The sequence below is a fragment of the Calonectris borealis genome, chromosome 11, assembly GCF_964195595.1.
Source record: "Calonectris borealis chromosome 11, bCalBor7.hap1.2, whole genome shotgun sequence".
NCBI lineage: Eukaryota > Metazoa > Chordata > Aves > Procellariiformes > Procellariidae > Calonectris > Calonectris borealis.
Window position 1 is genome coordinate 22112188 of NC_134322.1, and position 53361 is coordinate 22165548.

The 53361-nt window shown below is 49.3% G+C and overlaps 3 protein-coding genes across 18 annotated transcripts; 2 read left to right on the top strand and 1 right to left on the bottom strand.

Annotated features, from left to right (window-relative positions):
• Positions 1–540: 540 nt before the first annotated feature.
• Positions 541–37804, bottom strand: ARID3B (AT-rich interaction domain 3B). Of its 8 annotated transcripts, XM_075160531.1 has the most exons (11): positions 37574–37707; positions 36898–37115; positions 34064–34734; positions 24591–24662; positions 22909–22981; positions 10813–10996; positions 9317–9576; positions 8832–9089; positions 5928–6029; positions 5470–5533; positions 541–5175 (listed from the first exon to the last, which is right to left on the bottom strand). In XM_075160531.1, the coding sequence occupies exons 3-11, from the start codon at positions 34643–34645 to the stop codon at positions 4881–4883; spliced, it is 1890 nt and encodes a 629-aa protein (XP_075016632.1). In that variant the 5' UTR covers positions 34646–34734; positions 36898–37115; positions 37574–37707; the 3' UTR covers positions 541–4880. The 8 variants fall into 8 exon arrangements, with proteins under 8 accessions (XP_075016632.1, XP_075016633.1, XP_075016635.1 ...); XM_075160532.1 differs by lacking the exons at positions 36898–37115; positions 37574–37707 and adding an exon at positions 37739–37804; XM_075160534.1 differs by lacking the exon at positions 36898–37115 and having other exon boundaries at positions 5928–6026; positions 37574–37741.
• Positions 37765–39975, top strand: LOC142086875 (actin, cytoplasmic type 5). The gene is made up of 2 exons (XM_075160540.1): positions 37765–37961; positions 38483–39975. The coding sequence occupies exon 2, from the start codon at positions 38494–38496 to the stop codon at positions 39622–39624; it is 1131 nt and encodes a 376-aa protein (XP_075016641.1). The 5' UTR covers positions 37765–37961; positions 38483–38493; the 3' UTR covers positions 39625–39975.
• UBL7 (ubiquitin like 7) lies at positions 37887–52802 on the top strand. 9 transcript variants are annotated; one of them, XM_075160542.1, is made up of 12 exons: positions 37938–37961; positions 40005–40112; positions 41501–41734; positions 42302–42421; positions 43089–43171; positions 43295–43379; positions 44074–44131; positions 44678–44811; positions 45266–45315; positions 46012–46179; positions 46408–46530; positions 46905–47496. In XM_075160542.1, exons 3-12 carry the CDS (start codon positions 41551–41553, stop codon positions 47040–47042), a joined length of 1143 nt encoding a protein of 380 aa, XP_075016643.1. In that variant the 5' UTR covers positions 37938–37961; positions 40005–40112; positions 41501–41550; the 3' UTR covers positions 47043–47496. The 9 variants fall into 9 exon arrangements, with proteins under 9 accessions (XP_075016646.1, XP_075016643.1, XP_075016645.1 ...); XM_075160549.1 differs by lacking the exons at positions 37938–37961; positions 40005–40112 and adding an exon at positions 41004–41033 and having other exon boundaries at positions 46905–47068; positions 47191–47496; XM_075160548.1 differs by lacking the exons at positions 37938–37961; positions 40005–40112 and adding exons at positions 41040–41350; positions 52683–52802 and having other exon boundaries at positions 46905–47068.
• Positions 52803–53361: the final 559 nt, after the last annotated feature.

Consider the following 53361-nt stretch of genomic DNA (forward strand, 5'->3'; position numbering starts at 1 on the left):
GCCAGACTGGTTCAATGACTGGAAAACCAAGATCAGGTGCTGGGTAAATAGCAAAACCGTTGGGAAGCATTAAGTGTCCTTTTTTGAGCGGAGGAGGTGGTGACGCAGGAGGGATTTGGGAGAGCGGCTCCGGCCCCAGCGGAGCCGGGGCTGGGTAGGGGACACGGGGCAGGTACAGCCGCAGCTGTGAGCCCTTCAGCAACACCCAGGAGAGGAGATCAGGTGTAACTCATGGCTAACGGCTGTTTTCCCACCGAGGTGTGTGGAGGGGGTTTCCCAGCCAGCATCCAACCTGGAAGGCAGAACATTTCACCCCACAGGTACCCAGCTCGTTTCTAGCCACCACCCCAAAACAGCACCAGAGCCGCCCAGCTTTACAGCCCAGACCTCCCCAGGAAGGAACAAACTGGGAGCACAGAGACCTGCAAGGACACGGACCTCACCTAGGCTGACCCAGCCTCCGGGAATAGCTTCCTGGGACGGAGAAGGGGCCCGTCAATCTTTCGCTAAAGAGCACGGCCACAAATCAGGCTTGCGGGGTCACCGTGTGAAGAGGTAGAAGTTTATTGGAATATAAACATTCAGATAACATGTAAGATAGAAAAAACCCAACAACAACATATACAGACACTTGTTGGAAGGAGACGTTGAGGTATTTATCCACCGCCTAGGCTATCACATTTCTTTTTTTTATTTATTTATTTTATTATTTTTTTTTTTTTTAAATAGGTAAGAAAACTAGTAGCAAGGCTGCTGCAGCTGTTTGGTGAAAACATCTTCTGATCTGAATCCGTTTGGAGCACACACACGCACACGCAGCGGCCAAAAGGACTTGGTGTGACACGTTCACATTCACTCTGGGAGCCGAGTAGGCGCGCAGCCTCCCCCCCTCGCCTCTTCCCCCTTTCCCAGCTCACAATCTTTGTGCCTTCCCAGCATAAACTGGGATCTGCTGGAAGAGGACGAGCAGGTTTGGTTTTGGTGTGGTTTTTTGTGTTTTTTTTTCCCCCCAGCTGGGCCATCGAACCCAGCTGGCAAATCTCCCCCTGGAACAGGAGCATCAAGGCTGCATGGAAGCAAGCTGGGGGCTTTTGTTTGTGTTTTGTTTTTTTTTTTTTTTGGCTGCTCACTGTGAAACCTTCGCTGGTCTGGAGTTGAAAGAGAATGAGCCACGCTGCAAAGCGGAGCACTTCACACGAGGAACAGTCCTACCCGCAGTATCAAAACCCCTGAGTACGATACAATCGAACACGGTCGAGTGAAATGAAAGGGAGCCGGGGAGAGGGGGGGGATCCACCACCCTTGCTCAGCCGCTCCCGGCTCCTGCGCCCTGTTCTCTGCTGCTGGTTTCCATAACCCTGTCCCCAAGGCCTGGCAGCTCAGTAGGAGATCTGGAGCTCAGCGAAACCTGCATTAAGCCAACTGCCAGTATCAAAGCCAGGCTTAGGGAAAGGGTTACTCTTCACAGTCTGAATCGGCTGGTCCTTGTCGTCGTGTACTGAGAAAGGACCAGTTTATTGTTGCAGCTTATTTTTACTGAGGTATCTGTTACGCATCCCAACTTGATTCTTTCCCTGAATTGGATACAAAACAATCTGTTAGTCCCTGTCTATTTCCAGTCTAGTTGTGTAAAGCTTATAAACATTAATACTCTAGTAGTGTCAAAGCTGTTTAGCAGTTCAGTGATTCGAGTGCCTTTCTGTGCAAGAAAACACAATGTTAGCATGTGATACATAAGCAAAACCACCCATTACTAACCTCTGCTCCCCAGGACCAGAGAAGAAAGCATAAGGAAAAGCAAAAAGTCCCCCAGTCCCACTTGTAGGAAACAGCCCCCAAACCCACCCCCAAATAAAAAAAAAAACAAAACAAAACCACAAACAACCGAAACAAAAACAAAAAAGGGAAAAAACCCAATCTGAATGAGCCCCAGAAAATCCTCTCCGAGCCTGCAAAGATGAAATGCCGTGGAGGCCTGCAGGATCTGCCAAGCAAACGCCCTGCCGCCACGGCTTCCCCGTGCCCGGTGGGTGGTCGTTACTCCAGCTAAGAGCGGCCGGAGAGGGAACATCTCGGAGCAGCATCTGTCTCAGGACATGTGCACTCTCAGCCACTGCCTCCCACCAAGTCCTCACCATGTCGGGTAGCGGGATAACTCAAACCACAGTGTGTAAAGTAACATCTAGAGAGCATAGAGCCTCTTGCTCCTAGGAAGTGCCGCCCGTGGTTTACACAAGCCTTGGCGCAAGACCTGAGAGCTCTCAAGGACAAAGCAGCAGCCCAGCCAAGTAGTGTGCGGGATTAAAAAGCAGAACCTGCCATTTGAGAGTTTAAAAGAAGGATTATTCATTTCGTTTCTATGTACATTTTCAACCCCAGGCTGCTGATGGGGCTTTTCCTGTGGCGGTATCTGGCCCAGGGTTTTTCAAAGCCACGCTCTTTTCAGTAGTATAAAATAAACAGCTTCTGGGAGCAGGACACCCCGGGAGCACAGGGTCCGTGCCACAGCTACCCAGGCATCTCCCTGGACCTGTAAAGTCTCTCAGAGCACCAAGACGGGCTTAAGCTGCTCACGGTGCATCGCGGAATCGGCTGGGCAGGGAAGGGAGGGACACTTCTGGGCTGAGCTGGGGCTCAGCCGTCAGCAACGGCGCCTCAAGCCTCCCCTCCTGCACAGGGCTAAGTGCTCCCCACGGCTCTGCTCACCTGCGGGGGCAGAGAGAAGCTGACCCTCTCCTACTGGGATGACACACGGCAACCCACCCACCGCCCTCCAGAAAACGGGTTTTTAGCAGGCTGAACCTCTGGAGTTGTAACATGGTTTTCACTTAGATCATCATATATCTACTAGCTCGGGTGGTTGTTACACAGGCACCTACGTACAGCTGAAAAACTAGAGTAACTTCTGATTTTGGCACCTCTCACAAAGGCCCCCCGACACGGCTTAGTCTTGTAGGCAGAAGCAGCCGTGGCTGGGGTAACGCAAGTCCCAGACTGAGGAGGCGGTTGGGTGCAGCACCACAAGACCAAGCTGTGCTTCCAGGTGCCAGAAACCACTTTCCTGCGAGAGGCCCGGCCAATCTGTAGTGTAAGCTGGGCTCGCGCCTCCCAGCTAAAGGTAGGCACCGATCCTGGAGCTTGGAAAAATTATAGGGACTTCGGAGACACCCTCGTGTCCAACACGCAGGACAGATCTTCTAAGTCAGCAGTCACTCTCGCCCTCTTTTCCTACCTCTACCTGTCCTCCTGTGTCATGCACATGTCCTGGGACAACGCTGTTCAGCTTGTCTCCTGCTGGCCTAAAGGATGGGGAAGCCAGGCTCCTTCACTCAGCTTTTTTTTCTTTCTGTCTTTGGTGATACAATTAAAAAAAAAAAAAACCCCACAATGTCAGCAAAACCACATATAAAAAACAAGCGATAAGATATGCCAATACTTCCTGAAGAGGTTAAAAAAAACCAACCCAAAACAAACAAAAAAAACCCAACAACAAGTACATATCTGAGGTATTTCATCTGCTCAAAAAAACCTGACTTGGGCCTGGAGGATGGGAAGGACGTCACCAGGGCAGGATGGATAGTGCTTGGACCCGATCTCCAGGCTGGGGAAAGCACGTGTGGGAAAGGCCAGCAGGAGGAGAGAGGACAGAATGAGGCCACCTGAGCAGGAGCTGAGTTCATGGAGTCACTCCGCCAGCTTGGCTGGCTCCAGACACCGGAGAGTCATGGCCAGCCTGTGTGTGTTTTCAACTGGAGGTTTGAGGGGAAAGGGCAAGGAAGGGCTCCATCTCCTTTTCTCTGCTTCCACCCAGGACAGCGAAAGGTCTTACTCAACTGCGAGCCACCTTCTCTTTGCTGACATACAATCTGAAGGGGACTGGGCAGCCGTAGGCTTGTCCGGAGACCAACGAAGATGACGTGTCTCACGTTCACCGCAATACCTACACACTCCCCACAGCCCCACTGAATGAGATTTCAAATACTACCTTCGATTTTCTCAGCACACAGGTGGAGAGCTTCCAGGGGCTACTGAAAGACCCCCTACCAGAAGGAAGCCGCCCCAGGAAGCCTGATCAACCTAAATGACAGCCCTTTTGTGTCAGGGGGACAGAGGATCAATAATAAGCCAGAATAAGTTCAGGCTGTCAGGGTAAGTGTCAGCGGGATGAGTTCCTCAAGGGGAGAGAAACAAGGTCCAGGGCATCTGAAACTTGGCTGAAAGCCTGAAGAAGGCAACAGCAGGGAAGAGGCCAGCACCAGCCAGGAGAACAAAGCAGCTGATGGAGAGGTTTTTAATGTGTCTGTGGGTCAAACGTAGCGGTGAGAAAGTCCTTCCCCTCTTGCCAAGACCTCGGAGAGGGGGAAGGAGGCTCGCAAGCCAAGAGCACGTGTTCTAGGGGAGGACATACGAACACCAGACCACGACAGAGCCCGAAGAAGAAAAGCGAGGAAGCTTGCCTGCTCTGCAGCCGCATGGCCTTCTGCAGCACAAGCCGCGGGAGGACAGGGGCAAGGCACCCCGCCGGCTCTTAGGATTGTCAATACATGGAGTTGTTTTGTGGGAAGGGTCCTTGTGGCTACCGGTTTGAGGAAAACCAAGTTTCCCTGCCCCAACTCCAGCTCTTTCCACCTGCCTTGGTGACGTCTCAGCCATCTCTCAACCTGCAGCTCCTAGAGACGATCCCTGATTGAAAAACGCCAGGCGTGCCCCCCCCCCCTCCATGTCCCACCCCCCAACAGGAACACAGCAAACCCTGGGAGGAGGAGGAAGAAGAAAACAAAAAGCAAAAGCGAGGAAGAAAGGGGACAACAAAGAAAAAAGGCTGGACAAACAGACGATGAAGAAAAGCTCGCTGGCATGGAAAGGTTTCAGCATCATCATCATCTTGGCGTTGGCCAACCACAAAAGCAGGTTCCTTGAGATGAGGTAATCTGTGCGACTCCTTCCCGGCTCGCTCCCTGCCGAGAGCAGAGAGGAAGAGCTGCCGGAGGCCAGTGTGAGAGACAGGCTCGGCCGTCCATCAGAGAGACCAGCTGGTGGAGGGCTCTGCGCTGGGGGTTCCCCGGGATGAGGTAGGGCTGGGAGAGCAGTGGGAGCTGCTGCTGCTGCTGCAGGAACTTTGGGTGCTGGAGCCTGCAATGAGATGGACGACTGGCTTCTGGGCAAAGAGCACTCCTGCAAGGCAGAGAGAGGTAAAGAGAAGGGTTACTGGGACTATGGGGTGGCACGGCTGAGAAGGATAGGGTGCAGAGTGAAGGGCAGACTATCCAACCCCAAAGATCTCATCCCAACAGAAAGAGGCTCAGCGCAAGACAAGCAGGTTTGGAGACAGATCAGAGGGTCAGCGGTGACCAGGATATAAGAAGGGATCCCCCAGGACTTGTTCTGGCAGCCTCTGTCACGGGGATGTTGTGCTTACAGAAGACAAAGATCCCAAATGGCTTCAACACCCTTGGAGGAGAGAAGCACCTTTCATTGCACTGCGGTGCCAGGCCTCCCACTTGGGCTTTGTCCACGGGTGCATGTGTGTGACCTGCAGAAGTGAAACGGCTTGAGCAGAGGACAGGGGACAACAATTTGTGCTTCCCAGAGATGCGTGAGGAAAAGCTGAGTAAAGCCACTCCTCAGGAGGAGAAGAGGGATAATACTCCTTCCTGCTAACACTTCCATAGAAGTCCCTTCCCTTCCCTAAATTCCCTTGGATTTTAAAAATACTCACAACCACCACCACAAGGAAAGGGCGTTAATCTTGACTGCCCGGAACCAAAAAAAAAAAAAAAGAGAAAAGAAATCATCTCCTACTAAACTTCCTAAGCCGGACAGGTTGTGTGTGCCGTGCTTCGGCAGAGACCAGCCCCTGGGAGCACGCCCCCCTCTGCACCACCGGCCTGGCTCTCTACCCATCCCCGGGAGCGGTTCCTTCTCACCAGCATAAATTGTGCCGTTAATCTCCACCGACATGTTAATGCTCCCGATGCCGTTAGGTGACAAATTCAGTGCTGCCGCTGCCGCCGACTCCGGTTTATCTTCTTTCAAGAAAGAAGAGATGCAGAGTTAGAGAGTAACTATCCTGATTCCTGCACTATCCAGAGACGAGCAAAGGTGTACGCAGCCCTCTTTTTGTCTCCTCTTTGGGGAGGAAATCCCCACACGGTGTCTGCTTCCAGTCCTACGAGAAGTCAAGTCTACAAAGGTGTTGAAATGCTTCAGTGTGAACTGAGTACGGGCTCAGTTTGCAAATCTCTCCCCGACTCGCGCACTGGAGGGCCAAATTAACATCCCCTCCAAGGAAAAAGCCGCCAGGCAAGACCATATTTAAATTGGCTGGATTGTGGCTGTGTTTGCAGCAGGCTGGAAGCACAGTCCTCTCCCCCTTCGCTGAGAGGCGGCAGCTTTTGGAGGAGCTGGTGCGACTGCCCGTGCAGGGCTCAGACTGCAGCATCTGCAGCGGCCGCTGGAGGGAGGGGACTACCCACAGCGCGAGGACCCAAACCCAGGAACACCATGCCGGGCTGGCCCTACGGCACATGTGAAACCTGTTTTTTCCTCTGTCGACTCCTTTCTAAGCCACAATGGGCAGCTCTGAAAGTGCCAATGCAGAGCAGGGGTTCAATTTGTACTGATGTTTAAGGGGAGCTGAATGTCAAACTCTCCCGGACACTTCTGAACCTCCAACTTAAGCAACCCGTAGGATTGCTTCTCTGTGCCCATGAATGCGTGCTTACAGTTTGCACAGCCGTATCATGGTTACCGGCCCACCCAATGTTGGTTTTGGGGCATTGGGCTATTAAAACAGAGAGCAATTATGCAGACAGTCTGCTCAGGCTCTGACATCGCATGTAAAATGCATGGTTTTAGCTCCTCTCAAGTCTGCTGGGACAGCAAGTCCACTGCCCCTGTAAGGAATGCTAAGGATGTTGTTAACATTTAACTTAAATGTTGCCGTCAAGCTATGATAAGCTCATGCGGTGCTCTTCAAAAGCGCCTCTCAAAGCGCTTCACAAAGCACAATATAATTTTTATTTTGCAATTGGGAAAATTAGGGCACGAAAGACAGGACAGACTTGCCCACAGTTACCTAACAAAGGTGGAAATAGTACCACTGAATCCTTAGGGCTCAGCCCTCAGCCTGTTACTATTTGTAGAGACTAAAATTGTTCCTAGCATTTTTTTATTTAGGAAGATCAGAGTCGAAAGAAAAAAAAAATGAAGTGAGATGAGAGGGAACGAACATTACTTAATAAAATTCGTATTCCCTTTTACTCACTATTTTCATTTTTGTTTTGTTTTTATGTAAATGTGAAATTTAGGTGGATCCACAGCTGTCAGGAACTGTGATGTGAAGTCCCAATCCCATTTAACTCCGCAGCAAGCTGCTACTGCTTCAAAGGGGAACCTGCTTTGACCCTTTGCCATATATATTTCTAGCAAAGCGTCTCAGTAAAGCATTTACCAGCATTGCTAGCAAAGGCCTCAAGAACAACTCTTCCCTTTCTTCTAAGCCGTGCCAAACTTGCCCGGCCTTGCGCCTACATCCAAATGTACAATTAATAGGGGGCCTGAGACCTTTAATTTTAATGGATCAAAAGGTTTGGAGGAAGCAGCTGTTGGGACTGAAATTTTCTGAGGCTTTGCTGTCCAGTGAAGTGCAGCCCCCAGGACAGGTAAGGGAGCCACGGCACTTAATCAGCTTTTGAAGCCACTATATAACAGTATTGATTCTGACAATGTGACCTTTACAGGGTGACTCCCCTTTTACAAAGCATTTCAGGAGTGCATTTCCCAGGCCATGAATGCCGCTTATACGTGACCTTCTAACCCAGCCTTGCCAGGAGTTCTTTGCCTGGAGGCTGCGTGCAGGGTTGCAGCAGATGTTGGTAGAAATCACCTGACTTGCTAAAAGCCCCGGGATGCGTAGGGCCCCCTGCAGATACACAGGTCTTTGTGGCCTCCTCATCACACCTGACAAAGGATTCCTAAAAGCTGGGCATCTCTCTCCATCTCCTGCAGTCTGCTTCCCATAGGGAAAAAGCCGTTCCCTCCACGATCAATTAAAAGGGTTCCTGACCGGGAAAGGACAGAAAATCATTCCCTGCAGCGCAATGCTGGCGTGAGGCTCGGAGCAGAGCAGGGGAAAGCTGAGCATCTGGCAGACGATGGGCTTTCCCTCCAAAAGTCATCTCGTTGGCTGCGGAACCACAGGACTGCCTTTGGCTAGGCCAAACCCTGCTCTCGCAGCTGGAGCGTACACCAGGTATTAAACACGAGGGGGGCGGATAGGCGGCCCGAAGCAGTTTCAGCCAACCCATGCGCTTCCCGCGAAGGAAGGAGCGTACTTACAGCATGCAACAGAGCACTGCCGCAAGGACAACTCGGCTAGCGTCAACTGAAACTGGTAATTCCCCGCAGCGCAAGTTCTGTGGAGACCTAACAGCTTGAGTCCTGAAGCAATCTCACCGTGATCAACACAGGAGGTCACAAACTCAGAGTAAGGGTCTTCTTGTATGGGTCAGGTGGGTTTTATCAGCTCAGATGCAGAGCTTTCTGAACACAGCTACGGTGCTTCTGGATTCAGATGATGCTGGATTATGCATCAACAAGAAGAGAATAAAAACAGCAGCAGTAAATAAAACCTAACAAAACATTGCTACGGTTTAGCTTTGCAATTATTGTGCTCCATTTTAACAGCTTCTTGACAGTGACCTCTGCCTGGTACCCAGAGAGATAACCAAGCCTGTGTGTAAAGAGGTGTTTGACATCCTAGATTGGGAGCAGTTCCCTCCCTGCTGCAGCCTGCAAAGGCCTTTTGTGTATCTGGAGGTGCTGCTTACCCTTGCCATTGATTTTGATCTTCATGGGGATCTGCCGCGCCATGCTGAACAGGTTGCGCTGAAGAGCCTGCTGGACAAGCCGCTGCTCCTCCTCCGTCATCCGCGAGACCTTCTTCTCCGGAGGCTCTCCCGACTCCAGTCTCTCCCTCAGCTGCTCCAGGGTGGCTGTTCTTGCTGCCACAGTTGCCTGCTGGCTAGCCAAGGTCACTGGCACGGCAATACGATTTGGCATAGACACAGTCAAGGGCACACCGTCACCTAGAAAAGGAAAGAGTCATTTAGTCGCTCCCACAGCCCTTCCTAAAGCGAGCATGCAAAGGCTTAAAGGCACGCAGGCAGAATGCTCTGCAAGCCCTCAGCCACCCAAGTCCCACTACTCTCAAGTCCAAAGTAGCCTGGGTGGACAAAATGGAAAATAACTGTGTTTCAGCGCCCACACCTCTTTACCCAGCCACCCTCTTTGCTGCGAGTAAAAAGCAGCTGACCTTTTCTGACAGCTGCTGCTGGAGACACCCGAGGATTGCTGGTCCCACTGCCTGGCGCGACGCCGATGATGGGGAAGCGGATCTTTGGGGGAGACAGGAGGGAAGGAGGCCCCGTGGTGGTGGGCGAGTAGCTGAACAAAGAGGAGCTGTAGCTGGGCCGCCTGCCTTCCCGCCTGTTGCCATCGATTGCAGCCTGAAGCTCGGCAGGAGAACTGAGGGATTTCTTCTCGCATTCGTAGGCATATAGGTACTTCATATATCTGGGAGAGAGGCGAGCACAGGGAAACTCAAGTAGGTTTCTCAATAGAACGTGAAATTATAGGCTACAGCAACAAGCATTGCATTCAGGAAGACTTTCAGACTGAGGTCCACTGCAGATTTGGAGTCTTTGTCTGCGTATCGTGACCGCTGCTGGGCTTGGTTTGATAAGCGTGGAGCAGTTTGGGTGCGAGGCACAACTCTCAGAGAAACTTTTGAGTTTACTCAATGTTTCTAGGGAAGCACATAGTTACATTACTACTACACCCACAAGGGCAGAAAAGAATCATCCAGAATTCCTTTACAACTGAGATGCCATCTAAAAGTGTAAGAATTAAGATCCTGGACCGTAACACTTAAAGCAAGGAAGGAAGTTTGAGGGATTACCCTGTATTGGGCAGCACGAAACCTTACCGCTTTCGCTGAATTCTGGCACACAGGTTTGCAGGAGACAGCCCGTTTGTACCAAAGGCTTAGGAATGGCAAGGAGCTTCCCTCTCTGGGACTCAGGGGCTCTGACAACTTCCACGAAAACTGAGTCTGCATAAGAGCTGGGTGTGGATTCCCAGAGCCCAGCCTTCCATGCTCGAGTCACTAAAGCACAGTTTCGCCCTGTTGCTTAGATTTTACAGTAGGTTTACTTTCACCATTCTTTTTCCTCTGCTTATTCTATTTTTCTTCCTTTTTTTTTTGCTTGCCTAATCAATGTGAGATATTGCAGGTCAGAAAAGCAATCCTCGCAGTAAGGAGGTGCTAAATGCAAGTTTCCACAACTTAGTAGCGATAACAGACATTAAATGATCAAGTTCATACTTGATGCCTACAAATCAGGAGGCCTCCCTCCCTCCTCGCTGTGCCAAGTGCTCTTCAGAGACAGAGCAAGACCCTCCTTGCCCCGAGGAGTTTAAGCTCAGAAGAGGCAAGAAAGGCACAGGATGGAGGGAGGCGCAGAGCACAGCGAACAAGGCGATGGCATATTAGTGCTGGGATTGTAGGGATGGAAGGGGAATGAAGGGGTGGAAGGGATTCGGGAAGAATCACTGCTAAGAAAAACGAGAGGAGAAGGAATAGAAAGGAAAAACTGCAAGCCTTGGGTGAGAGGGATAAATAAAGCAATTTATCAGGTCCTCCCTGGCCACAGAGTAGAATTTAGTCTTTCAATTTTTCCACCCCAGTCCCTGCACTCCCCAATCCCCACTCCGTGTTCACATCCGCGCTGTTAGACCTTCTGGACTTACTGGGTTCGAAGCGTGAACGCGGCACTGGTGATGGAGGTGGGCAGATTAAGGCCTTTGGTGATCTCTCGCCAGATCTTCTTGTTGATGATTTCCACCAGCCCTCCTTTCTCAGTCACCAGCTTGTAGAGCATGTAGAGATCCAGGATCTGCTTTGCCATGATGGGGATCCGATTGATGGGAGTTCCTGCAGGGAAACAGCAGGGAGGGAAACATGGAGTCAGAGAAAATGAGGCCAAGAAAACCAGCAGGTTGGGGCTATCGATCTTCTTTCTAATAGGAAATTCAGGCAACTCTATTTGTAGCCTGACTTGAGGCCTCTCGATGGGTGAGTAAATGAGCCAGAGAAGTGTAGCTACACGGCACGTCCTTTTCATGAAAAATCCTTTCCTGTAGGCAAAAGCAATTATCAGACAAATAATAACCTGCAGCTAAGAGCAACTTCTAAAATAGAAAGAGGGGAAGTAGGGACTATTCAGTCCTCGGGGTGAGGGAGCAGCACAGAAGAATCATTTTTTATGAGCTCCCAGGGCAATCTCAGATAAAAATCTGTATTGCTTGTGCTCAGGAAGGGGCCGAGCAGCCAGGCAACTTGAGCTACTCGTATGTTGGGATTCGGCTGCCTCAGTCCCCGGGATTTGCTATCCTGTATTGCTTGGGAACAGTGACAGAAAAGGGGATGTGACACTGGAGAGCATCTCCCTCCCCCACATACATTTACCTCTGTCCTCCCTCACAAGCACGTGCATAACGTTTTGCTACAGCTTCTGCTCTCACAAAGCATTTTCACCTTCCCACTCCCTCTCCCTGAACACGCTCCCAAATGACACACCGATGAGGCCACACGTGTACCTTGGTAGCAACTGCGAGCCAGCTGCCGGAGCAGTAACTTGTTGCGAGAAAGCTAGAGAAATCGTGTTGATGGTGGAGGTGAACAAACGAGCAGTGTAACGGAGCATCAGCGTGCCTGGCTGCAGGCACTGCAAAGCCAGGCATCCTCGTGGCTGCTGCGAGAAGCACCAGGCATCCAGGCACTTCTTGGAGCCCAAACCAAGGTCCTGCTCTATCCTTGTGAGGATAGACAGGGCGGACAGGGAAACAGCTCTATCCTTCCTGTTCAGTTTTGTCATCTTGTGGGTTAACAGAGGTAAGAAAATCTGATTTTTAACCTGACAGTGCCCTTTTAGCAGCACCTTAAAGTGATAAAGCATGCAGGGTTTGAAAAGGTCAAACTAATGAGATTTAGGCAAGGAGAGGAAGAGGGGGAAAAAAATGCTGATGTGGCAAACCTTTTATTTCGCATAGGAAATACTGTCCTGGATCAAAGAGCCGTCCATCTGAGGTCAGTATCCTGTCTACCACAATGGTCAGCACCAGCCTTTACAGGAAAGCCTGCAAAGCGCTGTAATGGACAATTATGGAATACCCAACCCACAGGGGAGACTTCTGCCACTGCTCATCAGCCAGCGATTCGGTTAATGCCCCGAAGCAGAGCAGTTTATGGCCCTTATAAATGGGTTTTATTCTGTTTAGTGAAAGGGAGTTCAGCTCAGCTCTGCAGATGTCCTCATTATACATGTAAGTGTAATTTTTTTTTTTTCTCTTTTCTTTTTGAAGCCTGTTATGCATTAGCTCATGATACCAATTCCCACAGGTTAATGAGATGTTGGATAGAAAAAGTAAACTTTTTCAGCTTTAAAAGGGCTGCCTTCAATTTCACCAAGTTACTAACTCTTAAACTGTAAGAAAACATAAAGAGCAACCTGATCAGGCTTGGTCTGCATGCTCCGTCATTTTATACCTATCATATCCTCTTTTCCTTGCCTTGTCTAAACAACCCCTTTCCTTGTCCACAGCAGAAAAGTCCACAAAGCAGTAATTTCACAAACTGCATCAGATCCTCTTCCTGCATTTCAGAGACAACAGTCCCCTCAGGGAGCAGAGACGGAGACGTTTCCAAACTGTTTAAATGCACTGCGGCTCCATCCATCCCAGCCGGCCGCCCCAAGCCGGGAGCTGGTCCCTCCCAAAAGGCCAGCCTGTGTAAATGCAGTCCTCAGTTTGCTTCGTTTTCCCCTCAGCCACCATTTTGTCTCAGTGTGTTATTGCAAAGATTAAGAGCACACTAACAGCATCATTTCAGGCACACGGAGGGCTGGGAGTGATCATGTTACCAGCCTTAAGTTATCATTCATCAGCTGAGCCACAGTAACTAGAGTCACACCCAGCCCACTGCAAATGAAAAGCAGGGAAGTATTTATCTCAGAGGTCTCTAGGAAGAGCCAGGAGTGGTTTTTCCACCCCAAAATGCTCGTTTTCATTAACAGTTCAGCATTTCTGCCCCAGCAGGAAGGAAAGCCGGAGTGTCCTAAGTGGCACCGTGCTGCCAGCAAAGACTTTGCTCCACTGGGGCAGGATCAAGACCCTCTCCCCCACTCCTCCAGCAACCCCGCACCACTCAAAGCCACCCACTTTTCCCCAATCCAATTTAGGGAATGGCATTAACTTGTCCAGAAGGGACTTTCATCCAGCTCTCCTTGGACAGTGACCAGATGGGGAGTGAAAGGGAAGGGTCATGGGTAAGGCTCCTGAGGCAAACAAGCCGCTAATACAGAAGTATAAGGAAATATCTACCTTTTAATACACTGCATTTATCCTAAAAACAGTTTTACTCTTCTCTAGATTCTCCCATCTCAGCATTTGAAAAGGTACACAAGTATATTTATCCAAATGCTCCTGTGAAAGGGACAAACGTTATCTACATCAGTAGGAAATAAAGGCTTAAATGTATTTCCAGAGAGCTGGCTCATAGCTGGAGTAGAAACAGCAATCAGATCTGACCTCCCCACCTCTTGTCGCTACCCCTTTGACACCCTCCCTTCCTGAAGTTTGCTTTTAAACGAGACCCACAGACCAAAGTGCCCTGAAATTTAATTAGTAGCTTTATAAACTAAGCTAAAACCTGTAGCTATTTTTTTTCCCCCTGTAAAGTTTCTTCATGCAGGCTGAGAAATTTTACAGCAGGGACAAAACTACTTCCATCCTTCTACCACTTAAGCATGGAGATGCAATCATTTTCCTCCCATGCTTTCTCACAGTACCACTCAAAGCAATATCTCCCAGAGCTAGCAAAGAGCGATTTGGGTTTTGGACCTGACAAATTAACTGTACTCTTCACCAAGCGGGCTAGGGCTCTGCATGTTTCATAGGATCTAACTGCCAAAGAGCTGAGAAGCACGGAAAGGCTGCTCTCACAGCCCTCTCCTCCCCCAGCCCCTCTCCGAGGAAAGGCAAGGCGATAAAGTCTTTATTGGAAACCCCCAGCGCTCGAACAGGAAAGGCTGAAAAACGAGTATCATGGGACGATTGGATGCTGAAGCCGAGCGGATCCTTTCACAGGCGGCTGCAAGGCTTGTCAGGGGCCATGATGGATTACTGTCATCTGGCAGCATCAGGATTAATGATCCGGAGGTCAGAGGGGAGAATTCCAGAGGGAAAGGTCAGCAGCCAGGGGCACAGCATAAGACTTGTTGCCTTTTGATGGCAAACTCATTTTACTGTACTTTCAAGCCTCTCTATTCTGCCGGCTCTCAGAAATGCCGTACGTACTGTGCTTGCAAAGAGGCAGAAGCCTTGCCCGACTCCAGAAGAGGGCAAGGAAGATGACTTGCTCCTCTCCTAGTTTTCTCGGTAAATTACTTTTTTTCCTTTTAGTATAACCCCAGCTACCCAAGTACGGGGCATTCCTGCAAGGAATCAGCCAAAGCGGGGGGACAAGGAGGCCGTTTCCACTGGAAAAGGGATGATGCATAGTTGATGAGCATGGGAGACCTCAGGAAGACAAACTCTAGGGCAGGCAAACTCCTGCCACCGAAGACCCAAGGGTGGGAGTATAGCCTAAGGGTAAGAGGCTGTAAGACCCCAGACAACCTACCTCCCCCTTTGCTAAGTAGAAGGGCTATGAAGAGGACAAAAAAGCCCAAGAATGACACTGGAGAAGGAGGAATCACCCCATAACCATGGGCTCCTGGTTTTCTGAAGGGAAAGACAGCTGTAACTACAATTCAGATTTCTGGAATAAAGAGTTTCCCTGGAGGAAGTCTGACTGTAGCTATAAACATCTCTGTCCTTCAAGGGAAATAAGCAGCCCCCTCTGCCAAGCTCTTCCACCCCGTTCAAAAGCCTCTTCTGTTTCAGGCAGACGTAACAGAAGCCTAAAGGGCTTATAAGGATAGGCTTGAATGTCCCCTATGTCCCCTACGCTGGAGAGGCAGAAGGAGCAACTGTTTGATTTTCGTCCTTCAAGAGCTCTTTAAGAAGGGTCTGAGGAAGCTGTAAACCCCAGATAATGTTTGAATGACTGTTTTTACACCTACTGGCAATGAACCGGTATCTGGGGGTGCTGGCTGAGCCATCGGCACACGCAGGCTCCAGTCCTGCGACAGCCACTTGCTCAGTGCTGGGGCTCAGCCTTCCTGCTTGTTGAAAGGGACCTAAGCTTTGGACCATCATCTTCTTCACCCACCCAAGCATGCTGCCCAAGGTGGGCTTTTCCCTGCTCTTCATCCTAGCTTCGCCAGACTTCAGACCTACACCTAATTCTGAAGATGTAGACTGATGTTAAAGAAAGGAAACTGCCCCTAAGACTGTTCCTAACCAAGTCATAGAAAATAAGTCCCCTCTCATTTTGCAGGGATTTGCTTGGCTTTGCAAGTCCTCCATGACGGAGATCCCCTGCCAGGAGCCACTCTCCTCTCCTCGTGCTGAGCCATGCCCGCTGCAGGGAGTTCCTCACTAGCAAGGAGTCTAAGCCATGACTTGTCCTGCATGCAGAAGACAAAGAGCAGCTAATTATACCCAGCCTGGAGCACTACTTTTTCAATCACGTCCCATTTTTTTTCTATTCAATTTACTTTCAGAAGTATCCATTTTTTAATACGGAACAAAGGAGGTGAGAATCCCAAACGTTTATTCTGCAGTGCCACATTCAAAGTGCAATAAAGCACGTTCTGGAATGAAAAATAGGCATAGAGGAGGCATTTTTAAGCCAGAACTTGTACAGGTAAGGCAAGAGCTGCTCTTTCCAGCTTCCACTCTAAATATGTTCAGAAGAGAAACAATATCAGACAGTTAAAAGGAAGAGGGTTTCCCCAGGAGACTGGGGAAGTCCACAATGATTTAAAATAATTTTGAACCAAGTCTTGAAGAGATCTTCATGTTTCTTTGAAGGGAGACAGAGTAATTACTTGGTATGAATGATCTCCCCATTCTCCTAGGCTAAAGAGAGGTAAAAATCAGTTCAACAGCAAATCAGCAGTGTACGATAGGAGCAAATCAACTTGAACCCTGCACTGTCTCAGTTCCCGGTTTGCTTGAATTCCTCTCCCAAGATAAACCCTGGCTGGCTTCAGGCGAAGCTGCCCCAGCTCTTGGCATGGAAGTTGTATTTGTTGATTTGGTACGAGTCTGTCCCAAGCACTCAACGTTAAAATAAAAAGCCAAGGTATACAGAAGGGAAACAACCTCTCCCCTCTTCCTCCCTGCCCATGCCATGGCTGATCTAATCTCTCCCTACGCATGGCATTTCCACAGCAGGCATTCTCACCTCCCAACAGGAATGTCACCACCTGATCCGCAAGCCTGCAGACCATTAGCCACTCCTATCAAAGCAGGAGCCAGGACAGAGGGTAATTAATCATGCTCTATTTGACAGGAGGCCCACTGCTTATCTGCACCCCTCGAAACGCCATCAGTTTCTGCTTCCCTCCTCAATAAGTGAGGTTGACAGCAGCCCCTTATCAGATTTCGGCTGCTGAACCAGAGGCAGCCGAACTGGCACCCAGTGCCCCGCTTATATCAGCCAAGGCTCCAGCCGCGTTAACCTTCCCGCACAGGGTGCTCCTCCATCCCCGAAACGGAGATCCCACGGAGATTTGCTCTCTTGTACCCAGCTCAACTACAGTCCAACTCTTCAGCTGCTACTGACACAGCTGGGTCCAATATATTTGCTATTACAAATTTCTTCACCAGATGGTGAACCGCCATGCAACTGGTGGTGGGTTTCCATACCTATGACCTTCGAACCGAATGGACAAACTCTTCTCTAGGCAAAGAGAGGTACAAATACAGAAGGCGATGCAGAGAAACAGGGGCAGCTGGGAAAAATAAAGGTTGGACAGGCAGGCTGCACAAAGTCAAAAACTGGAGCGTCTTCATGCCAAAATGGTTCCACCTTCTTCCATCCACCTGGATATCTACAGGGTCATCTCTTCAGTGTTGAGCCACCTCCACTGCTTGAGTGCAGCGGTTCATTAATCACTTGAAAAACCTGCTGTTAAATTTAGTGGGGGGGAAGGCCAAGAACACCCAAAGCAAAGAGGAAGTACCAATATAAGAAAGAGCTCGAGAAAACTAGGATTTGAGACACAAACAGCCGGTCTTTGAGATGCTGGAGAAACATGTGACAATTTAACATCTCAGTCTTCAGGAGAAGTGAGGAACAACCCCTCTGACTCCATCGCTCAATTCTGCATACCTGGGGTTCAGAGATCCTCAGCTGGTGGTCACTAGAACAGACCGGTATCAGATGAACAAGCTACAGAAAGGTTCATGCAAAGCAACAACAGCCAATCATTTCAAATGAATTCCTTTTGTACCCTGTGTCCAATGCCAACTCAGTTCATACAAAACATTTACGCTCTCAAACATTCTTCATGTTGGCTAAATTTAAAACGAGTCTCCTGTAAGCCAGAACCAAGTAAACTCCTAATACTATTTTCCCATTAATTACAACTGCAGCTTCCAACATGACTTTTCTTTGGAGCTAAAGCAATATGAACTCTAAACAACCATTTTTCAGCTGCTTAAAACCAAGCGATATTAATTATTTAACTGTACTGGGTATTTTCCCAGAAAAGATTTTTTTAGATCTTTCTAAAGGAAAACTTCCAGGCTTTTTCCAAATTAGAGAAAAAATTCTCATGTCTCTATGTCTGCAATGAATGTTTTGATGTATGAAAAACAGAAGGGGAGAAAGTTTGTTTTTTATGGGAAGGACCTGCTGATAACTACTTCTAAGTTATTGCAATTTGCAAACTGGCCCAGGTAAACTCCTCCAAAATATCAACTTATGTATCTGGTGGAGACTTTTAGTCACCTGGCACCTAAGGTTGATGAGCAAGACATTCCCTGCAAGAGTTTTCTGGATGCTACAGAGAATCCTACCTCAGGTACAGGACTATGCATCCCCAGAGGAGCTGCATTCAAGTTGTTTGGAGATCCCAAGCACTTTGCTTTGCACCTGTTTGTATCCTATCATCACTTAAAAGTGTTTAAGTACATGGAGTAGTGCATCCTCTGTTCCCTGTTCTGAAAGGCTCAAACCACTTAAAGAACACAGAGGAATGTAAACCGGGATGCCAGTTCCTCCTGGAACTTAGAAGTCATCCTTTCTAACAATATAAAAGTAAAAACCTAAAATATTTCACTGATCCCCACTGCTTACCATTTGCACAAGGGTACTAGCCACCGTTTTTCCCGAGTCTAAGTCAGAACAGTTGAACAAAGAGGTTCTTTAAAGGAGGTATAGGAGGCAGAGATTTAGCTGTGTACAAATCCAAGGGTCTAATGGGGAAGAGAACTTTGCCTGGTTGATTTGGCCCATCCAGAAGAGACCTCTGCAGTGCCTCGAGTGAGAATTTTCCACTGCAGAACATCATCTGCTATTTAAGGAAGCATTTGCTGTGGCTCAGCATTAAGCAGGTAGCATGAGCAAAGGATGCTGAGGATTTACGTCTATTGATGTCTCATTTAGAGAACTACATTGCTTAATTCAGATTCAAAAATATCTCCAGAGGATGAAAAGAAGAAACCTGCAAAATTGAATCAGTAGAAGAATGAAGCGTATTCCCCGGACAAACATTTCATAAACACCATTTGGCCTATAGATAAACGAATTCATCAGTAAATGCTTTTGTCAATACCCTGGATTTGTTGTATTTCCACATCTAAAATGTGCAGACAGAGCATACAACAGCAGGAAAACATTAAAACCACACGGTCAGACTTACAAAGCCCCTTCTATGTATATACACATAAAAAAACCAGAATGGTCAAGCCATCTGGGAAAACCAAGGTCACGCAGAAACCTTGAACAAAATTAGTAGAGCTGTACAATTGGAGACGTTTTATGAGGTCTTCACAAAGGCAGTACTTAAAATGAACAAAACAGCTTCCCTTGAAAGGGAGCCTTTCCTAACACACCATAGCACGCAGTTAGATCTCTTCCCCATCAAACCTTTTCTCAAGAGGAATTGTCTTGCATGAACACTGCTGATCCTTCCAGGGGACGAAACAGTCCCATTACTCCAACTCTCTCCTGACCAGCGCTACTGGAATACAATCAGCTCAATTACTGGTGGCTGCCTTAGTGGCTGTAAGAGTCATGCCACTAACAGTCCTTCACCATGTGGGGACAAAAAGCAGTCTAGCTGTGCTACCTAGTACATGCTACAGGGCTAACAGCTACGTTTTTCTATTACTCATCATACCTGTGCCTTCTATCACACACAAAAAAGATGGAGACAAAATTTAGCTTCAGGGTATGTTCACAGGGCGAGAAGGACCTAAAAGAAGTGGAAGATGTCATCACCTTTAACACTGAGTCTGATCTGAGTAAATGAAAAAATTCTTTTCAGTAATACAGAACATGGGGGAACACAAGATTACCCTGAGTTATCTAGCCTGGGCACTTAGCAAACTGCTCCTGCCTGCAGTGCCCTCAGTGGCAGGCAGAACAAATCCAGCCTCCATGCCGCCAACGCAGCCCGCTCCACAGCGCACTAGGAGAGAAATTGGAAAATGCCCTGAGCCATAAACTTGCCCATAGAGTGGCTCCTCATGCAGCAAGAGGTTAAAAATACAGCTTCCGAGAAACCAGCCCTCAAGACATCAAGGCTCAGCTTGTCACGAGACACCAGATCAGCAACGGAGGTGGAGGGAAGCCACTGCTGAAGCTGCTTATCCCTGCTCAGTCCGAGGAAAGACCACCTTTGGTTTGAGACTGCAGAAGAGCTGAGAAAGGGGGAGGTGGAAGTGGTAATACAGCAAGCTAGCATCATCCCTGCCAAGCTGCATCAGGTCGGTCCTGTTGTAGGCCTGGTTCGAAGCTCGTCCTGCACACTAATTGCTCTCATCGGCTGGTCTCCCCTCCTCTCCCCATCTGCCCCTTCAATCACAGCCATGGTGGGACCCATTCACCTAAACACATACAAGGAATAAAACATCCAACAAAGGAAGAGTTACAGCTTTCCTCTCATCTCCCTCTTCCATCATTATTGCCACTGAAGGGCCATTTTATCACTTGCAGCTGTGGTCATTCAGCAACAACCTGCTGTGCTCAGAGGCAGATGAGACCTGCACATTTGATCTGCATTAAGCCTGTTTCATGGCTTCACATTTCTAGGTACATTCCTAACAGCAGCACCAACAACCAAATCTTTTCATCCCTCCAACTACTCAGTAGCTCCTGTGAAATCTGTCATTTATCTTTCACATCAGGCTTTTTTTCGTTCAGCATCAGTTAGCAATCTGTGCCCCAAATCCATCAGCCCCAAACAAGGGCCAGCACTTCTCCTGCTCCTCCTGGACAACAGCAAAATCCCCATCTTTACACCAGCAATGTTTATTAGCAGAGCTGCTTTCCACTCCCTTCAGACACGAGGTGCAAATTAACCAGCTCTTCACACATACTAGCTAAGAAACACAGCACTTTGCTCTCAGGTGCAATGAGCCCTCAGCTGTATCCATCTTTGGGGGACTCTTTCAGAACAAGGCAGCTCTTCAGCCTTGCTTGGTTTAGGATGCACAGAGCAAGGGGAGGAGAAATGAAAGCCTGAATGGTATCCTATGATAACTTTGCATAGAAGCTCCCAGATTTTTGAAGATCCTAGGACAGGACACTGGGCAAGCCCATCTGCTCAACTGAAAAACCAAAGCCCCGCTGCAGATAGCGGTGAGGAGAGCAGGCATGGGAAAAGCGGACAGTACAGCTTCTGAAAAACCATGCCAAGTCAAAAGATTTCCTTTGCGGTAAGACACAGCAGCTCAGATTAACGACAGAAGAGAAGCTGCCTCCTACAGCTCAACATATGCTGTTCAGTTCTCCTATTAACCTGAAGAAACTTAGCTCCCCGGAGTCCTTCTGCCTATTTCTTTTGGAGGTGCCAAAATCTAAAGCAAGCCCACAACTGCCTCGTACCCTGCAATCTAGCCAGTTCCCCAGAGCAGGGCCAAACATTTCCAGTCCCTCTGGCAAAGGGCTGTCAGTTCACAGCATCTCTCTCCCATGGGTGCTGGGCTCTTATATTTCATTTTCAGCCTTCTAGCAAGCATGAAAACAAGGGAGTCTCCGGAAAACAAATACACTTGGAAATGCCCAGATGATTAAAAGCTAAACTCCTACAGCAACCAGCTGGTGACCACCTCAGCCCCTGCACTGGGAACATGTCAATTATAAATAATTAAAAGGTAATAGGAAGGAGACACTGAAGTATTAAGCAGATTTCTCTCTAGGTATCTGGAAGTTTCTATTGCTGCCAATCACACCCTTCAGATTATTGTCTTATCTCTCAGTCACCCCAGCCCTTACACTAACATGTGAGCTCAGGTTAACATTTGCAAGTAAACTAATTAAGCCCAGTTATGCCTCTGCACCCGAAAGCCAAAAATATCAGCAAAACCCGGCTCTAATTTTTAACCAACTTGGAAGCATAACCTCAAACTGCTGGAGAATGAAAATTCACACAGGTCAGCTGTCAGCTCTAGCCATGCCAGGAAAGACAGACATGGATATGAAGAGCAATTGCAATAGCTGCATTTTGGATAGCCTTTCCTCTGCTTGTCATTAGTCATCCACAGAGGGGGATGCATCGGAAGATGCAGGGTTCAAAAGACAACTGGAAATGAGACTCCAGCCTCAACCCAGCAATCAGATAATTTCCAAATAGATGAGACTGAGGTGTTGCATATTTGTACTTTATTAGACTCTCAGGGCACAATATTGCTGGTGACACTAAGGCAGCCCCCCTTCCAAATAAGCACAGCCTGGCTTGTTTGGTCCAGCAGACTCTCAGAGAGCATTATGCATGAGGGAGCAAAGGGTCCTTTTTATGTCTGTTCTTCACACCTACCTTCAGCAGACATTTTGGAAACAATGAAAAGCTCTGTAGCACAATTTAACACTTTTTGTCAGAAGCGTCTTTGTTGGAAAAGTCTGTCTGGCTTGGCATGCTTGGAGAGGTAACGGAAACGAGCACCACAAAAGATTTACCACAAATGTTCAGAGATGTATGTTTTATACAATACTACATATATGTACGTTGTTATTATGAATAGTTTGCAATGAGGGAACCGCACTTTGATAACTAGGGGACAGAAAGAGACTTTTGTAACATCCCAGCTGAGCTACTTCACACATGCGTCGCCGCTCCTGTAGCAAGGAGAGATGCAAGTTGCTGACACCACCGGCAGGAATGTGAGAACGTTTCTAAACTGCGCGCTTCTGCACTCAGTTACACAAAATTACTAAATGGAAAGCTGACACATTGTGATTCTACAGGAAAATGTGGCTCGGTGTCTATTTTCCCAGTCCCCAGATTGCGTGCCACTACTCTACGCAGACTGTGAAGGCATTCACAGTCAGCTTCCACATGCCATTGAAATCAAACGTGAGAAGAGGTGTGATCATGCCACCTGAAGGGGAGACCAGAGAATCCGTAGTGGTGCTCAGCCTTGTTTCAAAAATCCTTGGGGAACCAGGCTTCTTGGGCTCTTCAGTGCATGGACAACTTGAGTATTAGGTAGGAGTGAGAGCAGAAAAACCATGTCTGTCAAATTAAGTTATGGGGCAGAAGAGTTCTTTCCTACTGAGCTCCTTATCTCCCAAGGTAAATATCTCAAGTCTTACCACCGCTCTTCCACCAGAGCTGCAGGTTCAAGGGCTGGATTTGTTCTTTCAAACTCGGGAGGGAAGAATTCAAACCGCAGCAGCACCCCTCTGCCCTATTTTACCTTATCAAGTTCAAATAAATGCTCACTCACCCCTCTTCTGCATAAAGATGAAGAGGTCATCCAGGAACTCTTTCCGTTCAGGGTCGCTATCCAGTTCATAGAGCTGGGGGAACACATAAAAATGAAGGCACAATCCACAATGAGACAGATAAAAAAAAATAATAGTATTAGCTGCTTCTAACAGGTGATCTGGTGTTTGTACCAGGGGAATAAAAGGCAGCCACAGGCAAAGAGGCAAAATGAGGAAGGATTCCTTAGCAATTTGGTGGACAAGGCTGCAGTGACAGCTTGAGGACCCTCGTTATGGCTTGCCTCGCTCAGCCCCTCAGTAACTCATCCAGGCACAGCAGAGACTGGCACCCTGAAGAGAACAGGATTCAACTCAGTTAACAGCACTGCTACAGAGCAGGGTTTGAAACCAACTGAAAGCAAAGGGGACAGAAACTATTAAGAAACTGGAAAGAAAGATGAGACAACCAGAAGGAAGGTTACAGTGGTCCAGGGCAGATTAGTGCTCTGTACTTCTGAGACACCAGGGATGTAAACTTCTCTGCAGCTTCTCCTAGCCTCATGATTCCCTCCTTCAGGGATTGTCACTTACGTGACAAACTCCAAGTCCCTTGAAGGGGGAGATGAAAGGATAGAGCTTTCCTGTAACTACTAATGCCTGGCAGGAAAGGCTCCTCCACAATAAGCCAAAAAGCCTTGAAAAATATCAGAAACCAGCCTGGAACCAGTTTGCTGCAGAAATCATTTTACCAAAAGGCTTAAAACCCCAAGCATTTAAAACAAAGTTCAATAGGCAGCTTATTCCAAAGGAGAGGCACTGTATGCTAGCATTATCCACTGATTTTTTAGAAGGGACAGGCATGAGTGTCATCTTACAACTACCTCTTGAACCGAAAAATCTAATTTTCACCTATCAAGAATCCTGTGAGGCCACAAAGTGACAGGTGAAAGGGCTGAAGTCAGTCTCTCGCTGATACAGGAGGATATAGAACAAGACAGAAGACAATGCTGTACATGAAGCAGAATTTAATTCCTTTTCTCGTTTGCACTGAGCAAGAACCCTGCATAACTCCAGGAATTTTTCCGCTGGTTGTAGCTAGTCTTGTGGAGCCGCGCAACAGAAAAGCAAAAATTCACTGGGAAATACGTATTTCAGCCTCTCCGAAGGTGCTGCTAGCTACTTGGTATTCATCTAGTCCAAAAGAAGAGGGGCTTTTTGGGTTCATTTCCTGCGAAGCTCTGTGCTTTCTCACACACTGAGCTCTGGGAAGAAAACACACCAGCGTATTTGCAGAGCAATTAGCTGCACCCTTCAGAAAGAGCCAGCTTAGTTTAAAACGAATTCCTCTGGCTGATGTGACACACAGCCACCACATTCAAATCCACGACCACAGTGCTAATCGGGTTCAAGAAATGAAATACTCTTCTACCAACTGGAGAAAGTATTGACTAAGATTTTAAATGTCAAAAGTCTAGTCATGAAGTCTTAGTTCAAACCATTCTAGTGATCAAAGGCAACAAGACAGCCCAAAATAGCCCAACAAAATAGCAGGTTTGTAGGCAGAGGGCTGCAGGACAAAGCAGTTTTCTTACAAATTCCCTACAGAGGAATAGTGAGGGCTCAGTAGTCACCCTCTGTCACAGATCAGGGAAAGAATTCCCCAAAGTTACCTCTTCCCCAAAATCCCCAGGATCAGACTGACCTTGGCAAAGTCTCGTGAAATTTCTCTTCCTCGGCATCCATCACCTTCGTCGCTCCAGGTCACGTTGCCATTCTAGGGAGAGAGAAATTGAAAGGGTGAAAGGATCGCCAGGGAAAGGCTTTCCGGACAACTCCAGAAAGCTTGCAAATGTGCATTTTTGGGCACAAACACATGCAAAAGCAGCTGCTGGCTTAGACCAAGACTAGAAAGATGGGGGACATTTGTGCATTTGCCACAGCACACTTTCCTGGAATCTCTGACATTCGGTCCAAAATGGGAAGTGGCATTTCACCCTCAGGCAACTACTGAAGGTAGAGGAAGTTTTTCAGCTCTAAGATTTTTCCTGCAGAAATGTGTCTCAAAAAAGTTGTCTTGACACCAGGGAAAACCATTCTAGAGGAAAGTCCTCAACACCTTCAACAGGTGCCTTCCTTCATCTGCTAAACAGAAGTATGCTAACCCCCCAGAAGCAGGTGCTTTGCTGTAATGAGGTCCAACACCTAAATAGAGAGGCACTGCTTTTGCTCCCCATGTCCATCTCTTTACCAAGTGCACATCCTAGAGCCCCCCGTGAAAGGTGCAGGGGTTACCCAGGCGTCCTTCCCTTCTGTTTGCCAGGTGACACCAAACACACTTGGAAATGCCCTTCTGTCCTCACCCCGCTTGCCTGCAAAACCAAAACCAGGGCGTGCTGAAGAAAGAGGGAAATAATCCCACTGGAAAGCTTCTTGCCAACCCAGGACCCTTACTCCTGGAAGCTCCTGGATCTGGATTTTCTCCACAGAAATGGAAAGCTCAGCTTTGCTGGATTAAGGTTCATTCTTCTTAGGCATTAAAAGGATTACTCTAGTTAGGCATATTCTACTTGGTAAATCATCATCCTGAAATGATCACCGGGGCTGGAAACCAGCAGAGGCAGCCTCTGGCTGTACGGCAGGACCAAGACCAGAAGAATGATCCTGAAAAACTGTTCAAGCATCTTTAAACCATAAAATTCATAAAGTTCCAGTATAGCAAGTGCTCCAGAGCCACTCCAGGAAAGAGAACAACCAAATCCACCTGGCAAGGTAGCTTGGACTACCCTGTCCTGATAAACACACAGCATCCTAACGCAGATGGAAAAGCACTGAAGACAGCAAGAGGTTTCAGCACAAAAAAAAGGCATGCGAATTAGAGAGGTTGTCCAATATCTGAAATCTTGGAGTCATCTGGTTGTGACACATACATTGAATTAGAAAGATGAATAGCTCTTGTCAAGGCCAGGCAAAGCTACATTTCCCCCTTTAAAAAACACTGCAGTGAGCTGCCCTAATGCCTGCTGATTTAGTTTGAGCCAGTAATTCCTGCTGGAAAGTCAATTATCCAGTGAGTCCCATCAACTGAAAGATATTTAATGGGGGATTATTGCCACTTCTGTTATGTCAGCTGTTTATTACAGCAGATCAATTCCCAACCCTCTCTAGGAAGAGATCTGAAGAACGGTTTTGTTCGCAGGAGGATTCATCTGGGTGTCCTTTGCTAGCAGAGATTAAAAACACAGGTTTTTTACTAATTACGGTAACATCCAGCTGCTCCTAAAACCCCACTGATTGTTAACTCCGATCAACAAACCTATGTGAACAGTCAGAATAAGAGACAGTCTCTTCAGAAGGCAGCAGCTATTTCCCATCATCAACTTTACACACTCCAAGGCAAAACGATCTGTAGAGGGCTGAGCTGCTTTCTTCCCAAGTTTGTACTTGGTTATAAATCCAGAGAGCAAAACCACTTGTGGTGTTAAACTGGGTGCTCCAAGAAGTAAAACGCTTGCTTTCATAGGGAACTTTGGTCATGCTGAGAGCTTATTCCACTACATTTGAGGACACGGAGAGGAAAGAAGAGGGCTTAAAGGAGACAATTCTGTACTGCCAGTGGGTTTGAACTTGGTAAAATTTCCAGGAACAAAACTTTCCATGGGATTAAAGACTCTTTAGAAGTTATTTTACTTGGTCCATTTGAAGAAAAAGGGTAATTAGAAAAGAATGACAAGATTAAGGTTTGATACGGAGCATAAGCAGAATATATGTACCCTACTTCCCGTACCTACATCCCGAGATGCTCGAGAGCACAGAAGTAATGCTCCCCCACACCTCGCTAGTGAAAAGGAGCTTAAAGCAGGCTGAAGCCATCAGCGTTTTGCCATATGTCCAGAAAGTTGGCAGAGACGGGTATCACCTGGCGTGACACGGAGTGATCTGAGGTGAGAGACAGTGGACAGCATTAGCATTTCCTCCTGCAATGGCTGGAAAGGTTTAAAGCCAGTTACCACTCCCCACGTTAAGCTATCAGAAGAGATAAGGAGAACGCTTCTCATCCACCTCGGTGTCGCGGTGTAAATTGGCAAGGGCGCACTGAAACGACACATGGGCTGCGGAGACACGAGGACAGAGCACAGGTTTGTTTTGGGAAGTGGAGTTGGTGAAGTCTCGGGCTAGCATGAAATGTCAGCTCAGCAGCCGGGGAATAAAGCCTTATTTATTCAGAGAACAGAGCACAAGCACCGACAGGCACTTTCCCAGGCCTCAGCTTTGATCTTGAGGGACTATTCTGCTCACCAAAACCGTTGGGTCCGTGCCAAGGCTACAACCAAAGATACCAAATATTGGCAGCGGTCAGGGCAGCGACCTGAGCACAACTGGAACAGGTAAACCAGTAAAGAGCCCCACGAAGCTGCTGAAGCAAGAGGTGCTCCATACGTAGAATAAACTACATTTTGCACAGCAAGAGAGCTCAGCAGGAGCTTTGGTATCAAGCTTCCTTTCTATTCCTCCTAGGAAAACAAAGTTACCCTATGCTGAGAAGCCCTCCTCCGTATAAACAGCAGGAACCTGAGAAATCAATATATCCTCACAAGTCATTAAAAGACCTTTGTATAAGGCAGGCAATAGTAGCAGGAAGGAAAAAACACTGTTCAGAGAGGCAAGTCATTCTCTGGGGAGAGTCCTGCCTCTCCCTCCACCCGTTTGTATCGAGGGAATTTGCTGATGTTTGACAAACAGCCCTTGCGTTACCAGGGGCAAGAATTTATCTGGTTTCTTGCAGAAAAGCAGCACTGGCTGTGCTCTACCCCCTGATACCGAGCACGAGTGGGAAGGCAGAGGTGTTGGGAAGGGCTGGCCACCTTCACGGCCTGCTGGCAGAGCCAGGGAGCCTTCCCCCCGCTGCAGACACACCTCGGAGGCCACCAGAGCCCCCCCGGACCGCCCTCTCCCCGAGAGGCTGCGGGCCTGGCTTCAGAAGCAATTATATCTGGAGCTATTTTAGGATTACTCCCTAACCACCTGGAATATCTTATTAGAGGGAAGCTCAGATGTCCAGAGCAATTTTGGTTTCCAGTCCCACACTCAAAAGCCAGAGTTAACCCTGAGTTGCCAAGCAGACAGAAAAGGAGATGACAAATGCTTTCCTGCTTCGTCCAGCCCATTCTTTTAAGGACAAAAACATTACAAACAAGCAACCTCAACCCATCCCTGCAGGACACCTACCTCTCAAATACTACCAGCTCGCGTGTCTGTCCCTCCCAGAGACTAGGGAACTAATCAAAACTCTGTGCTCAATAAAAAAAGTGAAGTATTAAGGCAAACAGAAGAGCAGCTCATGGTCTCCTTCTCCAGTTCTGCCTGCACAAATTGCAGCTAGTGCGCAAACAGGGACATTGATGAGAAATTGGAAATGCTCCTTTTCCAGGTCATTGCCCAGTTTCATACAGCTGTTAGAGAGGGGCTCAGCTAAAGCCCAACGGGGTTTTACCAAACTACAAAGTTGTATCCAAATGGCAAATTCTGAACTGGAGAGAACCCACTAAAGCTTTTATATATTAAAGAAAAGAGAAAAAAACTTCTGGCATGAAACTCAAAATCATTCTGCACCTCCTCACTGCAGACCTGCAGTTTTGACAGAGGTTTTAGGCCAGAAATCTGCTGAAATATCCACTTAGGGACAAGGCTAAATGTTGCAGTGAAAAAGAAAGCCTCTCCCCTACCCCGTGGGTTAACTGAAAGCACCGAGTCAATGAAAAGGTACAGGGGCAGCAATTTCAGGATTATCAGAGAATCCACAGAAATTCCTTTTGTGGGTAGAGTTAAGCCTTAGGAAGTGAAACAGATGCTATTATAAAGAAAACTGTTGTACTACAAAACGCTGATAAGATCAGGACTACTGCCCTGAGCTGCAAGTTCTCAACCATGGAGAACCAAGTCATAATTACTGCGTTCACAAGCTGCCTGGTAAAGCTCTGCTGAAATTGGAATAAACCCTTCCCAGTCTTACTAACAACAGAGCTCAATTCAATATCTGCAAGCTTCAAAGATGGGTTTTGAAAACATTTTAGTGATTTCAGGAATGGCAGGGAGGATGGGGAAGGAAAGAAAAAGAATGGACTGAAGTTAACAGATTAATTACTTTTTTATTAAGTTTCTTTTATGTGCTCCCATGACCTAGTGACTGCAGCACCAACACAATTCTTTGCAAAACAGGAATCTGCTTCCTTATCCTTAAGGAAAAGTTGGACTCTTTGTGAATGACTCCTATTCACAAATACTCAGAGGAATTAGCTAAAATGTAAGTGACAAGAAGATTTGTTCAGTGCTATATGGCTGTGGGAAGAGAAATTCTCCCTGCCACATGAGAGTGTCTCAGGTTTACCCTGAAGTGAGAAAACCAGAAGTGTAAGAATACAACACATTCGAGCTCTTTCCACGTACCGTTCTCCAGTGTTAACTAGAATTTCGAGAAATTGGCACCGAAGGAGACAAGCTGCAACTATTCCTAAAGATAAATTTAGCGCCTGAACAATTCCTAAAATAAGCCATATCTTCCCCAGGATATAAATGAGCTTCTCGCTCTGCTCCTTTGCTCTGCTTCCAGATATAGCACAGTCGCTGCAATATAACATAACCTTGATGAAGCCTATGGAATTGCCCCTTGAGATGAAGATCTGGGGGAATTCTCTGATGTCTAATACAAGCTGTGCGTAGGCTGCTGCCTACAGTCACTATCACAAATGGTTTTTTGGTTCTCTTCTCCCACATTATTTGTTATATTAAACACAAAGGAGACTTTGTCACCAAGATCCTGCTCTGCTCCAGCCACTGATGCTGTACTTTAAGATACATATCAGCGTGAACTCCAAGTTAAGGTGCTACAGCCGAAGCAGACTGTCACAGGGATGAAGACTTCATCAAAACAAACCTAAACCATGAATTCAGGAAAAGCAGCGATTGGCAATTTAAGAATTAAAATCTGTTCTTATGGAAAATAGCTTTCAGTAAAAGAGAAACCAAATATCTAACATTGGCTATTAATGAAGAATTCTCCTCCCACTACATCATAAAAAGAAAAATACCCAGTGACCCACGTAAGGAATTAAAAATCCAACCCTTGAATTGGGCCCTGGATATCTGAAATAACTAGGAGGCAAAAAATGTACCGTGTGAAATGCAACGTTTTTATTCCTGGAACCTTCACCCCCTCTGGATTAACGAGTATCTCCTGAGCAATACCTCAATACGCACAACACTCGAGGCACATACTTAAGGTTATGGAATCTCAGCCACTCATTCCTAGACCCTAGAGCAAAAGCAAAGTAATTATTTTAAGCTGACTTATCTTAATAAACACCGTGACCTTTGTAAAAGTTTAGGTCAGGATTTTCAGGAGTGACTGGTGATTTCTGAGCACCTAACATGAGACATCCCCAAAAACCAAACCGCAAACCACTCTCTGAAAGTCAGACAGCTGCTTTATGGAGACTTACCTTGCTGCATTTAAGAAGGCATTAAGTATCAGCTGATGCCTGAAAACCTTGGCTTTATTTTTACATTCCACAAAGGAATGCACGTACTAATGTGCGCGCTGTAGTAACAGCCTGACAAAATTGCTCATGCGAGTGCTGCACACCAGCCTCGAGTGGAAAAGGAGCAAGCAGCACCGGCAAGACAGCGGCTGTGGTCCTGCCTTTCCTACACGGCTCTCCCTGGTAACCAGAGACATCGCCAAGCAATGCAAGAACCCACGGGACGCGGACCCGCACCCAAACATCTGCCAAAAGCAACATTTTCACCCATGGAATTAAAAGCTCATTTTTCTTCAAAGACAGGCAGCCCACAACGCCCTTTTCGAGGCCGGCTGCGGGAGCCTTCGGCTGTCGGAGCCATGATGGATTTGCACGGGATTCAAGCAAGTCCGAGGAGTGAGCTGAGCACACACCCCCCGGCTCTTCTTTCGGGACTGCAACTCCCTGACAAGCAACTCCACTCCCTTCTTGTTTTGTGCTGACAGGATTCCCACCGCCCCTGTGTCATAAGCTGAGCCAGCTCTTTTGTCTGCCAGCTTGTTCTACAATTATTTACTTGGCTGTCCGGGACCGAACAGAACAGGGCTTCATCTTGCTGGTAGTTTCCATCTTTCTGCCACCTTCACGCCACATACCTTCCAGGCAATCTTAGCCTTACACTTTCAAGATACATTTTTCTCCAAGGGCGTCACTTTCAGAAGAACAATCCACACTTGAAAGAAGACATAGAAGTGACTTTTTCCTCCTCTTCCGCAAGCAACAGCCATTATGCATACCACAAATACTCCCAGAGCCGAGCTAGCTGGAAGCAGTGTATGCTGACTGGTTATTAGCCTCCATCTCAACAGAAGCTAAAAAAAGACAAGTTCAGGAATCATTTCGAAAACGAACTGAAGAACACAGGCACTTCTGCATTTGATCCTGATTTTTCTGCCTAAAAACCATTTTACACCCAGACAAAAGAAAAAGCCCCGTATTTTTAAAGCATGCATTTGAAATGAAAAAATTCAAGCAGGGCTCACACTAGAGCAGTGTGCTACCATTGAGCATACAGGATTATGCAGACAGTCCGCAGTTGCACACACATTTCTCCCCCCTTTGCCATCGTGCCAGCCAACAGTTCTTGCCTGCCCCCCCCGATTTATTCCTACCTGCAGGCAGCCCCCCGCTCACCAGCTCTGAACTGGTATACTGCAGTTAAATTTTTACTCCCTGGTATGCAGACTCCACTGGTGAATGCAAACAAGTTGACCTGCAATATTTACCCTACTCAAGGTGAATATACTGCACCAGCATCACTTATACTGGGCACTTCAATATGGCCTTTTAAACACGCCATAGCACCTTAATAACATTGTTCACAGCATGATTATGAACATAAGCCATGCCTCGCTGGGCAGACCATCTAGCCCAGTACTCCATCTTCAGTAACAGCTCCAGGAGACTATTGCGGGACAATATGTGAACCTGCCCACTTTCTGCCATACTTTCCCACCATCCAGAAGCGTTGGAGCACAGCACATCCCTGATATTCCTTTATAATCCATTCCTTAACTTGACGTTCATGAATTTCTCTAATTCCATTCTTTGCTGCTGTACCGTCTGCCTCCCCTGCAGTGAAATAGATTACTTTAATGCAGCAGCAAGAGGGTTTTTCTTTTAGTTTTCCTTCCTGGTGAAGTTTTGTGCACTTTGGCTTCCAGAATAAGTTGGCCTGAAATCGGACTAAGCTGCAACCTACGACCAAAACACTTGATTACTGCTGAAACAGGCCAAAGTAACTGGATCCGTATTAGTGCACAGGATACCAATTGTAAAACAGTATTTTTTTTTTTTTTGCTATTCCACATCAGCTAAGACCAGATCTAGCATGCTTACGGTCCATTTGTCTTCCCAGAACAGGGCAAATGACCTAGGAACCAGGCCTATTAATTCAGTAAGATTCACAGGACTCTCACAAGATAAGCAAGTATTGGAAAGAAGCACAATGACATACTTGTTAGCACCCGCCAAGCTAGAAATAAAAACAGCCACAGACTAATGATAAGTTTGTTGTTGTTTGTGGTTTTTTTTTTTAGAAAGTGATCCCCCTAACAACACCAGAGTCCTGCCTACTATTCTCCACCCAGAGACCTGAAAGAGGAAGTTTTCACCAGTCACTCCAATCCAGTAAATTCTGAAGCAACTTCTCTAGCGACCGTCCCCTGACCGACATATCCACCTTATTTCCCTACAACAGCTTGAGTAACTTTTTTTTTCTGCCCAGCCCCTCCTGAGAAGCAAGCGCAGAGGAAACACAGCAGCAGCTGGTTGCCTGCTGCACCCCACGCACCAGGGCTGCTTCACCAGCATGCTTTACAGCACCGATAGTCACAAACGCCATTCATGTGGCAACTTAGAGGAGTTCCTGCCACATGCATTGGTGTAGAAACACCAAACCGGTACAGTTTTGCAGGAGCAGCTGGGTAGGAGCCTACAGACCACATTAAATGGAATGGGAGAAGAAATAAAGCTTGCTGAGCTTTAGCAGTTCCTCCTCGAACTGCTGCCCGTGGCAGCATAAATCAAATCATCTTGTGCATGCAACCAACAGCTCAGGGGAGAGACTGAGTGCCCACAGCAAACTTTCAAACACCTATGGTTCACCAGCCACCACAAGGCAGCGTCAGCTTTTTTACTTCATAGGGTTTGCAGGAGGGAAGGAAAAAACAGCTCTGTGTTTGTCCACACAAGTTTTCTTAGCTCAAAGAACTTGATCTGAAGCAAAACCTGACCCTCTTCACACTCAGGCTAACATCTGTAGAAAAGGACAATTAAGTTTTCTTTATTTAAACCATGAGTCCTCTGGCTCAATTTCAATACACATAAATGCTGGAAATGTCTCGGAAAGTCTGCTCAAGTCAGCTCTGTAACAAAACAGCACATAAGTGCTACGTAAATTGAAATACCCGCTTACAACAAAGAAAAGAATTCTTGATCCTCTGGCATTTATCTACAAGGAGAAGTAATTCTTCATTCAAACACAGAATCAACCTCCTACCAAAGCCAAGCAGTAGCAAGTCAGCTCCTTCCTCCCCACACACGAAATACAAGGCGGCTCTGCTCGCTCACAGGATCAGTGGCAGGACACGCACTCTTCCCTGCCAGCCCACAGCACCAACCGGACACGCAGCCAAAGTCGCTGCATCCCGGAGGTCTTACACAAAGGGGTTATAGATGTCGTATGTGAAATAACTTGAGCGAGACATTAGCAGGCAAGTGTCTGCACCAAAAATAAATGTAACACCAGCCTGTTCCATTCGGAATGGCAGAGCAGCAGTACAGCAGATAGAAGATAAATGAGCCAAAGATCAAACCTCTACCTCTCCATAAAGGTTCTTACAGATTGGTGCAGTATCTATATCATTAGCTGGAAATCTGTATCTGCAAAGCAAATCGAGTTCTCGTGAAATCTCTTCATAAAAGAATAAACCTGGAAGAGCACACCAGGGAAGCGTCGCTCTCACGTGCCCAGTTCTTGCACTCTTTTCAAAGCACTTGCCAACAGCCAGTGCTTGTAACAGGACACTGGGCTTAAGAAACCCCCGGTCTGACTGAACGTGGTCATTCCTATTCCGAAGGAAGTAATGTTAACACTGACCTGTTTGAGCTGCTCGTCCAACCGCCAGTTCTGGCGTCCAGACGGGGAACCGGAATACGGTTGCTTAGTAGTGTCTTTACCCTGTTCTTCTTTGCCCTGCTGTCCCCGCTGGTGCCCCGAAGCCGGAAGAGGATTAGAGGTAGAGGCCACTCTTTGGTTGTGATGGGCAACTTTGGGAGCATGAAAATATTTCAGAGCAGAGCAGGTTTCTTTTGCAGTCACATCAGCGCCGTCCTCAAGATCTCCACCTTCCAAACCCCCTTCTTCCTCCTCCTCCTCCTCTTCCTCCTCCTCTTCATCCTCCTCTTCCTCTTCTGGCTCCGAATTCATGCTGCTCTGATCAAAAGCCCGCGTAGCTCCGGCTGCAGGTGGGCCTCTGGCCAAGGGACCAACAGCGGAGCCGCCCGAAGCCCTGCCAGATGTGGCTGCTAGGACAGCCTGCTGCACGGCCAGCTGCTGAGTGTAGAGCAGCTGGGCTTCTCTCATCTGCCTCTGCTGTCTCTCCCTGGAATCCATCTGCAGAGGTGTTTGCTGCTTCTGCTGCTGCTTCTGCAGCTGCTCGACCACAGCTTCCAGCTTCATCCCGCAGTTTGCATGGCTGGGAAAAGAGGGGGGCGTTTTTGACTTTATCTGGCAGGGTTCAAGCCCCGACCTTGGGAGATTGGCAGAATCTGAAAGATAGACAAATATTTGTCTGTATGAATATAAAATGCTTTCATCTTTTCCCCAGGAAGAGGATAAATAGAGTGCAAAGCCAATATTCTTTCCTGTGCAGGAGACCGTGAAACAATCAGCTTCATGTTTAACAGCCTCAGGCTCAAACTTGCATTCAATTTTCAGACTGTTTAATTGTATTTTCAAGCTGAACACATTTGCTATAACCTCAGTTTCATATACCCCAAAGACAGCATCTGAAATGCCTTTGTCCACTGTCCCAGCAGTTCATTTTTTTGTCAGAATCCTTCCACGCTTCCTAAATAATTACTTTTGAAATGTTAGGTTTAACATCTAGGGTTTGGTTCTTCTGAAAACACTACCTTAAAAGGAGATAGCTGAGATGAGAAGCTTGACCATATTTCTATTAAAAAATGGGCAGGAATTTATCACACACCAGTTATCTCTAAATTCTTTTATGCTTTTATTACATTACTAAATTCTTTACACTTTATATGTCTTTCTTAAAAACCCCCTATATTTAGCATTATTTTTCCCCAGGAGGGCGAGACGAGAGTAAAGCAAAGACCACTGCAGCCTGAAACAGACTGCCGAGTGCCGAGCAACTCCTGCCTCTGGTTCCCAGAGTTGCCAGCGCATCTCAAGCCCCGGCCGTGGCCTCCCTTCGATTTTCCCAGCCGAAGGACCCGAGAGCTTTCCTAGCTCTCCATTTTGACCTGCAGCAAGCCCATGCTGAGCCAGCACTAGCCTCCTCTTGAGCAAAGACCAACAGAACAGACCGCCGTCAGAGACACGGCTCTGATCTAGAGTAAACCCTAGAAAGACGACTACGCCTTTAATCCCCAACCATCAAAATCGGCATGTGCGTTTTGGACTTTGTGTCACAAACTGGACCTGCTGACAAAGACTGTCCTCAGGTTTTTTTTTTTTAATGTAAAAAGATGCTTAAACAGATCCCTCTTGCTGCCCTTCAAGGTTCATTGATATCAAAATACAGTCAGCTTGCAGAAACAAAGGAAAGGCCAACTACAAACAAGCTACAGAGTCTCCTGGCCACCTCCCACCACCCTGTTTACAACCAGCACTGTGCTATTCAAGCCACATACTTGAAAAAAGAGACTATTTTGCTAACACACATTTTCAAAACAGACACAGTTCTGTTCTAAAACAACAAATAACCTACCAGATACCAGTTTAAAAAGTGAAAGACGTCTTCCAGCACCCCTAGCGCAACTCCAAGTCTTCCTCTAAGGTGGCCAGACCGCGTCTCTCGTGCGAAGCACCCGCGAGCTACGATGCCCAACTCATTTTTCCTCTGCAAACTCTTCCCTGCGCTAAATAACAGCCCATCACCAAAATGAAAAGCCTGGCATTTGCATTTTTATCTAGCAGGCAGAGGCATAGCTTTAGCTTGCAAATGAAACAATATAAAGTGGATTAGTGGTTTGAATGTCAGGAGCAATAATGCATTACCTGGCAGCTGAAAAGAGTCTTAGACTCATTCGGAAGGCACAATACACCATCTGGCCTAGCTCCACACACACACACTCCGCCGGTAAAGCAACAATGAACCGGTGTGGGTGTTGCAACAGCAACCATGAAGCAGGCTAGAGAACCTACAGCCCACACCTTGCTGTATATTGTTGCACCTGAGGCACGGCGAGGTGTCACCTCTCCTGCCTGGGGGATATTCAGCAGGGCGTGCAGTTAATACACGCCTCGGGTACGTTAACGATAATAAATGACCTGATACTCGGTTAACATGCCGAGCAAACACACCTCAGGTGCAGCAACACCCTGGTATGCGGCGCCCGCGTATTTCCTGGAGTTCAGGTACAATAGCCTGTGACAGGTTACGGCAGGATTTATGCGCGGCTGCCGAGGGTTTTCATCAGAGCCCAGCACAAACCTCGCGAGCCTCCAAAAAGATGAAGTTTGGATACAGCAAACACGCCCTCATCGAGTATCGATGGTATTGTGGAGAGGCAGCCAACTTTACAGCGAGCTTTAAGTCAACGAGGAGACGTATTGCTCACAGCAAGTAATTAAGTCACAATATCAGGACAGAGTTTAAGACAACAACTGCAACTAGACTAATAACACGAAACCATTCCAGGTTTTAACACCCATTTTACCCCTCAGCATGGATATTTGCTTACTTTTGGTCTCTCTCCCAACCAAGGCAGTGAAAGGATTCAGTTTAACCTTCAGGTCCTCACGCACCAGCCTTTGTGTGGCTTTTAACCCCTGGGAGAGCACTTTAATTAAAAAGCCCCTTGATTGGAATTTTTAACTAGCGCTATTTGCAGCGTAATTGGGAAAACGCCTGCCTTCGCGCCAACAGCGCTTGGAAAGAGGTTTTCCAAGTGGAAACCACCTGAAAGAGTTAAAGTGTGAGATGAGCAGCCGAGGCCAGCCTGCCTCCCAGCCCCGAGGAAGGGAGAGGTCTCCCGCGGTGGTAAACAACTCCACCAACGCCCCCCCGCCCGGTTTTACCGGAGACCTCCCGTGCCCCACAGCCACCGCTAAACCACCGACCCCCCCCCAAGGGGACCTACCCAGGGAAGGGCGGCTCTCCCCGGCGGCCAGCGCCGCACCCCTGGCCCCCAAACCGGCCCCACCCGCCCAAGCAGCCGGTGAGCTCCAGCCCACCCCCTCCCGCCTCGGTACCGACCCCCGGTGCAGGCCTGGCCCCAGGACCGGTGCCCCATTCCCCCGGTAGCGCCCCCTTCCTCCTCAGTTCCCCCAGTACCACCCGCCCCCCCTTCCCTCCCCCCGCCGTCGCCGCCCAAACTCCCCGCCCCCCCTCCCCACCGGGGCGAACGGGGCCGTTACCTCCCGCGGGCCCCAGGAGCGGGTCGCTGCCGGCCCGTGCGCGGCCGCCTCAGCTCCGCCCGCAGAACAGCCTCTCTCCTTCCCCCCCCCACCCCCGCGCCGCCCCTCCTCAGCCCGGCCGGAAACGGGGCGGCGGAGGCGGTGCCGAGCAACGGAAGCGCCCACCCCACTTCCGGGTACGGCCCCGGCAACGGAAGGCGAACGCGACCGCCCCACACCCGGAAACGGCTTTGAGGAAAAATGGGTGGGGCTGCGAGGCGGCCGGGAGCCAATTAAATAACGAAGCGAGAGGCGGCTTCCGGTTCCGGAGGGGATAAAAGGCGCGCGCGGGGCTGGGCCCAGCAGTCGCTGAGGAGGCGCCGCGGCGGGGCTGAGGCAGCGCGCGCAGGTGAGGGCTGAGGCGAAGGCTCCCCCCGGGCTCCTCCCTCGGGCCCTCAGGGTGGGGTTAGGGGTCCCCGCTGTCCCTTCGGGCCCCGGGAGGGAAGGGGGGAAGTGCTTTATGTTGAGGCTCTTCTTTGTTCCCTCAGGTCTGTGGCAAAGGTGTATGTGGGGGTCTGTGTTGAGGGGTCCCCTCAGGTCCCTGGGGAGGGAGTGGGAAGGGTCTGGGCTTGCCTTCTCAGGGGCTGCGTGTATGTATATGTGTGTGTTTTGGGGGCATAAATAGATATGATGCCTCCCTGATGTCTCCTCTCCCCTCAGGCCCTGAGGGCTCTGGGGGGCAAACTTTCAAGACTCCTTAATATCCCCTTGCACTTTAGATCCCTCAGCGCTGCTGTTGGGGCTCCCTAGTGTATTAAATCCTTTCAGGCCTATAGTGCATGGGGGCAAGTGTCAGGGCTCCTTGACGTTCCTGCTCTGCTCCCTCTGGGGAGAGACTCTGTGACATCTCCATGTCCTTACTCGCCTCAGGCCTGGTCAGCATGGCGGATGAGGAGATCGCTGCCCTTGTGGTGGACAATGGCTCTGGCATGTGCAAGGCAGGCTTTGCAGGCGATGATGCCCCCCGTGCTGTGTTTCCCTCCATTGTGGGGCGTCCCCGGCATCAGGGTGTCATGGTGGGCATGGGGCAGAAGGACAGCTATGTGGGGGATGAGGCCCAGAGCAAGAGGGGCATCCTCACCCTGAAGTACCCTATTGAGCATGGCATCGTCACCAATTGGGATGACATGGAGAAGATCTGGCACCACACCTTCTACAATGAGCTGCGCGTTGCCCCAGAGGAGCACCCTGTCCTGCTCACTGAGGCCCCCCTGAACCCCAAGGCCAACCGGGAGAAGATGACCCAGATCATGTTTGAGACCTTCAACACCCCAGCTATGTATGTAGCCATCCAGGCTGTGCTGTCCCTCTACGCCTCTGGTCGCACCACCGGCATCGTCATGGACTCTGGGGATGGTGTCACCCACACCGTGCCCATCTACGAAGGCTACGCGCTGCCCCACGCCATCCTGCGTCTTGACTTGGCTGGCCGTGACCTGACTGACTACCTCATGAAGATCCTCACGGAGCGGGGCTACAGCTTCACCACCACGGCTGAGAGAGAGATTGTGCGGGACATCAAGGAGAAGCTCTGCTATGTCGCTCTGGACTTTGAGCAGGAGATGGCCACAGCCGCCTCATCCTCCTCCCTGGAGAAGAGCTATGAGCTGCCCGATGGGCAGGTGATCACCATCGGGAACGAGCGCTTCCGATGCCCTGAGGCCATATTTCAGCCCTCCTTCCTGGGCATGGAGTCCTGCGGCATCCACGAGACCACCTTCAACTCCATCATGAAGTGCGACGTGGACATCCGCAAGGACCTGTACGCCAACACGGTGCTGTCCGGGGGTACCACCATGTACCCCGGCATCGCTGACAGGATGCAGAAGGAAATCACGGCCCTGGCACCCAGCACCATGAAGATCAAGATTATTGCCCCGCCGGAGCGTAAATACTCCGTCTGGATCGGCGGCTCCATCCTGGCGTCTCTCTCCACCTTCCAGCAGATGTGGATCAGCAAGCAGGAGTACGACGAGTCCGGCCCCTCCATCGTCCATCGCAAGTGCTTCTAGAGGGACTGCTGGCAGTCACCCGAGGGCCGTCCTCGCCAGGACGCGTGCGGGGGCAACCTCCTCCTCCTTCCGCGTTAGACCAGAATTGTTCGACTGTTCTTTTATGTTTTAACTAATTTGTTGAGGTACTGAGTAGTGATGTGTGCGTTTTAATGGCCCGTTGGGCTGTAGTTCTCCGGCGGCTGGCTAGCTGCTCCTCCTCGTGGCTCTCTGGGGCTTGGAAGCAGACGGGGGGTTGTTCACTTTCCCTGTGTAACACTGATAGGATGACACTAAGGTTAGACTTGTCACCTTTAGGTTTGTCACAACTGACTCCTTTGTAGGAAAACAAATAAACTTCTTAGGCTTAAACTATAGGAGGTTATTTTGCTTTCTTTCAGGGTGGGCTCTCGATCTCCTGGCTACAAAGAAGTATTGTGCAATACATGGTTTTGGACTCAAACGTGGCCTGTAGCTGCCTGCTTAAAACTTAGAAAACAGAAATTGGGGTAAATGCTATACAAATCATGTAACGGCACCTTTTAAAGCTGCCTTGTGCTGTGCAGACCATTTTAAGAGCTGTTGGGGAGGAAAGCTTGACTGGTATGTGGCTCTTGCAGCCTTTCTGTACTTTCATGGTAACTTGGCTTTTTTTAGAACACAAACAGCTCTTCTTGTCAGAAAAAGTTGGCGCCTTGGCACACGTTTTGATGACCGGAGGAGTAGCGGCTTCTCCTTTTTTGGGAGAGGGTGACAAGACACAGCAGCAGATAGCAGTGAAGCTCTGGGATGCTGGTCCCTCCTGCTCCAGAGGGAAGGAGGGCAACCACTTAATTAAACATCATTAATTAAAAGGCAGCTGAGGCACTGGCAGCTCCATGTGAGAGGCAAAGGGGTGTGTTTGGTCATGTCCCCGTGGGCTTCTGACCTCCCAGGCCATCCACCCTCCTCCCAAACCTTGCTCTTCCCTCCTTAATCTCTGGTGTGGCTGTGCCACAGTTGCCTCCACACCTGAAGGGCCGGCTGGGGGGGTTTTCCTCCCTCTGCCTTGCTCTCTGGCAGGTAGCTTCCTCACGGCTGGTGCTGCGGGGAGCCCGTCCTCCTGCTGAGCCTGGAGGGGGGGATCGCCGGGCGGCTTGGGAGCCCGGTGGCCGGGGGGGAGGGCCCGCTGAGGTGCCGCCAGACCCGGTGAAGCGCTCCCCGGCCGCGGCGCGGAATGCGCGCCTCCCGCCGCGCTCCCGCTTTTAAACCCTTAGCCGGCTGCCTATTGGCTCGCTCCGCTTCGTTACCGTGTACTCAGCCAATCGGCAGCTTCCCCACCCCGCAGCCGCCTAGCCTTACACACCGCCTTCCCCGGCGGACCCCGTTTCCCAGCGTGCACTGCGCCGCCGCCCCGCACTTCCCGCTTCCGGTGCGCCCCGGGGGTGCAGGTAGAACGGAACTGAGGGGCGGCTGCGGGGGGCGCCGGGCCGGGGCCTCGTCTGGGGGTCGCTGGGCTGGGGGCTGGCACTGCTGGGACCCCTCGCTGAGCGGCCGCGGGCGCCTTGCCCCGCGTCCCCCCTCTGCTCCACCGTCTCTGTGCCGGGAAACGGGACTTTCCGGGGCTGGAGAGTGGCCTGGGGGGTGTGCCTGCCAGGAGAACCGGGCCGGGCCTTGCTCTTGGCTTCTCTCCTTCCTCGGCTGAGTGTTGAGGCTGGCAGGGGTGTTTGTGCCTTCCCTGTAGCTTCAGATATGGCTCAAGACTGAGGTAGGAACCTAGAACCACGGCTGTGCCTTGGTCAGGCCTCCTGTTAGTTTCCTGTGTGCTTCCCAGCAAAGGTTCGCCCCGTGAATTTATAAGGTTTTATTGTCTGGTTAGGGGCCAGTCTCACTTTGATTTGTTTTCCTCCCTTTCCAGAGATTTGCGGGTCTTAGGTTGGCTTGGCTCTGGTCAGTGAGAAGGCTGAAATGTCCCTGCCAGAGTGGCACATCGCGGTGAAGCTGGCGGATCAGCCCCTGGCTCCCAAATCCATCTTACGTTTGCCGGAGACAGAGCTGGGAGAATGTCCGCTCGGTGGGTGCAGCATCTCGTACCTCAAGCAGCTCATCACCGGCAAACTGCAGGAGTCTGTCCCAGACCCTGAGCTCATTGGTAGGTGCCTGCGTGGGTCGTGTCAAAGTCCTGCCACTTGGGGCCACCCTCTCCCTCTCCTCCCTGTGGCCGGGACACAAACATCCTACCGTTAGTGATTTTGGGCTGGTGGGGAGACTTGGCACAACCAGATAGCACGGCGTGGGGGCTCAAAGCTTGCCCCAGAGACTCTGCTACGCTGCAGCAGTCTTAGTACCTTGCGATTCTGTTAGTTCGTTCTGCGTTTGCTTGGGATCACAGTGCTCCTGCAGTGTCAGTGCCCTTGTTAAGAAATCTCTTGACTTGCTAAGGCCAATGTGTCCTTGTGAGGTCTCTTATGAGAACCGTGAGAGAGGTCGGCCCTTCTGAAGGAGGTGGCATAGTTACGTTCTGTGAATCTCAGCTCCATGATTTCCTCCCTGAATCTCAGGTCCGTAACTTCCCTGTGTTACGGAGTCCCTGTGCTGCTGAAGAGATGAAGCAGCTACACATGTGGAGCAATAACCCCCGGGCAGTCCTCACTTAAAGACCCCAGGCCCTTTCTGAGTGTGTCATAGATGTTTATCTTTAGATGTTTCTCTCTCCTAGATCTGATCTACTGTGGGCGTAAGCTGAGGGATGACCAGACGCTTGATTTTTATGGCATCCAGTCTGGCTCCACTGTTCATGTCCTGCGCAAGTCCTGGCCTGAGCCTGATCAGAAACCAGGTGAGGAGGAGGCAGTGTGGGTTACCGCTTAGATCTCCTCGGGATGTGTTTGGTGTGGGTCGCTTGTGACTGAGGAACAGCTTCTCTTGTGATCTGTTTCTGGGAGGCCGATGTGGGGTTTGCAGGAGGAATTGATCGATATGTTTGTGTGGGAACTCTCCACCTCTAACAGCAGCAAATGGGTGTTATGTTTTCTTGCTGATGGGTGAGTTAAGGAAGGAGCTATGTAATATGGAGAGGGAATATCCCTTCCTTAATTGACTATGATCTATTTTAGGGTGTTGCCAGAGAATTGGGAACAAAGCGACTGGCTACTCAGCTTGAGGGATGAACAGGCTTGTGTGTGTTCCTAAACTGCCTGACTGTAGAATAAGACGGGTTAGTTTAGAGTTGTTACTTTAATACAGCTCCTTTTGTACGTGTAGGAGGATATACCTATATATTTTTATATGTCTGGAAGCTGAGAGTGCAGTTCCCTGTTAGGCTGTGGTAAATGAGACATTCGCCATCATTAATCTCTACCCTTCCTCTCTTGGTCAGTCGAATCTAGAGGAATCGAAGAATCACCACGGCTATTGCACTGTGGAAGTCCCAGTGGCATGTAAAGTGGCCGGTGAAGCTGACAGAGGGGGAACCATGTTTTGTTCTGTTATTTTTCCTCCCTCAGAGCCTGTGGATAAGGTGGCAGCAGTACGGGAGTTCCGGGTCCTTCACACGGCCCTGCACAGCAGTCCTGCCTACAGAGATGCGGTGAGTGGGGGACTTCATACTTTGTTGCCTGGGTGACTTTTGTCTGTCCCCTCTCTGTGAAGAGAGTCCTTGCGTGGAGCCTCGTTGTGCGACGCTGCTGATCTGCTCTGATTTCTCTCATAGGTCTTCAAAATGCTGGGGAACAAGGAGTCGCTGGATCAGATCATTGTAGCTACTCCCGGCCTCAGCAGCGACCCTGTTGCTTTGGGTGAGTCCAGACGTGATCCAGAAGATCTGAGGAAAGCCAAAGAAAGATAGTCAGTGTTTAATTCCTGAAACGGGGAAGGGAGAGTTCCCCTTCTCTAGAGAAAGTGTCTTTTTTGGTTCCTTTGTGGCGCATAAGAGTAAGTGCCTGCTCGGGTGTCAGAGTTGTGCTCTGTTGGTAATGTTTGGGGACGGACGCTGGCTTCAAAAGGATTAGGGAACACGGAGCCCAAAGGAGAGCGGTGCGGCTGGATGTTTTTTCCCTGCTGCAAAGCGTTACAAAAATGTTCACTAAATCTAGCGTGCTTGTTCTGGCCTGGGGTGTTACTAGCTTTTTTGGCACACTGCTATGAGGCAGGTGGAACACGGGATGCAGTCGCAACCTCTCACAGCAAGCAGCCGGCTGGGGCGAGCTGGGTGCCAGACTTGATCCTGCCCTTACGGTGGAGCTGTGTGCTGGAGCACAGCCCGTGGGATCTGCTGGGAAAGCCCCATCCCTTGGGGCTGTGATCGAGAGTCTCTCCAGGAAGACGTAAAAGGCTTCAGAGAGAACAATAATAGAGTATTTACGGTGTCTGCTAGTGACTCAGTTCCTGAAAAACAATTAATTCTTTTGGTTTTTCCCGTGGCTCCTGTTTGACTGGCTCTTGTTTCTTGTATCCTGTCTTTTACTCGTCGTGTTTCCTGGTCCCTCCCAGGAGTCCTACAGGACAAAGATCTCTTCTCAGTGTTTGCAGACCCCAACATGCTGGACACGTAAGTTCACGTAAGCTGGTGCAGTGACTAAGCCATGCCTTTGTCACACTGTTGTATAGACAGCTTCTCCCTGGGTGGGCGAGAGAGTTCTGCTACTGCCTGCCAGGCCAGGCCAGAGATTTAGGATAGAACTCTTCTTTCTCAGCAGCAGAAAGGAGGGAGCTGATGCTTTGATAGGCGTCTGCCTCCACTGTTGGATCAAACCAAAGGATGTTTAGTGGGAGACAGGGCCATCATCGCCTCCGGATCGTGGGTTCAGATCTGGATCTGGTTGCTCACAGCAGAGTTGCTCCCATGAGAGCATATGGGAGATGTATACAACGGGAGGGTCAACATGGCATCAAGAAGGAGCCTCAGCTTCTCTGGTTGTGTGGAGCAAGGTGGGGAGGTGTTTGTTGCTGGACAGCCAAAGGTATCTGAGGTGGTGTGGGCGCAGCCAGTGGGGATGGCTCTGCCATTCCTGACATAAGTTCTTTGCTGGTGTTGAGCTACTGAGTTCTTAGTTTCCCTGTGTACGTGATTCATTCTTCTGCTCTTTCTCTCCAGGCTAATCCCAGCCCACCCCGCGCTGGTGAATGCCATTGTCCTTGTTCTGCACTCAGTGGCTGGCAGCACCCCGCTCCCGGCCCCAGAGACGTCCTCCCGAGGCATGTCCTCTGGCTCCTACCGGGACATGCCAGGTACGTTCAGCCACAGGGAAGAGTGGGGAACCTGCAGAGATGATGTGCTGCAGGGTTTGCAGACAAATCTGTGCTGTACTGACACAGTCATCCCCAGGCTGGAAGGAAGAGAGGTTTGCGTTCCTGAGCTGGGAACGTGCGCTGTGGTTTGATAGATTTTGTGCTGTGTGAGACACATCTGGTCCACTTCAGCCTCAGGGCCTCTCCCAACCAAGCCTGTGTAATGACTGTTGGTAGCAGAATGCTGTGGCCTCTGTTTTGTGCAAATGATGGCCCTGACCTGTCTTCCAGTGACCTGCTGCACCTGAACTTGTTGGTGCTGAGGCCTCTGTCCTAACCAGTGCGTTAGCTGGGGCTGAGCCTGAGGCCAAGGACTCAACAGGATTCTTGTCTGGTGCCCAATTCCTGCCAGCGCCCAGTTTTCTGCATCTGTTGATTCTCCTTTCTGTTGTAGGTGGCTTTCTTTTTGAAGGTCTCTCTGATGACGAAGACGACTTCCACCAGGTAAGTGGCCAGGTTGGGTGGAATGGCTGTTTTGGACTTGCAACGTGGGTTTAACACGTAGCCCTTAAAGACTCCAGAAGTTTTCTGTCTTCCTGTCTCATGAACAGCACGGCTGCTCCTAGGGGAATTGTGGAGACAAACATATTGATTGTGGCCTGCTTGGATGCTGTTCGTGTTAGGATTTTCTTGAGTGCTGAGGTAGGGTCACAAGAAAAGAATGCAGAAGCACGACAGCAATTGTCCTCAGACCGAGCACCTTCATGGACAAATTGATGCAGAGCCAGAGCTGTGCGCAGATGAGCATGGATGGCTGAGAAGCATGGGAGTGTTGGTCCCTGCCCTTCTTCTGTAACGTAGGGAGGTTTTCCTTCCCAAAGGATAAAGTATTTTGTAAAGAGAAATTACATGTTCAGGCCTGTCAATGGTTAATTGTTTTGTTATAGGCTAATAACACTTTGTTTTTAAGCTGATAGATGATATATTAAAAGGTTTACTGCCAGTTTCCGCAGCTTTGTAAAAGCTGAGTTTGTGGAAAAAAGCACATCCAATTCTGCCATGTTTATTTTTTAAAAGTATCGCACTTGAGTTTCAAGTATTGTAGGAAAAGGATCCCCGGGGATGAGCACATGAGCCAGATTTTACTGGGACACGGACACCAACATCTGAGGTGGTTTTCTTTTTTCCCCCTCCGCGCAGAGCACAAGATCTACACCATCCAGCAGCACTTCTGGTTCCCGCCCAGCTTCCCTTGGCTACGCTGGGGCTGCTGGACCCCGGCCGATCACCCAGAGCGAGCTGGCGACCGCGCTGGCACTGGCGAGCACCCCAGAGAGCAGCTCCCACACGCCCACCCCTGGCACCCAGGTACAATGGCTAGGGAGATCCTCCTGGGCCATAAAACCGGTGCTTGACCGAGCGCAAGTCCTGCTCAGGTCTGGAGGTCCTCGCTGTTTTATTTTATTATGGCTGGGATCTCCTCCGTACGGGCCTGGGGAGGCGTGATAGTGGGGGTGCAGCAGGCGTTGCCCTGTGCTGGCTCTGGTTCCTGTGACAAGCGTTCTCCTGATCCATATACAACTTATTTCCTCCTAGGGTCACTCCTCTGGGACCTCCCCGATGTCGTCCAGTGTCCAGTCAGGAACACCCATCACCAACGACCTCTTCAGCCAGGCCTTACAGCACGCCCTGCAGGCCTCGGGGCAGCCCACCCTGCAGGTCAGTGTTGCAACCTCTTCCTTCGGGAGCCCGTGAAAGCCCCGTATCGCATTGAGTGTTGCAGGGTGGAGGCGGTTCTTCCAGCCGCCTCCTGTGGCAGGACGTTAAGCCGAAAAGGGCATCACTGGAGAAGTGCTTGCAGGAGGCATGATAGACGATGTAAGAGTACTGGGTGGAAGCGGGAGGGGTGGGCTGGTGGATTTGGGGAGTTGGCAGCAAAACTTTGAGCTTTCAAGATCTGTTTGCGCACTTAGCATTGTACTTGTGAGCTAGAGAGAGGGGGAGAATCCAGCGCGGAAGAGTGAGCTGTGGAGAAGGCTGTTTTGTTTCTGCTTGGACTCCTACCCTTAGCTTCTTTTGTTTCCTGTCTGTAGAGCCAGTGGCAACCACAGCTTCAGCAGCTGCGAGACATGGGCATACACGATGACGAGCTAAGTCTCCGGGCCCTGCAAGCCACTGGAGGGGACATTCAGGCTGCCCTGGAGCTCATCTTTGCTGGTGGGGCTCCCTAGGTTTTTGGGCAGGAGAGGCTGGACTGGTGAGTTGCACTGAGGCAGCTGTGACATTCCTCGGTCTGGGACTCGGCCCTGAAACTCTTCTTTGCCTGGGGTTCCTCTCTCCAGCATGGAGCAGTTGGTGTAGCTGCTCCTTTCCTTGCAGGTGGACAGTGTGCTCAGTGTTTGAGAGCACTGACCATGCTGAGGGCAGCTCCTCCAGCTCCAGATACCTCTCTCCTGCCTCTCCTGGCCACCAGAGACGAGACCTCAGAACTTTGTCCAGCACGGAGAAAGAGGTGGCTCTGTGTGTTGGAGAGATGTGGCACCTACGGTTCTGCAGTCTTAGATCTGTCAACACCTTCTCCTGCCTGTTGTTTCATTCCTGCCCACCTGACATGCCTCAGTCTAGCTTGTTTTGCTGTTGTGGTCCCTCTGTGTTTGACTGTATTAAATGGACTGTATTCACTTGCCTGTTGTTTGGGTTGTGATCTGTCCCCGGTTGTGTTCCAGATCTGGGAGGCAATGTGTTCATTGCATGAAGGAAACTGGAGAAAATGCTTTGCCTGTTGTAGGACTGTTGTTATTTCAGCAGAGGGCACTCCTCTTACAAAGCAAAGCTGTATCTGTTGGGAGAGCAACGTTTGGGGTGTAGCTGACCTGCATAGCCATCCTGCCCTAGTTAGGCCGGTACAAAAGAACTATTTGTGCTACAGATGTTCTCCAAGAAGGTGCTGCAGAGAAGCATCATGTCTCCTTCTTAGCAGAAACCTATTTGTTCTCAGTCGCGTTGGGTGAGGCTGGTAGAGTCCTGCAAGCTGACAAGGACAAGGGTACAGGTGCAGGAGTTCATGGCCACCACAAGGTGACAGTAAAAAAAAAAAAAGCACAAGGGTTGAGGCAGTTGCCAGAGAGTGTGAGGTGCTGCCAAAAGACTTGGGAGAAGCGCCTTGTCTCTGACAGGGGTTAGTCTGGCTGCAGCCAGTGTTTTCCAAAGTGTCTTCTAATCCTGGCTCCCACGTTCGCGGTGCCTAAGACCTGAGCTGCAAAGACAATCACAAGGCATTTGCCTGTAATTACAGCCAATGGGAGCTGAGAGAAGTCAGAACCAGAGCTGGGCTTGGCTTCACTCTGACATTGAGATTAACAAGGCATGAAGATGGGAGCTGGTTTGCCTGAAATGCCACCATGCATTAGTAGGGAAGCTAAAAGCAGAAAATGCTTTCCTACCTTCGGGCTGCTGTGCTCCCCTCTAATTCCCCTCCAAGCGCTAGGATCACTTGCTGATACGATCTCAGCTATCACCCAGCAAATGCTGGATTGTTCTCTCCGGGGTAGCCCATTGACTGATAGACTTTAATCCTGTCTAGAGGATTAAGTCTCTCAGGAGGGAGGGCCTGTTTTTATTTTTCAATATGTAGGAGATAAGATGTGATGGACATAACCGGCTTTTCTGACATGATATACCCTTCCGAGTTACTGTCCTCATTACCTGCTTTGGAAACCCAGTCCAGATAATGGCTGTGATTTTATGTGTATGAAAACTGATTCATTTGTTCCCGTCCCTGGTGCCTTCACGCTTTGCTTTGCTGGGGGAGTGGATAGCATATGCACAGCATCCTCCCTCCCTTCCCCACTGTGGAGACAAGCCCTGCTGTCAGCCTTCAATCCTCCCGGGCTAACTGAGGATTAGCTGTACCGCAGATGCTGCTGCCCAAAGCTGGAAAGCACTTGCAGGCTCTCACAGATCTGCTCAGGGCTAGCAGGACTCGCTTTGGGACCAGGATGACTAGTTTGCTTTGCTGTACCATGTCAATTCTCAGCTTAGGCCAGTTTAGGGTTCTTGGTGTCCTAAAATGGTATTTCTTTTCTGTCCTGACCTTGCTCTTATGATTTGATCACTTTGTTGACCCACGTTTTGTATTAAGAACTTTCTTCTGTTATGATGGCTATTTCTGCTTCTCCCTGTGTCCCCAGATAATTGAGAATTGCCTGGATGTTTTGTACGGAAAGAACTTTTTTCCAATTTCTGTCACAAATTGTCTTACTTGGCTTGGAGTACCACATCAGACACATTCTCTGTCTGAACTGGCTATAGCAGAGAAGAACTTGGCACTGATGTTGCTCACGACGCGACTGATGCGTGCGCTTCGCTTCTCTCATCTCGCCTGCCTAGAACAGACGTGCTCAGCAACCAGGCAAATTTAGAGATGTAGGGATGGGAAGAGAAGCTCTGCCTGGCGCCTGCAGGGCTGGTGGTGGAGGAGGAGGAGGAGGAGGAAGGGAAACTTTGATGCCGGAGCTCTTATAGGAGAGCGGAAGCTCAGAGTTTCTCAGAACTGGCTCTGCAGCAGCCAGGTGAGCGCTGCCTTTCCTCCTGCTCTAATGGCTGAGTGCCTCCTGCCTCCCAGCTTTGGGATGAAAGTGATGCTGGCAGCCACCTCTGGGTGCAGAGAAAGCTCAGCCAGCACAGCCTCTGCCAAGGGGGAGAAACCCGCCGGGGGGAGGCTGCAGGAGGCACACGCTCGTTTGGAGAGGCCCTTTGCCTGGGGTTAGCAGCCTAAACGTAGCTTATGGGGATGTAGCGTGAGGTCTCTTGTCCAAGGCAGTTGTCCTGACTTCTACAGACATTGGAGGAGCCTATATCCCAAGAGACGTATCGAACAAAACAGGAATGACTCGGGGAGATGCTGATATCCATTGCTTGCTGAGAAAGCAGCTAAGTCCAGGCACTAACTTGTCAGTGGCTGAACAGAACAGATTCTGCTCTTCGGGAGCAAATTGCGATGCGCTATCTCCCACCTGCCTGTTCCCTAAGGTCCATCCTTGGTGCCACTACCCTGACACCTTCCCCTCCTCCTCGTTACTTCCGTGCTCGGGTTAGAGGTGCATCTGTTCTTGTTGGGTCTCGGCTTATCTGTATCCTGCCCAGCCTCCACCACACCGTTCTCCAGCCAAGCATCTGTGGCCTGACAGCCTCACTGGCACTGCTGCAGACCGGGAGGCGCTTGGCTGACCCTTTGGAAGAGGTGGAGGTCAGACCACGGTTCCCCAACGTAAGCACTTTCAGTAGGGACTTTCTGGTTCTGACATCAAAGAGAAATTTTTGGTTCAGTTCCTTCTTTGCCTGTAGTGGAGGTGACAAGGGAAGCAGTAACAGCGGGTGTTTTCAGTAGTGATGGTAGCAGCTGTTTGTACTCCTATGTTTTCGGTAATCTTGTTATTTGTTCTGGTGCTTGACCGTCAGTGCTGGTGCATTGTGGACACCTGCAGAGGTTGGCAGTTTGGCTGGGATGTAGGGTCCTCACCATATGTGCCCTGCTTTTCTACTTTGGCCACTTTGATGGCTTTTTCACCGTTTCCGCCTTGTCTCTTTTTGCCTAAGACAGTCCTGAGCTGACTGTCTCCATGAGGAGCAAAGCGGTGTTGTGGGGGGGTAATTTTCCAGCAAAAGGGTGAAATGGAGACAGAGCAGAATCTCCCAGGCTTCGTGTCCCTGATGGCTTTTGCCGTACCTCAGCCTGTGTGATTGCCTGCCTCCGTCTTCCTCTGCTTTCACAATGATGCTGGAGCCTTCCCATGCGTGAAGCGAACGCAACCGGCGAGATCTATCCCAGGAGCAGCATTGATGTTTGAGGTATTAATTGTTTATGTGCAGGCGCAGTCTCTCTGGTGTGGGCATGCTTGGGTGGTTTGTTGGATCAGATCATAAACCGTCGAAGTTTCAAGCTCTTCAGCCTTGATTTCTGACTTCAAATGACTAGTGTTGGAGAGATTTCCCCTCAGCCTCCCGCGTCTCCAGTATTTCAGAATAAACGTTTCTTCCTTGCTCCCCCAGCCAAACAGAGGGTCTGAGTGTCCCCTGCTCACAGGACCCTGGCACAGGAACCAATTCCCTGTCTGGGCAAGGCAGCAGAGCACCTTAAACCAGTGTTGCTATTTTACCCAGCTCCGTCCACAAACAAATGTGCGGGAGTCAGAGGACTGACCATTGCAATGCCCCTGCTCATCACGGACGTCTGTACTGATGGGGGAACATCGTTCTCTTCTCCCCAGCACAGTGTGGGGCTACGCACCTTGGCCCCCCAGCTCCTCTCTGGCACATTAATTCAGAAGATTGGTGAAGGTGACTTTCTCCAGTGCTCCAGGATGCAGCGGCTCAGCGTGTCCCTCGGGATTTGCTAGGGCAGGAGTAAGCTTGGGCAGCCTGGCAGCATACATCCGTGTCGTGAACAGCAGCAGGGAACTTGTCTGGCAGAGCCCTTGCCCATCAGCTTGCTTTCTTTGCAAAGGACTCCGTGGTTTCCTGGCTGCTTTCAGCTTTGTCCTTGTGAGGAATGCCAAAGTGTCAGGAAACATGTAATCATTTTTAGTTTTTCTTCTTAAGTTAGCTTTGTGCTGGCTCAGTGAGCTTGAACGGTCTCACCGTGGGGGACAAGCTAGTGCCAGGGCAAAGGGAAGAGGAGGCAGCGGGACCTGGTGGGCTTTCCTTGGCAATAATGAAATCTTGGTCTTACTCTTTCTCAGGCAAACTTCAGAGGCAGGAGGAAAGAGTTTTACTGATGCTGGGACAACAGGTCAGGAATAAGGTGAGAGCCCAAAGATTAGGGCAGCAAAGACCCCAGCAGTCTGTGTCCTGTGGGACGCAGTCCCTTTCCTAGCACGAATCAACATTTTTCTTTAGAAGTGACGAAAGGGGAGCTCTGTGAGTTTAGTCATCAAAGCATCCTTTTAAGGAACTGTGCTTTGCACAGCTGAGAGTCTATGTGATGCTAACTGGAGAACTGCACAATAAAACAGTGCAGTTTTAAGGCAACTGACTCTATTTTAACTTGGTGAAAGCAGAAATGTATTGAAAATGTCACACCATAAAAATATTTCGATTTCCTAATATTTTCTTCTATATTTATAGTATTCTAATATTTATAAGTCACAGTGTTTATGAATAATCCTTTCATTTATAGTAGTGCCTGCAGTTCTAGTTCTGCCTTACAAGGATGCTTGAGTTTAAGAGTATGGTAAGCAACAGGAAAGTTCAGAGGGAAGAAGGTAAACATCCCTTGATATATCCTTTGAAGTCAAGACAATGGCTGAGCCACTGGCTTTGGATGTGAAGCTTCCTGGCTCTAGTCCTCTTAACTGAGCTTGGAAACTTTAAACAAAACAAAAAAAAACCCCAATGCTCTTAAGGTGAGACCAGGGATTTTGGGAAGCATTTCTGACCATACAGTCTCTCTAGCTGACTTCTGGGTGTTCCAGGCTGCCAGCACACAGAATGGTTGTCCTAAAATCACTTTGAGCCTTTTTTTTCCCCCTACCACTGAAATAAATACCTTGCTGATTTAAGAGCATGGTCCACTTGTTCAGCAGGGTGCATTAGTTTAGATGTTGAGTTTGAGGGAGAGGCTGGAGAGCTGTGGAGTTCCACTCCAGGGGTGATAAAGCATCAAACGGGTTATGCAAGATCAGAGCCAGAGTCCCCTGTCTTCCTGCAGTGGCCAGTAACAGATGCTGCAGAAAAACCTTAAGAACAAGAGAAAGATCCATCTCTAATACATTTTTCCAGCATCCAGGCATCTGAGGCTTAGGGACTTTTAGACCTAGAAATGGGGTGTTAACAGTTAAAAGCCCCCATGGGACTTTTTTCTTTGGACACAGATAAGCTTGCAGCCTCCGTGCCACCCTGCAGCAAGGAGTCCTGCAGTTCCACGGGTTCAACGTCCGTGACCCACAGGAGCGTTCAGCAGCTGGAAGGAGGAGATGATGTGCAGCCCTGCGACTGTGGCACAGGTAACTTCTGGGATGTCACACTCTAAAGGGGTGGCGGTGGTCCCAGTAAAGCTCTGAGGTTTAATTTTTGGGTGCCTGAGACTGCTGTGGCCACTGAAGCAGCAACAGGTGACAAGGGTAGCTAGGGGAGTCGGGCAGTCAGGTAGAAAATTGTCACTTAATCTCGCTAAAGCAGAAAGGGTTGCTAATGACAGCAGAGCTCTGTAATCCCCCAGCCATGCTCAGCGTGCTGCCCTGAGCAGACTCCAAACTGTTTACCTTTGTGTTAATTGGATTGTTTGTGTACGGCCCCGTTCCAGGGAAGGGAAGGAGTGCTGACCGTCCTATCTCCGGAGAGAATTCCTTTCTGAGGTGTAGTTCCCTGGCATTAAATGCTTTGATCTCGAAGGATCCTCAGTTACACATAACTTAATCATGCCGTGGATAATGCCAGCTGGTGTTTGGTCACACAAGTTCGTGTCTATCTGTTCTTCCTCCCCCTCCTTTTTTTATTCTTCTTTTCCTCCCTTCCCAAAAGCCTGTGACCTGGTTGCTTATGGCTTGCTGC

Excerpts from the sequence above, each read along its gene's own strand:
- ARID3B (XM_075160532.1), bottom strand. The coding sequence starts at position 34,645 with ATGAAGCTGGAAGCTGTGGTCGAGCAGCTGCAGAAGCAGCAGCAGAAG. Across the intron at positions 10,997-22,908 it reads CATCTTTATGCAGAAGAGGG|GAACTCCCATCAATCGGATC; the intron begins GTGAGTGAGCAT and ends GTTTCCCTGCAG. Across the intron at positions 5,534-5,927 it reads TAACGGCACAATTTATGCTG|GTCACACACATGCACCCGTG; the intron begins GTGAGAAGGAAC and ends TCACTTCTGCAG.
- LOC142086875 (XM_075160540.1), top strand. The coding sequence starts at position 38,494 with ATGGCGGATGAGGAGATCGCTGCCCTTGTGGTGGACAATGGCTCTGGC.
- UBL7 (XM_075160545.1), top strand. The coding sequence starts at position 41,551 with ATGTCCCTGCCAGAGTGGCACATCGCGGTGAAGCTGGCGGATCAGCCC. Across the intron at positions 42,422-43,088 it reads TGAGCCTGATCAGAAACCAG|AGCCTGTGGATAAGGTGGCA; the intron begins GTGAGGAGGAGG and ends TTCCTCCCTCAG. Across the intron at positions 45,316-46,011 it reads ACGAAGACGACTTCCACCAG|AGCACAAGATCTACACCATC; the intron begins GTAAGTGGCCAG and ends CCCTCCGCGCAG.